Here is a 72,089-nt window from a genome sequence, read left to right on the forward strand (position 1 = left end):
GGACACCCCCAGGTAAAAGCCAGTAAGGAAACAGGAATCTCAGTCTTACAATCACAACGAATTGTATTTTTCTAAAACCCTGAGTGAGCTTGGAAGCTGATCCTTTTCCAAGCTCCCAGTAAGGAACGAGGCCTTGCCAATGCCTTAATTTAAGCCAAGTCCACCCAGACATCCGAACACAGAAACTGTGAAATAATTTGTGTTGTTTTAAACTGCTAAAATTGTGGACATTTTTATGGCAGCAGTAGACAACCAACACATGTCCTTAATCTGATTTTTAAAAATTCTTTCTTATCTTAATTTGCTAAGAGATTTATCATGAAGAGATGCTGATTTTTTCTTCAAGTGCTTTGTCTTCATCAAACAGAATGATTCTAAGAATTTCCAGAGGTCTCTTATTCTCTATTGGTGTAACTGATTTTCTAATACTAAGCCATTTTTGAATAACTAAAATAAACTTCAGTTGGATGTAATGTATTTTTCTTTTACCATATGAATTATTTCAATTTGCTAATGTTTTCCTACTTTTTGCAACTATGGAAATGAGAGACATGGATTACATTTACTTTTCTGTCATACTCAGATTATGCAATTGATGTTATGCTGTTCCTTAAAAATAAAGTGAGGAACTATTCTTCTATTTTCTAGAAGAGTTTGAAAAAAAATTGGTGCTATTTCTTCCCTAAATATTTGTAAGAATTTATTAATAAATTCATCTGAGCCTACAGGTGTGTGTGTGTGTGTGTGTGTGTGTGTGTGTGTGCATGTACATGCATATGTGTCTATAGGAAAAAGATTAACAGCAGATTCACTTCTTTCAAAAGGATTCAGTGTATAAGGATATTCAATATCCTCTGTCAGCTTTGATGGCTCATATTTTTTGAAAGATATTCTATTGCATGCAAATTGTTAAAGCCATCTGTATAAAGTCACTCTAATAATCTATCATAATCTTGAATGTCTACAGTATCTGTTATGATATCCCTTATTCTCCCTTTTATTTTTTTTATCATTCTCTCTAGAGATTTATTGTCTATACTAATGTTTTAAAGAACAAAATATGTTAATGGTGTTATCTATTTTATCATGTTTTCTAATTCACTGATTTCTGTTCTTATCTTTCTGAACTTTCAATTAGTATTCACATGGTATATAGATTTCATTTTCCTTTAAACTTTCTCTGTCATTAAATTTGAATTTTGCATTTTTTAAGTAACATACAATTGGGTCTTATCTTTTTATCAGTTCTTATAACTTAATATTCTACTTAGAGTATTTTGTCCTTTTTCATTTAATGTAACTTCTATATGTTTGGATTTATATTATTATCTAATTATTTGCTTTCTCCTTAGAAAAACTTGTTCTTGGTTTCTTCTTTTCACCTTCTTTTTTCCTCCTTTTTATAACTAATTGAGTATTTTTATTATTTTATTTTTCTTTGTGGAAACTTTACAGTCAATGTTATTTTACTATTCTTCTAATAATTACCCTGAAGATCAAAACCCATAGCCATTAATCATCACAGTTTAATAAGTATTAATATTTGTATCACTTCTATGATACTTATACGAACTTAGAATATTTAAATCAGCGTATGTCCATCCCCTCACTATACTATTTTAATATATATTTTAAGTTTCTTATAACATGTATTTATTGATGCAAGAATAAATATTTATTTATACTTATTCACATATTTACTTTTCTCAGTGTTATGCATTTCCTCCTGAATTTTCATTTTCTGTATGAGATCATTTTTATTCTACCAAAGGTGGAATTGCTGGTGAAAGTCTCTGTTTGTGGCTTTTTAAGAAATAACTTTATTTCAGCTGGATTTTTTAAATTTTAATTTTTTAAAATTATTTTCTTTATTTTCATTTTCTTATTTAAAATAAAATAAAGAAAAACATATTAAACAAATGTATACTATAAAACAATCTTTGTTTTTACCACCAATGAGCTCCAGAAATAGAAGTTGTCCAATTACCCAAGATCTCCCTTTATGTGGCCCATTGTAATCACAGTTCCCACCCCATCTATAACTGACCACTACTCTGACTTTTATATAAATTATTTACTTGTTTTTCTTGACGATTTTATCAATCAAGTGTGCATTACAGTTTAGTTTTGCCTATTTTTAAAATATGCAATGAATGATAAAATATAAGATATATTGCATCTGTCTTACAATTAATGTATTTCCTTATACTTCCCTTCCTCTCCTTATTATTTACTTGCTGAAGAACCCGAGCTATGAGAACTGTAGACTTTCCCACGGTCTAGATTTTGTTGGTTGCATTATTATGGTGTAGTTCAAAACATTCTTTGGTCCTCTATGCTTTCTGAAAATTGGTAGCTAGATCCAGAGTTTAATCAGCAGATTCAAATCCTTTAGTGAGAATAGAAGCGGTATTGTGTTTTTTCATCGGGAAAATGATAATGCCTGTATCTGTCTCTCTCCTTTTCTGTCTCTCTTCTTATGTTAGCAAGCATTGGTATTCAAAGTGTAGATCAATTAATTCATTACTAGGTTAAACAAATTGATATATTAATTCAATTATTTTCTGTTCATTTATTCACTGGAAGAATGTTCTAAGGAGACGCTTCCCTTAATCTACTTTTTGGTTATCAATTGGTAAGTTTATATAAGAAAAGCAATATGAATATATGATTTATTCTATTTAACTACTTAATTTCAAAATATTGAATAATTTCTCTGTCATCCCCTCAGAAGATAATCAGTATTTTCCTGTTTAATACAATTAGAAACACAATGGATTAAACACAATTGATGGTTTTTAATTTTTTTCAGTTTTCTAGCACAGTTTTACCACTTTACACTTCTACCAGCATGTATGAGTGTTCGTTGCTCCACCTTTTTGCCGACACATGGTATTTTTAGTCATTTGAATTTTACCTATTTGAATGCGTGTGAGATGTGTGTATATGCACATGTGTGCTATGTCATTGCATTTTAAATTGCATTTTACTAATGAGTAATAATATTGAGCATCTTTTCATATGTTTATTGGTGATCCGGATCCTGAATTATAATTGGTGACATTATCTGTAATTATTTTCTGCCCTATTATCTTTAACTCTTCACTCCTTCCATAGTTCACCTCATCCAGACCCATGGATTTATTACTATATGTATATCAGTGACTTCCAAGTCCAAACTTGGGCCCTAAACCCTTGTATCTAAATGCCCACTCTACATTTTCTATCACCTATTCACTTTCTTCCTTTTGCCTCTTTGCTCTTCTCTCTTCTTGACTGAAATATTGATGTGAAGCCTGGAGATACAATAGTTATCTTGTGACCAAAAATACAAGGGCAAAAGGCAACCCATTGAGAATGGCAGAAGATAAAAGTGGAAAAATGCTAGGTCACTGGCAGCTTTGTGTGCATTATCATCCCTAACCTGCATAATACTGAACATTTTATTACATAACACAGATAAGGCACAGTTTTTTTTAAGGCATTGTAATAAGATTTTCTTTTCAGTACAATGCACTGCTGGCACAAAGGGAGCTCAAGAAATACTACTTACTATTTGATTCTACTATATTTAAAAAGAAAATTTGAATGATTTGCTCTATAGAATGAGATTTGTGTATAACCAAATTAAAATGTATAGATTTCAGAAATTTGACAGTTTTGTGATGTTTTTAACATTTATTATTTCTTAAAGTACATTTTTATTGATATGTACACAAAGATACATATATGTGATATTTTGCATATTTGTAGTTATAATGTACATACACACATATTAGTCAAAACTCAATTGCACATGAGAGAAAGCTAACTCAAGCTTCAGGAGAAAGGATATTTATGGATTCGTATATATAGGAAAGTCAGGCTTAGATCTGGTCTCTGGAAGAACAATATTCAGAGTCTCAAACAATATTATTAATTTGCTCTCTGTTTATTTCCTCTTCCTTTTCCTTTCTCTTCACTTAGTGTCTACTTTTTCTGGGCATTGGACTCATTCTCTTTTACCATATGGAAGCTTTCTCTATGTAGATAGAGATATGCCAAAGGCAACTTTAAGTTTATATCATATCATTTTATGGTTCATAGATGAAAGAAAACTCTCTCTCTCTCTCTCTCTCTCCCCCCCAGCTGTAGAAAAAAGGTTCAAGGACAAGGATCTATTTGACACAGCTTCAGTGACTAGCTCAACTTCTAGATTCCTTTAGCGATTGGGTCAAGTTATGTTTGGTAGGCCTGGTAAATATTATGTTTTTCAGAGTGCTGGAGAAACTACTCATCAGAGAAATACAATATATAATGTTTTCTCAAGCAGTGGAGAAAAGTTAAGCAAATAATTAATCAATATTTGTTAAGTCCACTCTTCTGTGTAGATTTAAATATAGTTCTGTTCATGTCACCTTAAGAAGTATAACATTATCATCATATAAGAAATATAAATTCTAAAGGTAACATAACTGTAGACAAACCAAGATAAGTAATCATTGTCCCAATGAAGCAGGTAAACATTTCATACCAACAAACAAGGATTATCATTATAAAATTAATACATTTCTGTTTTTTAAAAGAGAAAGAGATTCCTCTTATGGAATGGCAGCATGAGGAGCTCCATGGCCCCAATCCCTGGTGAAACAATCATAACTGATAAAAGTAATATGCATATAGGTATAGATATATTGATACAGATAGAGAGAGAATATATGTACATAAATAGATATGTCCATCTATATCTACCTATATCTATCCATATCTATATATGTTAAAGTATCTGTAAATTGACCTAAGGGCTTACAGCAAGCAAAGAAACATTTATTCAAGAAAATCTACTAAAACTTTATAAGAACAGCAAGAGCCTGTGACATTTGAACGATGAGTCACTCTGCCCTTCATCACTCCCACCTCAGCACAGTAGGAATAACTGCAAAGACCACTAACATTTCAAAGTACTTAAGTATAAAAGCTACAATTATAAAAGTCTTAGAAAAAGGCATACATGTAAATATTCATGATCTTGAAATAGGCAATGATTTCTTAGATATGGCATCTAAAGTACAAGCAACAACAACAACAAAAATAGATACATTGGACTTCATCAAAATTTAAAACTGTGCCTCAAAAAACAACAACAAGAAAGTAAAAAGATAGAAAGATAGTTCACATAATGGAGAAAATATTTGCAATCATTTTTGATAAAAGATTTAAATTCGGAATATTCAAATGATTCTTATAAATCTACAATATAAAAACGAACAACCCAATTACAAAGTGGGCAAGAAATTTAAAAATGAAGTCTTTTATCCAGGGAATATATGAAAATGGCCAGTAAACACATAGCAAGATGCTGAACACCATGAATCAGTAGGGAAAAGCAAATCAAATACACAATGAGATACTAACATTATCCTCACTAGTATCTCTATAATTTAAAAAGAAATAAAACAGAAAATAAAAACTGCTGTATTAGGCTGTTCTTGCATTGCTATAAATGCCTGAGACTGAGTAATTTATAAAGAAAAGAGGTTTAATTGGCTTACAATTCTTTGGGTTTTACAGGAAGTATATTGATGACATCTGCTCAACTTCTGTTAAGAAGTTTGCAATCATGGTGGAAGGTGAAGGGGGAGCAGGCACGTTACTTGGTGAATGAAGGAGCAAGAGAGAGAGAGTTGAGGAAAGATGCCACATATTTTTAAATGACCAGGTCTTGTGTGAACTCAGAGTGAGAACTCACTTATCACCAGGGAGGTGGCCCAAGTCATTCACGAAGGATCTGCTTCCATGATCAAAACACCTCCCACTAGGCCCTACCTCTACCACTGGGGATTACAATTCAACATGAGATTTGTGTGAGGGCAAATATCCAAAGTATATCATGGCACCTCTGGCCTTCCCAAATCTCATGTTCTTTTCACATTGCAAAATACAATCAAACCCTCTCAAAAATCTCCCAAAGTCTTAATTCATTACCGCATTATCTCAAAAGTACAAAGTACAAGGTCTTATCTGAGACAAGGCAAGTCCCTTCCACCTATAAGCCTGTAAAATCAAACAAGTTATTTACTTCCAAATACAATGGGAATACCAGCATTGGGTAAATATTTCCATTCCAAAGGGAGAAAATGCTGAAAAGAAAGGGACTACAGGCCCCACACATGTCTAACAGCCACCAGGGCAGTCATTACATGTTAAAGCTCCAAAATAATCTCCTTTGACACCATGTCTCACATACAGGTCACACTGGTGCAAGGCCCAAGGCCTTGGGCAGCTTTGCTCCTGTAGCTTTGAAGAATACAGCCTTCATGCCTACTGTCACAGATTGTCAAGTGTCTACAACATTGGCAGGTACAGGGTTCAAGCTGCCAGTGGATCTACCATTCTGTGGTCTGGAGGATTGTGACTCCCTTTTCACAGTTCTACTAAGCAGTGCCTCACTGGTGACTCTGTGTGGGAGTTCCAACTCCACATTTCCCCCTTGTCATTGCTCTAGTAGAGCTTCTGTTTGAGTTTTCTACCTCTGCATCTGGCTTCTGACTGGATACCCAGGCATTTCCATGCATTCTCTGAAATCTAGGCAAAGGCTGCCAAGAATCCACCACACTTGCATTTGTGCACCTGTAGGCTTAATACCACATGGAAGCCACCAAAGCCTATGACTTGTACCCTCCAGAATGGCACCCAAGCTGTACTTGTGTCCCTTTGAGCTGAGGCTGGTGCTGGAGTGGCCAGGATGTGGGGAGCATTGTCCTAAGGCTACACAGGGCAACAGAGCACAGGGTCTGGCCTACAAAACCATTTATGCTTCCTGGTTCTCTGGCCTGTAATGCTTCCATAAAGGGGCTGCCATAAAAGTCTCTAAACTTCCTTCAAGGCCTTTTCCCAATTTGTTTTGGATATTAACACTTGGCTCCTTTTTAGTTATGCAAATTCCTCTAGCAAGTGGTTGTTTCACAGCCTACTTGAATTTCTCTTCTGGAAAAATCTTTTTTTTCCTCTGCCACATGGCCAGATTGCAAATTTTCCAAACGTTTATGCTCTATTTCCTATTTAACTATGTATGCCTACTTTAAGTCATTTCTTTGCTACCACATCTGAGTGTAGAAACAAACAAGTCACATCTTGAATGCTTTGCTACTTAGAAATTTCTTCCACCAACTCAAACTTCCACAGATTCCTAGGAAATTCACAGAATGCAGTCAAGCTGTTTGTTAAGGCATAGGATGCATGACCTTTGCTCCAGTTTGCCCAAAATTCCTTGTTTTCATCTAAGACCTTGTCAGCCTGGGCTTCACTGTCCATTAGTGTCTAGCATTCTGGTCTTAACCATTTAACTACTCTCTAAGAAATTCCAAACTTTCCCTCATCTTCCTGTCTTCTTCTGAACCCTCCAAACTCTTCCAACCTCTGCCTGGTATCCAATTCCAAAGCTGCTTCCACATTTTCAAGTATCTTATAGCCATACCCCACTCCTGGTACTAATTTTCTGTATTAGGTCATTCTTGATTTGCTATAAAGGAATAACTGACACTGGGTAATTTAATAAAGAAAAGAGTTTTAATTGGCTCATAGTTCTGCAGGCTTTACTAGAAGCATAATGGCAACATTTGCTTGGCTTTTGGGGTAGCCGCAGGAAGCTTACAATCATGACAGCAGGCAAAGGGGTAACAGGCATGTCACATGATGAAAGCAGAAGCAAAGAGTGTGAAAGAGTGTGACGGAGGTGCCACACGGTTTTAAAAGACCAGATATCATGTGAACTCAGAGCAAGAGCTCACTTATCATCACGTGAATGGCACAAGCCATTCATGAGGAATCCACCCCCATTATCCAAATACCTCACACAAGGCCACACCTCCAGCATTGGGGATTGCATTTCAACATGAGATTTGGGCAGGGACAAATATCCAAACTATAGCAAGCGTTCACATGGAGGTAGCGAAATTGGAATAATCGTAAACTGCTGGTGGGAATATAAACTAGGGCAGCTGCTATGGAAACAGTCTGGTGGCTTCTCAGAAGTTAAACATACATTTTCCATGTGATTCATAAATTCCACTCTTAGGTACATAGCAAATAATTCTCCCATTGTAAGAATGTCCCACATTATCAACTCATCAGTTGATGGTAATTTGGGTTGTTTTCATCTTTTGACTATTATGAATAATGCTGTTATGAACATCCATGTACAAGTATTTGTGTGAACTTCTGATTTAGGTACCTGAAGGTTAATGGTGTGCACAAAGATTTTTAAGGGATTATGAAAATCTTTTATAACTAATGTAGTGGTGGTTGCAAAACTTAGAATAGTCTAAAGAATTGAATTATACACTTTAAATGGGTGAACTGTATTGTATGTGAATGATATCTCAACAACGCTGTTATCAAAAAAGAGAAAGATAGAATGATAGAGTAAGTTTTTATTATAATAGTAATGTATGCTCTTCTGTTAGGTTGGCTTTTTAAAGGATTTTATAATAAAATTTAAAATAATCTGAATACTAGTTTGCTCTTTATATTCTAATGAAGAAAAGTATTTTATGTGTATATAGTATTTGTGTGATTTCCCCCACACTTGAAAAAAGAATCAAATCTATTTGTGTGAAAACTATTCTTGAGACAGGCTATAATGCAGTAATTTAAATATATTAAGTGTGTCTGGGTATTCTGAACTGAATTCTAACTAGTATTCAGGAATACAATGGTATACAATTACCTCAGCCAGTAGAAACTTAATTATAAAGGCTATTTGGCTGCTAAAAAAATTCTAATCTGCATTGAAAAGTTTAATGTGTTCACATTCACCCTGGAACAAAGACATTTTGTCATGTTGAAATCACTATGAGGAAAAAATTCTAAATTTACTAATTCTTGTTGAGATCACTATGAGAAAATAATTATACATTTACTACTAATATGTTCAGTTAGTAGATCTAAAATATTTACTTTTAAGATATAGCTATTTAATTTTACAACCTTAATGTTTTCACATAAGAAGAAGCATGTTTAAAACCTCAACATGAAGGGATCCGATTGCCTGGATGAAAACAAAAACTTTGAAGTTAATAATCCTGTCAAATAATGGCATGTTTACTTAAAGAATTTGCAAACTTTCAGTTATGCCAAATTTGTTTTCTAAAGTCAGTCCAGTTACACTGGAGAGAGTTTCAAAGCTATTTGCTTGAAGTAATCAGCTTTTAATCAATGTTTCAGGTTAATCAATATTTTTGGCACTTTTCAAATAACAGGACACAACTTGTTTTGACACTGAATGGAAACTTACTTTTGACTACTCCCTTCCTTCAATTAATTACTTGTCACTAAATCTACCTTACAAAAAGTCACTAAATTATTTGTCACTAAATCTACCTTATAAAAGTCTCTCTGTTTATGTATCCTGTATGTGCCTAGCTTAGGTTGCTCAGGTTTTAATGTCTTTCTTTTCTATCCTTTTGTATATATTCAAAATAGTTACAAACCCTACAGAAGAGAAAGGGGTGATAGGAGTGGTGATACCTAGGTAGTTTTGTGTATGTGTGTGTGTGTTTGTGTGTGTGTGTTTCCTTACATTGTAGAGGATTTCAGATACTTAATCACCTACTTGAAAATATTTAATGAATTTATTCTAGTATTTGATGCAACATGTTATATGTAGTGCTTGTCAATAAGAAAGTAAAAGAGAGAGAAACTTTTGAAAATATTTACATCTTACTGGAAATTTAATACTTCGTTAGAGAAACCAGCACCCATTTTTTTTTTCCGCCCAACACTCAGCTTGCTCAGAATCTTCTTGAGGCCATGATGCAATAGGATATGTAGCTAAAATATTTTATTCTGTTCTAAATGGAAAAGTATCTACAAGCTGTCACAAATAAATTGCAGATGAGTAAATTGATTTGTTTAACAATGTATCAAAAGTTTCTATAATGGCTCTTTCTCTTCATTGAATCATCAAAATTAATTGTTTTGGCATTTTGTAAACTCAGGTATGTATTTATCTCCTATATATCTCATATATATAATCTAATTTACATATATATTCATCTATATGTTTATATGTATTCATGCATGTATATAAAAACATTTTGTAATGCAGGGTATTATTCTTGGATCTTTTGGTAGTTTAACAAGTGTACCATATCATCCTTAGTACACATCATATACTTGAATAGAATACTTTTTCAACTTAAGCACAATCTTATGTACACAGTCTTCTGTACAACATCACACAGTACAGGTTATGAAGAGACTTTGAGAAAAATTACAAACTGAGGTTCAACAAGAAGGAAGCATGCATTTGCCAGTCGTTTCATTTTTTGGTAACTGTGCTTATTGTATCACTCATATTTTACAGATGGAGAAATGTGAGCTTCAGAATTTCTTAATTGACATAATAATTGTACATATTCATGGGGTACGTTGTTATGCTGCAAGACATATAATGTATACTGATCAGATCAAGGTAATTAACATATCCGTCATCTCATTTATCATTTTTTTGTGTTGGGAAAATTCAATATACTCCCTCTAGCTATTTGAAACTATATATTACTGTTAACTATAGTCATCCTACAGTGCTATAGAACACTGGAAGTTTGTCCTCCTATCTAACTGTAATTTTGTATTCTTTAACAAATCTCTCCCTATCCTCCTCCCCACCCCTTCTCAGTCTCTACTATCCTGTTTTACATTTTACTTCTATGAGCTGATTAAGGCCAGATCAGCTAGTAAGTTAATGATGGACTCAAGTTTAGAATGAGTCTCCTGATTCCATATCAATGTTTACTTTCTAATCCAGTGTTTCTGAAAATGTGCCCTTTGCATTAGAACTATCCATTTAGTTGCTTATAAAAACACAGATGACTGAGGCCCACTTCAGTTCTTTCTCTGTTTTTCTTTTTTTTTTTTTTGTCTCCCATGTTTGAGCACATGAGTGCCATGAGCTCTTGAGTTTTACAGTCTCCTGGGGAGAAAAACTGGGGGAAAATTCTGACTGAACCAACTTAAGTCAGGTATCTATCCCTTTATCAATTAATAGCAGATAGAAAAACGATATTCTCACATATAAAGGTAAGCCTCTGCCAAGGCCTAGAGGTAGACAAGTGTGAAGCATTTGTGAGAAAGGAGTAGTTTTATGGGAAAAGAGTGAAAGACTCATGTGGCTAGAAAATAATGAAAAAGTAACTTGGAGTATATTATAGTGGGCTTTGTATGCCAGACAGACTAGTTTGAACTTTATTCAGTAGATAAAAGGAAATCATTGAAGGTTTTTGAGCAGAAAGCAACATATCAGAGTTAAGATTAATCTTTCATCAGTAAGTAAATTGAGTTTGAGTGGAGGTGAACCAGACCAGCAGTTCCCAAACTTGTGTATACCTCAGAAATATTTAAGATGCTATTTTTTTATAAAAGCGTATTTCAGTTTCCCAGCCTCAGAGATTGTAGTTCTGGGGTACATTCCAGAAAATGATATTTATTATTGGCACCTCAGATGTTTCTTACTTACTCTAAGAACCTGACAGCTTCTGCTCTGGTTTGTCTTTACTCTGACTTTCTCAAACCATACATTAGTGACTCACTTGGAGTAGGGGGGACTGTGGGACAGAGAGCCCAGACTGTCTCCAAAGCAGGCAGCTGTGACTCAAGTCAAGCCAGTTTTCGCCATGGGACAATGTAGGTCTAATTTTGTTTGATCATCTGATTTTTCAGGAGAAATCAGGTAGCCCAGTTCTTATGGGACTCCCAATTTTCAAATGTTTAATGTGAATTGTGTGTGTTTACAAACCAAATTGAAGAGAATTCTTTAATTTTTAAAAAATTTTTCCTTTATTTCTTCTAAAAAAAAGTGAGATACATGTGCAGAACGGGCAAGTTTCTTACATAGGTATATGTGTGCCATGGTGGTCTGCTGCACCTATTAACCTGTCCTTTAAGTTCCCTCCTCTCACTCCCACCCCCCCAATAGGCCCTGGTGTATGTTGTTCCCCTCTCTGTGTCAATGTGTTCTCATTGTTCAACTCCCACTTATGAGTGAGAATATATGGTGTTTGGTTTTCTGTTCCTGTGTTAGTATGCTGAGGATGATGACTTTCAGCTTTGATCTCATTGCTTTTTATGGCTGCATAGTATTCCAAGGCATATATGCACCACATTTTCTTTATCCACTCTATCATTGATGGGCATTTGAGTTGGTTCCATGTCTTTGCTATTGTAAATAGTGCTGCAATAAACATACGTGTGCATGTGTCTTTATAGTGAAATGATTTATATTCCTTTCGGTATATACCCAGTAATAGGATTGCTGGGTCAAATGGTATTTCTGGGTCCAGATCCTTGAGGAATCGCCACACTGTCTTCCACAATGGTCAAACTAATTTACATTCCCATGAACAGTGTAAAAGTGTTCCTATTTCTGCACAGCCTCACCAGCATCTATTGTTTCCTGGCATTTTAATAATTGCCATTCTGATTGGCGTGAGATGGTATCTCATTGTGGTATTGATTTGCATTTCTCTAATGATCAGTGATGTTGAGCTTTCTTTTATATGTCTGTTAGCCACGTAAATGTCATCTTTTGAGAAGTGTCTGTTCATACCCTTTGCCCACTTTTTGATGGGGTTGTTGTTTTGTTTTTGTAAATCTGTTTAAGTTCCTTGTAAATTCTGGACATTAGACCTTTGTCAGATGGGTATATTGCAATAATTTTCTCCCATTCTGTAGGTTGCCTGTTCATGATGACTACGTCCTGAGTGGTATTGCCTAGGTTTCTTTCTAGGGTTTTTATGGTTTGAGGTTTTACATTTAAGTCTTTAATCCATCTTGAGCTAATTTTTGTATAAGATATAAGGAAGGGGTCCAGTTTCAGCTTTCTGCATATGACTAGCCAGTTTTCCCAGCACCATGTACTGAATAGGTGATCCTTTCTCCATTGCTTGTTTTTGTCTGGTTTATCAAACATCAGATGGTTGTAGATGTGTGGTGTTATTTCTGAGGTCTCTGTTCTGCTCCATTGCTCTATATGTCTGTTTTGGTACCAGTGCCATTCTGTTTTGGTTACTGTAGCCTTGTAATACAGTTTGAAGTCAGGTAGCGTGATGCTTCCAACTTTGTTCTTTTTGCTTAGGGTTTTCTTGGTTATATGGCATCTTCTTTGATTCCATATGAAATTTAAAATAGTTTTTTTTCAAATTCTGTGAAGAATATCAATGGTAGTTTGATGGGAATATCATTGAATCTATAAATTACATTTTGCAGGACAGCCATTTTCATGATATTGATTCTTCCTATCCATGAAGATGGAATGTTTTCCCATTCATTTGTGTCCTCTCTTATTTCCTTGAACAGTGGTTTGTAGTTCTCCTTGAAGAGGTCCTTCACATCCCTTAAAAGTTGGATTCCTAGGTATTTTATTCTCTTTGTAGCCATTGTGAATGGGAGTTCATTCGTGATTCGGCTCTCTGCTTGTCTATCGTTGGTGTAAAGGAAAGCTTGTGATTTTTGCACATTGATTTTGTATCCTGAGACTTTGCTGAAGTTGCTTATCAGTTTAAGGAGTTTGGGACTGAGATGATGAGCTTTTCTAAATATAAAATCATGTCGTATGCAAACAGAGACAATTTGACTTCCTCTCTTTCTATTTGAATACCTTTTATTTTTTCTCTTGCCCAAACAGAACTCTTGATTGGATTTGGCTCAAGGGCAGCTAATGTGAGGCCACTGGCCTTTCTTTATATTCCCTTTTTAAAAAAAAGATTTTATTTACTGATATATAACAGATATACATATTTTTGGGAAACATGCAATACTTTAATATATTCATATAATTTGTAAAAATCAAATTATTGTGATTGGAATATCCATCACTTTAAATATCTGTCTTCTTTTTTATGCCAAAAACATCTGAATTATTCTCTTTAGCTATTTTGAAATATATAATAGATTATTATAAACTATACTCATCTTACTGATCTACAGAACATTAGGTCTTATTTTTCTATCAAATTGTATATTTGTATCAACACTCAACCTATCTTCATTTCCCCCTTCCCCCACCCTTCCTTTGACCTTTCTTGACTAGCGTCACGTGGTCAAGGCTTTGTTTATTTTTGTACTTTTTAAATTATCTTTGTATGTGATCAGCCTCATATTTACATTTATTTCCATGGGGTTGTACATGTTGCTATGGTTTTTATAGATATCGACGGTGTCTCTTTAAGTTTGCTAATAGTTCCTCCAAAGCAGAGATCATATTCTCTATTTTAATTCTGCTGTACTTGGAGTGAGCTCATTACAAGTGAGGTGGGAGGTTGACTTATGCTCCGGCAGCAGTTGCTCTTCGTGGTCACTGTGTTTTAGTGATGGTGATCCTTATAGCCTAGTATTAAAATATATTTAATAATTACCTATAAAAATCAATCATTCAATGTATTATATTTTATGTAAACTTCCCTCTTGCATACTTTTATGCATATAGATGTTTTCTGCATTACTCTGCCTTCTTTTCAGTAGCATACTATCTGCTGTGTGTTGTGCAAATGTTTCCCTACATTTACTTTTCAAGTGGTTTCTCAGACCAGATGTTCCCCCAAGTGTACTTTTCTCCTCGTTTACTAGCATTTTTTTTTTTTTTTGAAACAACAGATTGCTTTTTGGCTGTCTTTTAGGTTTAAGGAGAAAAAATTCACCACTACAGATGTTTGCTTCTCTTTCCCTGCTCCAAGATTCTTAGCAACGATTTAAAAAGGAAGATGTATCCTTCTTCCTCTCTTTCATCCTTACCTCCCTGATGTCATATTATAATGCTTGGCTTGCAAATATTTTCTATAGGGTTCTTGTTTATGGATTTTCCTAACAAAATTGCCTTCTTAGAGTATTATCGTTAGGTAAAAATGTAGTGTTCAGAGATTCATGAACAAAACTCACTTGTCAGTCAAATAAAATTTTAAAATTTGTATTATCCAAAGTTAATTGGAAATAATTAGGAGTGTTATTTATCTAAAGTTAACTTTTCTGATTGGTATCAAGGGGGTCTGTGAGACTAGGAATAAAAATAAGGGTGTCAAATACTGGAATTTACATACCTACTGTATATTATAATGATAATCACACATTTACAGTTACCTTACCATATCTTACATTTGAATAGAATTTTGAAGCTTACAAAACATTTTTACCCACACTATCTCATTTAATCTTCCCACAAGCTAGTTGAGGTTTGATTATCTCTAGTTTTGCAGCTAAAGGCTGAGAAATGATTTACCCAAACTCAGGCAGCCACTAAACTGAGGTGCCAACATCGCAGCCCAAATTCAGTTATTTGTAGTGTACAAATTTCTCTTTCTGCCATTTGTATAATTACTTTCAAGTCATCCTCAACTGAATTTTTGCAGCTTTATTTAAATATAATTCAATTGCATACAATCACCCATATAAAGTGTACAATTTAATGTTCTTTAATACTCACAGATTTGTGCAGCCACCAGTAAGAGCCAATTTAGAACATTTTCATTACCCTCAAAAGAATCATATCTATTAGCATTCACTCCTCACTCTCCCTTCCTCCATACCCGGCAATGGCTACTCTTCTTTCTATGTCTTTAGATGTACCCATTCAGGACATTTCATGGAAATGCAATAATACAATATGTGGCCTTTTGTGTCTGGCTTCTTTCACTCAGCATAATGTTATCAAGGTCCATCCGTGTTGTAGCATTTATTAGTACTGCATTCCTTTTTATGGGTAAATAATATTCTACTGCATGAACATATCACTTTTTGTTTATCTATTCATTCATTGACAGATATTTGTGTTGTTCCCAATTTGGTTATTGTGAATAATGCTGCTATGGACACTCAATTGCTTTTTCACCTGTAATATATCTTCAGCTTTTTTACTTGGTGAATGATCACCTTCACCTGGAAAAAAGAGTGGTATGTTCAAAGGCCAGCAGTTAAGTATACTTGTCACTCATTTGGGTGTCTAAAATAGTTGAGTACGGCTGGAAGCATAGAATAAAGATTTTCAATCAGGGAGGTGAAAGTTGAGGTTAGAACTTCAGGAGGGTGTCAGATCCAGGGAGGCCTTAGAGATCACTTTAAAGGTTTGATCTTTTTCCAAATGCCACAGAAATGCCAAGAAGTGTTTTAATAAGGCTAGTGATTTATTTGGAACTGTAGAAAAACCACTTTGGTTACATTGTGAAGAAATGATTGGAGGGGAGACAAGAAGACTTATCAGGAGGCTATTTCAGCATTGCCTTTAAAAATCAAATCTATGCATTATCTTTACATCAAAATAAAACATCATTCGTATCTGTTACTGAGGCTTCTCTGAAGCGATGGCAGGTACAGTATCCTATGATGTAATAAGGCAAAATGCCCTGAAATATTTATCCAGCTTACTTTGATTGTGATAGGCAACATTTTGCTTTCCAAGCAACATTTCTTTGGACCTTTTGGTCTATATTAATGTCAGAGCTAGAAGGAATGCCAGAGATCTTCTCATCTGTTCTTGTCATGTTATAGAAAAAAAAAATGAAACTTCAAGAGATTTTCTCAAGATCATACAGCTGTGTGACTTATGTCTCTTGATTTTGAGTAGAATATTTCTTCCACCACAACATGCTTATTTATCAACTAAACATTCATCATTCAACAAGTATTTGTGGAACACCTGTTTGGGACCTAGAACAGCGCAAAATGCTGTGGAGATTGTTAAAAGTATGTAATTCTTTTTGCTTCTGAAAAACCCTTGAAGAGATTAAGCTTATTTGTCTTTTTCCAGACACTGATAATAGTACTTAGGATCCCTAGATAACTAACACAATGTAAAGTCCACGATGATTTAGATTTACATCCTGAGGCAAGGTATCTACTCAAATCCCTACCTCATAGCTTTCTGTGAATAATAAATAAGATAGTGTGTGTTTTACGTTTCGTGCAATGTCTGGCACATAGTAAGTACACAATAATGTAAGGAAATAATGTGCACTAAGGACAAGCTCAAAAGAGTACCAGAGAAGAGAGAGATCAATATAGGCTGGCATCATTGGAGAAGTATTCATGAAGGTAATGACACTTCAAATTGGGTGTTGACTGATGGAAAAACACTATTCCCCTTTCTAGGCCAGTCAGGTAGCATAAAGTTATGGATAGCAAAGGAGTCAAGGGTCACCTTCTAGTAGTTGCCTTCTTCCTTTAGCGAAAATCTGTGGTTGTTTGTGTAATGAGTCATGAAGATTAGCAATGTGTTTATTGGTTACAAAAAATGATTTATAATGTGGAAGGTACAGGTGACTTTTAAGTAGACACTTTATGAATTTTGAATGCCTGGTTCAAATTTTCTCTTTCATGGACTTCTTAAAGATGTAGTTTCTTATGAAATTGAAATAGTAACTTAACACAACTTTCAAAGGTATTACTATGTCTTTTCTCTTTACTATGTAAAGTAGTGATATACATTTGAACTCTTAGCCTAGCTTATTTTCTTTTAATGGAAAAGAGATTTGCTCACATAAAGCACATCAGTACAAGTATTATTGGCCTTACTATTTTGTGGTAGCTTTGATCTCGGGTCCAATTACCTGAAATATTACCTTTTATAGGCTTTGTTTACCAGGCGCTTTCATCCTAGTCAATGAAAATTCTGTACGTGTCTGGAATTTTCTATGCTCTTCATATATATTGCATAGAGATCTAAAAGCACAAGGTGATTCCAAGGTTACTTTATAGGTGGTTCAACCTCTTCAATCCCCAGGCAATCATTGATCTGTTTTCTGTCATCATGGGATTGATGGATATGTTCTGTGGGTTTGTGTGGTGGTGGTGGGGGGTGGGTGGGGAGGGTTTAATGAATGTATTTATAAGTCAAAATTTATCAAATTCTTTATATCAATTATTCATCAATAAGCTGTTAAAATATATATTATATGGTTCAAGGGACATAGAAAAATTAAACAGTAAAATGAAAACAAAAAACAAAACACCCAAAAATGTACATTATCCGACCCAATAATTTATCTTCTAAGACTCTATTTATTAAACCAATGACCTATGTATACAGAAATATATGAATAAAGATATGCATGGTAAAAAAAAAAACAGTGCAGACAATCTCATTTAATTATCAGTTTTTGAGGTAGAACTTAAAGCAAGAACGTCGTGATACTTAAAAAACAGAATATTTTTAATCGAGTAAAAAAGAAATAAATGTCCATTACTTTTTAATTGTGTGACCTGTGAAAAAATATTTAACCTCTTTCATTCTAAAACTACTTTTTAAAAAAACTGGAAATAAGCAACCTACATAACAGATAGTATAACCAATAAAGTAAAATAGTGTATGAGAAAGAAGCTTGCCACTAACAAATCACAATAATTTCCCTTTAATGAGTCCCTAGTTTGTAAAGTATTGTACTAGATATATGTATTCTTTTACTAGGGAGGCCAAAGTCTAAAATTGAAATGTTGTCAAAGTCATGGTCCCTTCAAATACTCCAGGGAAGAATCTTTCATTGTCTCTTCCACCTTCTGATTGTTGCTGACAATCCTCGTTTCTTGGCTTCAAGATGCATCACTCCATCTCTGCATGTCTTGTATGGCCTGTGTGTCTTGGTATTTGTGGACATATTTCTATTTTTTGTATAAAGACATTAGTCATATTGAATTTAGGGCCCATCCTAATCCAGTATGACTTCATTTTAACTTTACCGCATCTGCAAAAGCCCATTTTCTAATAAGGTCATATTCACAGGTTCTGGGTGGATATAAATTTTTAATTTGGAGGGGCCGCTCTTCAATCCAGTATAGTGAGCTATAGTCATTACCTAACTAAATTCTGTTTATCATGCAAGGTAGATCTTTATATTTTTTGTCTCATAGCTAAAAAAATTAATCATCAGTGTAATTCGACAAGGTCACTCAGCTCATAACTAGTAGAGCCAGTATTCTAGGATATACTTGACTGAATGCCACAGCCTTCTTTTCACTCTACAATGATGATGTCTCTCCAGCATTATATGAATATAAAAGATTTTTAAATCTCTAATGTTCTTGAAATTGTGGTAGTGCTTATTTCTGTGAAAGATTCATATTACAAGATAGAATGATGATCTACTAGAATTACATATTTTTAACTGTTAATACATTTTGACAAACTGGTCTACAGAAAGGGTTACATTGATTTACATTTTGTGTAAAAATGTATTATTATAATTTATTCTATTTGTCTTTACCAAAATGATTGGTCAAAAATAATCTCATTTTTTTCATTATTGTATGTTTATTTGAGTATTGATAAGGTTAAGTATTTTGAAAATAAGTTTGCTAAACATGTGTGTTTCTGGTTTTATGAATTGCCTGTGTATTAGTTTATTCCTGTATTGCTATAAAGAAATACTTGAGACTGGGTGGTTTAAAAAGAAAAATGTTTAATTGGCTCATGGTTCCTGAAGCTGTACAAGAAGCATGATTCTGGCATCTGCTCAGCTTCTAGAAAGGCCTCAGGAAATTTGCAATTATGGCAGCAGGAGAAGGGGGAGCCAGCACTTCACATGGCCAGAGGATGAGGAAGAGAAAAAGGGCAGAGATGCTACATACATTTAAACAACAGATCTCATGAGAACTTCATCATGAGAACAGGACCAAAGGCGGGAAATCTGCCCCCATGATCCAGTCACCTCCCACCAGGCCCTTCTTCCAACATGGGGATCACAATCATCATGAGATTTGGGTGGAGATACAGATTCAAACTATGTCATTTGGCCCCGGGGTCCTTCCAAATCTCATATCCCTCCCACATTACAAAATATAATCATGACTTTCCGACAGTCTCCAAAAGTCTGAACTCAATCCAGCATTAATTCAGAAGTCCAAAGTCCAAAGTCTCACCTGATACAAGGCAAGTTCCTTCCACTTATAAGCCTATAAAATCAAAAACAAATTAGTTACTCCCAAGATACAATAAAGGTACAAGCATTGGGTAAATATTCCTTTTCCAAAAGGGAGAAATTGGCCAAAAGGAAGGGGCTGCAGGTCCCATGAAAGCCCAAAACCCAGCAGGACAACCATTAAATCTTAAAACTCCAAAAATAGTCTCTTTTGACTTCATGTCTCACATCAGGGCACATTAATGCAATGGGTGGGCTTTCAAAGTCTTGGATAACCCCTTCTCTGTGGCTTTGCAGGAGTCAGCCCCTGCAACTGCTCTCATGGGCTGGCATTTTCCAGGGACAGTGTGCAAGCTTCCATTGGATATATCATTCTGGATGGTGGCCCTCTTCTTAAAACTTTGCTAGTTAGTGCCACAGTGGGGACTCTGTGTGAGGGCTTTAACCCCACATTTTTGCTCGGCATTTCCCTAGTAGAGGTTCTCCATGAGGGTTCTGCCCCTGTAGCAGGCTTCTGCCTGGACATTCATGCTTTTTTGTATACCCTCTGAAATCTAGATGGAGGCTCCCAAGCCTCAGCTCTTTCACTCTGCACAATCACAGGCTTCATGCCATGTGGAAACCATTAAGGCTTATAGCTTGTACCCTCTGAAGCAGTGGCTCAAGCTGTACCTGGGCCCCTTTTATCTATGGCTGGAGCTGGATGTCTGGGATGCAGGGGCCAGTATCCCAAGGCTGTGTAGGATAACAGGCCCCTCAGTCTGGTTCACAAAACCATTCCTCTCTTCTAGGCCTCCAAGCCTGTGATGGAAGATGCAGCTGAAGAGATCCCTGAAATGCCTTCAAGGCCTTTTTTTTCTATTGTTTTGGCTACTAGCATTGCCTTCCTTTTAGTTATGCATATTTCTGCAGCCTACTTGAATTCCTTCCCAGAAAATAAGATTTTCTTTTCTACCAAATGTCCAGGCTGTAAACGTTTCAAACTTTTACCCTCTGATTCTTTTTAAAATGTGTTTCAGTTTTAGGTCATTTATTTGCTTAAGCATATGGGCATAGGTTGTTAGAAGCAGCTAGGTGACATCTTGAACACTTTACTGCTTAGAAATTTTTTCCACCAGATACCCTAAATAATCACTCTCAAGTTCAAAGTTCCACAGATCCCTAGGGCAGGGGCCTCTAACCACTTTGATAACACATAACAAAAGTGACCTTTGCTCTAGCTCCCAGTAAGTTTCTCATTTCCATCTGAGACCCTTTCAGGCTGGACTTCATTGTCCATATCACTATCAACATTTCGTTCACAACAATTTAGCGAGTCTCTAGGAAGTTCCAAACTTTCCTTCAACTTACTGTCTTCTTCTGAGCCCTCTACTGTCTTCCAACCTCTGCCCATTACCTAGTTCCAAAGTTGCTTCCACATTTTCAGTTATTTTTATAGCAATGCCCCACTCCTTGGTACCAATTTTCTGTATTACTCCATTCTCACATTACTACAAAGAGATACTTGAGATTGGGTTTAATACTGACAGTATTAGACAGATAATTGAGGCAGAAGATTAACAAAGATATTCAGAACCAAAATTCAACATTGGACCAAGTGGATCTGATAGACCTTTACAGAACTCTCTACACCCAAAAAACAGAATATACATTCTTCTCATCACTACATGGCACTTAGTCAAGAATTGATCATATAATTAAAAGTATAACACTCTTCAGCAAATGCAAAAGAACTGGAATAATAAAAAACACACTCTTGATCCACAGCACAATAAAAATAGAAGTCAAGACAAAGAAAATTGCTCAAAATCATGCAATTACATGGAAATTAAACAATATGCTCCTGAATGACTTTTGACTAAATAATAAAATGAAGGCAGAAATCAAGAAGTTCTTTGAAAATAATAAGAACAAAGATACAACATACCAGAATCTCTGGGACACAGCTAAGGCAGTGTTAAGAGGGAAATTCATAGCACTAAATGCCCACATCAAAAAGTTACAAAGATCTTAAATTAATAACCTAACTTCACAACTGAAAGAATCAGACAAACAAGAACAAATCAACACCAAACCCACCAGAAGATGAGAAAGCATAAAAAATAGAGCTGATATGAAGAAAGTCAAGACATGGAAAATCATTCAAATACACACATATAAAACTGAATCTAGAAGTTGATTTTTTGAAAACATTAATAAAATAGACAGGCTACTAGCTACACTAATAAAGAAGAAAAGAGAGAAAATTCAAATAAACAATATTAAAAATAATGAAGGGAATGTTATTACTGACTCCACAGGAAAAAAAAAAAAAAAATCAGAAACTACTATGACTGCCCCTACACACACAAACTTGAAAGCCTAGAAAAGATGGATAAATTCCTAGACACATACATCCTCCCAAGACTGAGCCAGGAAGAAATTGTTCTCTGACCTGAAAAGACCAATAACAAGTTCTGAAATTGAGACAGTAATAAATAGCCTATCAACCAAAATAAAGCCCAGGAACAGAAAGATTCACAGATAAATTCTACCAGATGTACAAAGAAGAGCTGGTGCCATCCCTTCTGAAACTATTCCGAAATTTTAAGGAGAAGAGAATCCTCCCTAACTCATTTTATCAGGACAACATCATCCTGATACCAAACCCTGGCAGAGACACACACACCTACAAAAGAAAACATTAGGCCAATATCCTTGATGAACATCAATGCAAAAATCATCAATAAAATACTGGAAAATCAAATCCAGCAACACATAAAAAGCAAATCCACCATGATCAAGTAGGCTTCATCCCAGGATGCAAGGCTGGTTCAGCATACACGAATCAGTAAATGCGATTCATCACATAAACAGAATTAAAGACAAAAACCACATGATTATCTCAATAGATGCAGAAAATGCTTTTAATAAAATTCAATACCTCTTCATGTTCAAAACTCTCAATAAACTAGGTATTGATGGAACATACCTCAAAATAACAAGAGCCATATATGGCAAACCCACAGCCAACATTATACTGAATATGCAAAAGCTGAAAGCATTCCCCTTGAAAACCAGTGCAAGACAGGGATGCCCTCTCTCACCACTTCTATTCAACATAGTATTGGAAGTTCTAGCAAGAACATTCAGGCAAGAGAAAGAAACAAATAGCATATAAGTAAGAAGAGTGGAAACCAAACTTTCTGTTTTCAAACAACATGATTGTATATCTAGAAAGTCCCATAATCTTGGCCCAAAATTTCCTTCAGCTGATAAAACAACTTCAGCAAAGTCTCAGGTTGTAAATTCCATTTACAAAAATCACAAGCATTCCTATACACCAGAAACAGCAAAGCTGAAAGCAAAATCAGAAAGGCAATTACATTCACAATTGCCACAAAAAGAATAAAATACCTAGGAACACAGCTAACCAGGGAGGTGAAAGATCTCTACAATCAGAATTACAAAACACTGCTCAAAGAAATCAGAGAAGACACAAATCAATGGAAAATACCCTACGGGTATGAAGAATTAATAGTATTAATATGGCTATATTGCCCAAAGCAAATTACAGATTCAATACTGTTCCTATCAAACTACCAAAAGCATTCTTCACAGAAATAGAAAAAAAAACTATTTTAAAATTCATATGAAACCAAAAATGAACCCAAATAGCCAAGGCAATCCGAAGCAAAAAGAACAAGGCTGGAGGCATCATGATACTTGACTTTAAACTATACTACAAGGCTACAGTAACCAAAACGAATAACAGTGTGGTACTGGTACAAAAACAGGCAATAGACTAATGGAACAGAATAGAGAGCCCAGAAATAAGGCCACACATCTACAACCACCTGATCTTTGAGATAGCTGACAAAAACAAGCAATAAGAAAAAGACTCTCTATTCAATAAATGGTGCTGTGATAACTGGCTAGCCATATACAGAAGATTGAAGCTGGACCCCTTCCTTACACCACATACAAAAAAGCAACTCAAGATGGATTAAATACTTAAATGTAAAACCTGAAACTATAAAAACCAAAAGAGGAAACCCAGAAGATACAAAACAAAAAGATATGATAAACCATAGATGACCGAAAATATTTATATTAAAAATGAAGTAAATAAAGAAATATTAAATTTTAATAAAAAACTATATTTGTAATACAACTGAAAAATACCTGTACTTCAAATACTGTGTAAATCGAGAAGAAAGAAAAAAAGAGAAAAATAGGCAAATTATATGAATAACCAATTGATAGAATATCAAATCCAAATGGTCAATAAATGTACAAAAATGTAGAAATACACTTGCAGTCAGGGAAATGCAAGTTTAAGTTTCAAAGAGATTGAATTTCATCCCATCCAAAAGATAATAAAATAAAATGCAATAAAATACTTATTATTAGTGTGGTTGTGGGCAAAATAATACTATCAAAGGTTGAAAGAAGAGATATTATTTGTTACAAATGTTTGGACAGGCAATCCGTTGGCATCTATTAATATTAATATGCAAATAAACTTAAAATAATCCCTTTCAGAGATTCTATTCCTTAGACATAAAAGGAACAATAAGTATATATGTTGCAGAACATTTATTAGAGTATTATCGGTAGTGCAATGAACCTGAAAACAAATTAAACACCTACCAGAAAGGGCATGTTTAAATACATTTATGGTCATTGAACACCGTGGAATCTTAGGAAACCATTAAAAAATAATAAATTGCAGATATACCTGTTTGCTTAAAGAGATACTTGTTTGCAGATATAACTGCTTGCTTTTATAACATACAGTTTAATGAAAAAGTAAAGATGCAGAAAATGCATATAGTAGAATATTTTTTGTAAAACAATATCCAAACCTCTCCATATGTGCTGTATTTGTATGTGATTATATGAGTATAAAAAGATAGAATTATGCAAAGTATTAGGTATTTACCATGATTTATGGAGGATATAATTGAGGTAGACAGAGGCGAGTAGAGAACTTGAAGAGGTAAGCTAAAAGCCTCCAAAAGGAAGACTACTATTCTAAAGAAGCATAAATTTTATGTTATAATCCCATCTCATTAATATAAATTTATTCTTACGATTCTTAAAAATCAATGCTTAAAAGGAATAACTTTGTTATTCTAAAAAGTCAGGTTAGATTTGACTAAGATTATTTTAAATATTAAAATCAACCTGGAGATAATTAACAATAGGGTATTGAGTCTTCTCATCCAAGAATAGTGTGTCTCTTCATATATTCTAGCATTCTATTAATGTTCCCCTAGGGAGACTTTTTCTTCCCTTCCTGTAGGTCCATTATATTTTTTGATGCAGTTTAGAAGTGTAAAGTTTTTATGTTTTCTTCTTTCAAAAGCTATATACTTACTTTTAAAATGGAAATTACAGTACAAAAAAACTTTCAGTGAAAACCAAATTGTATTATACGTAGCCCCATTAACCCTATTTTTAAAAAGCTTTAGGTAATCACTTAATGTTTATCATGCACATCTCTGAAAATTCAAGAATAAAGCATCATAGGTACCATTGCTACTGAAAGTTTTCCAAACAACTGAAATGGAGGGACTGCTCCCTAACTCATTTCATGAGGACAGCATCATCCTGATACCAAAGCCTGGCAGAGACACAACAGAAAAAGAAAACTTCAGGTCAATATCCCTGATGAATATGGATGCTAAATACTCAATAAAATACGGACAAACCAAATCCAGCAGCACATCAAAAAGCTTGTCTACCACAATCAAGTTGGCTTCATCCGCAGGATGCAAGGTTAGTTCAACATACACAAATCAGTAAATGCAATTAATCACATATATAGAACTAAAGACAAAAACCACATGCTTATCTCAGTAGATGCAGAAAAAGCATTAGATAAAATTCAACATCCCTTCCTATTAAAAACTCTCAATAAACTAGGTTTTGAAGGAATATACCTCAAAATAATAAAAGCCGTATAGGACATACTCACAGCCAATACCACACTAAATGGGCAAACGCTGGAAGCATTCCTCTGAAAAACAGGCAAAATACAAGGATGCCCTCTCTACCACTCCTATTTAACATAGTATTGGAAGTTCTGGCCAGGGCGATCAGGCAAGAGAAAGAAATAAAGGATATTCAAATGAGAAGAGAGGAAGTCAAATTATTTTTGTTTGCAGATAACATGATCCTATATCTAAAAAACCCCATCACCTCATCTCAAAAGCTTCTTAAGCTGATAAACAACTTTGGTGATATAAAATCAATGTGCAAAAATCGCTAGCATTACTATACACCAAAAATTAGCAAGCAGAAAGCCAAATTTCACATGAACTCTCATTCACTATTGCTACAAAGAGAATAAAATACCTGGGAATACAGCTATCAAGGAAAGTGAATAACTTATTTAGAAGAGAACTATAAACCATTGCAAAAGGAATTCAAAAAGGAAACAAACAAATGGAAAAACATTCCATGCTCATAGATAGAAAGAATCAATATTATGAAAATGGCCATACTGCCAAAACTAATGTATAGATTCAATGCTATTCCCATTGAGCTACCATTTACATTCTTAACAGAATTAGAAGAAACTATTTTAAAATTCATATGGAACCAAAAGAAAGTCCAAATAGCCAAGATAATCCTAAGCAAAAAGAACAAAGCTGGAGGCATCATGCTACCTGACTTCAAATTATACCACAAGGCTACGGTAACCAAAACAACATGGTACTGGTACAAAAACGGACACATGGACAAATGGAACAGAAAAGAGAATTCAGAAATAAGAATGCACACCTACAACCATGTGATCTTTGACAAACCTGAAAAAAAATAAGCAATGGCAAAAGGAGTGCCTATTTAATGAATGGGGTTGGGAGAACTGGCTAGCCATATGTAGAAAACTGAAACTGGACCCCTTCCTTACATCTTATACAAAAATTAACTCAAGATAGGTTAAAGACTTAAATGTAAAATCAAAACTATAAAAACCCTAGAAGCAAACCTAGGCAATACCATTTAGGACGTAAGCGTGGGCAAAGATTTCATGATGAAAATGCCAAAAGCAATAGCAACAAAAGCAAAAATTGATTAGTGGGATCTTAAACTAAAGAGCTTCTGCACAGCGAAAGAAACTATTATCAAAGTGAACAGACAACCTAAAGAATGAGAGAAAATTTTTGCAATCTATCTGTCTGACAAAGGTCTAATATTCAGAGTTTACAAGGAACTTAAACAAATTTACAAGAAAAAAAAGAACCCCATTAAAACGTGGGTAAAGGACATGAACAGACACTTCTCAAAAGAAGTCATTCACGTGGCCCAGAAACATAAGAAAAAAAGCTCAACATCACTGATCATTACAGAAATGCAAATCAAAACCACAATGAGATACCATCTCACACCAGTCAGAATGGCAATTATTAAAAAGTCGAGAAACACAAATGCTGGCGAGGTTGTGGAGAACAAAGAACACTTTTACATTGTTGGTGGGAGTGTAAATGAGGCCTACCATTGTGAAAGACAGTATGGCAATTCCTCAAAGATCTAGAAGCAGACATATCATTTGACCCAGAAATCTCATTACTGGGTATATACCCAAAGGAATATAAATCATTTTGTTATAAAGATACAGGCATTTGTACATTCATTGCAGCATTATTCATAATAGCAAAGACCTGAAATCAACCCCAATATCCATCAGTGATAAACTGGATAAGGAAAACGTGGTACATATACACCATGGAATAATATGCAGCCATCCAAAGGAATGAGATAATGTCCTTTGCAGGGAGATGGATGGTGCTAAAAGCCGTTATCCTTAGCAAACCAATGGAGGAACAAAAAACCAAACACTGCATGTTTTCCCTTGTAAGTGGGAGCTGAACAATGAGAATACATGGACACATGGGGGAAAACAACACATACTGTGGCATGTTGGGGGCGGTGCGGGGAGGGAGAGCCTCAGGAAGTATAGCTAATTGATGCTGGGCTTAATACCTGGGTGACAGTTTGATCTGTGGAGCAAACTACCATGGCACACATTTACTTATGTAACAAATCTGCATATCCTGCACATGCACCCCAGAACTTAAAATAAAAGTTGAAGAAAGCAAAGAAGTAAAAGAAAAAATTATTTTGAATAAAATTTTATTTAAAAAGATTAAAGCATCTTAGACAAACTTTAATATAATAAACAGAACTACTCTGTAAAGAAATATTCTGTAAATTAACTACCATAATGCAGTTTACCTTTATGTTATATTTTTGTCCTATAGTTCAATATAAACCAATATTCAGAATTAGGTAAGAATTTCAATATTAAAGTAAATGTAGTTTAAAATATATATGGCATATGGATTTTCTTCTTTATCATATGATTAATCTTTGTGCTTCAGGTTTTTCGGACCCCTTTTGGTTCTTTTCTTTATCAAATGAAGAAGCGAAAGAATAAAATTTAACTTTTTTGTTTTTCTTCTTGCCCTGATATTTTTTGAGAATACTGTTAACTAACTGGAAATCTTCTTAATCGTTTTTTAATTGTCTTTCTATTAACCTGGAAAATGGGAAGACAATTGGTGGTTGACATGAGAAACCTTTTAAAAATTTTTACCAAAAAATATTGCTCCTCTATTATTTCCCCCCCACCTGTTTTTTCTGGCTCTGCTTTCTGCCCCTTTAATCATCACATTGAAAAGTTTGCAGAGGAACTTTAAAGTGATTGGAAAATAACCAGGCTCAGAGATGATAAAAATTTACTTAAAACCAAAACAGATGTGATACACATAAAACATTTTTAATATTTCAATCGTGGTGGCTTATGTGCCTCACTTTATAAAAACTATGCCTAAAAATATGAACTAATGAAACAGAAAAACTGAGAGTTAACTATTCACCTCTCAAAGTTTTATAAACCTTTATAAAATGAATCAACATAGATTTAATTTAAACACTCAAAATGTCTGGGTCATTTAAAATATAATACAATTTAAAAAAAGGAATAGTCTTATGCAAAATTTAAGGAATAATTTGTTGCTTGTAGAAAGGTTTACTTACCTCTTTGCAGGTGTCAAGATATGAGTAGGATATAGTCAACTAGTTAAATCCTTCCATTATAAACATGCTTTCTCGGTTATTGCCATTTCTCGTGACTTCTACTTCATTCACTTTTGGTATCCTTTAGAAATGTTGCTTTACTCAGAAAAATATTGATGATGAACACTTCCAGAGACACAAGTCTTTAGTTGTGAGCCTTAACCATGAGAAGCACTGAATTAGATCTTCTTGTAGTATTTTTCCTGGGTCTGCGGCAAAGTCTTAGAGAAGAAAACCAAAAAATTGATATGTAGACACTTGATCTTTGAGATTATTCCTTCAAAAAGGGTGTCATCTTTTGCCAACTATATTGGCATTATCTACAAGATGGACTTTCAACCATCTGGGTTTGGAATAAGACTGCTAACTTATTGTTCATAGATCACAAAGCAGCTAACAGATGGTAATCGCCCTGAGTCACCATTCATTTTGGATACACTCAAGCTGGTAGCCTATGGACAAAAAAATAGCTTTTCTAATTCTTAATCCCTCAGTCCTTTACTTCACTCATAGACTTATTAATTTAAAATAAATTATCCAAATAAACCATTCTACTCACCTTCTACATCTCTCCCTAGCATGACATAAATATTTGTATGTATTAAGATGTTTTATCTGAATGATGGCTTCTAAAACAATATAGTGATTCCAATACAGATCATCTGTTTGCTGCTTTAAGTTTTAATGGATATGTGAAATTCATACACAGATCTTCAAGTCATAACTATTACTAGTCACGTTCTCCTTAAAAGAAATACACATGTGATATAGTTTGGATATATGTCCCTACCAAAATCTCATGTTGAATTTTAATTCCTAATGCTGGAGGTGGGGCCTGGTGGGAGGTATTTGGATTATGGGCATAGATACCACATGGCTTGGTGCAGTCGTCATGATACTGAGTTCTTGTGCGATCTGGTCATTTAAAAGTGTATGGCAAGTACTCCCCACTCTCTCTCTCTCTCTCTTGCTCCTACTTTCACCATGTGAAGCACCTGCTCCCACTTTGCCTTCTGCCATGATTGTAAATTTCCTGAGGCTTCCCCAGCAGCTGATGCCAGAGCTATGCTTCCTGTACAGCCTGCAGAACTGTGAGCCAATTAAACCTCTTTTCTTTATAAATTACCTAGTCTGAGGTATTTCTTTGTAACAATACAAGAATGGATTAATACAACATGAGTTCACCAAAGAGACTATGTGCCAATTGGAGGCAATATTGTAACACTTTAAAATTAAAATTAAAATATTTGAGATTTTGGGTAACTCTGGGAGCGAGCATAATAGTCATCTAGAATGAGTCTTTCATTTAGAAGGTGAGTGAGTGCCCAAGGCCACAAAGCTTTCTGGTTGCAGAAGTAGACTCAAGATCCCAGAAAATTAAACTTAGTACCTCATTATATGGAGTAGAATGCATGTTTCCCCCTCAGAAAGCACTGCAGTTATCTCTTTTAGTTCTACAGAATTTTTACAATGTAGTTCCCGATAGTCCCAGTCTCAGTCAGCCAAAATATTTATCTCAACAAATCTTAATAACATTAAATTTTAAAATAACTTTAAATATATCCAGCTATTTCTATGATTTCTAGTCCATTCCAGTCCAATCTGTGATTTCTTATATTGGAAGCTCTAGGTCAACATAAAGGTTTTTGATACTATTGCTGTTCTACTGATTAAGGAATGAAAGATTAGATAATTTTAGTGAGCTGTCTAAGACACCACAGCTAGTAAGAGTGGGAGCTGGGATAGAACTAATGTCTCCTGATATTCACCTGTGGGTCTTTACACTAAAATCTTTAGCCTGAAAAGGTTTTAGCATCCCACATTTCTCCTAACTTTAGCTTTCTGCCAGTCATTGTGTCAGGGAGTTATGAAATATCAGAATTTCTTTTTTATTATCAGACATTCTGTACGCATGGGATTTCAGTGACATTAGCTATAAGCTACGCTCATACTACAGAGAAAGACATGGCAAACGTCAGAAATAGATGAAGTGATATAATAAAAGCTGGTAAAGTGCTTTCATGGCAAAGGTTATGCAAGCATGAAGGAAGACTCTTCTCACACATTCCATCAATGGGAAAGAGAAGATTTTGAAGTGCAATTTAATGGGGAAACAGAAGTCAAAAGCCTACCAAAGATATCTGGATCTTAGTATACTTCAAATGGAATATAAATTGTTGGAGTAATGATGATCTACTTTTTACCCAATAAATGATGAACAATTCTGTCTACATTTACCTGAATTATGATTCACTGGTGTTCACATAAAAAATGTAATTCAATACATTTTTAGGATCCTCAATCAAAACTTACGGTTGGTGAGTGAATGCTTTTAACTGAATCTACAGGAAATAAATATATTTATTAAATAAATAAATATCCATTGCCTTTGTGAAAGGAAAATAACTCCTAGGACCCCCAAATCACTAAGCTAAAGAGAAAAGTCAAGCTAGGAATTGCTTAGGGCAAACCTGCCTCCCAGTCTATTCAAAGTCACCCCTGTGCTCACTGAGATGAATGCATATCTGATTGCCTCCCTTGGAGAGGCTAACCAGAAACTAAAGAATGCGAGCATTTGCCATTTATCTACGTATGACCTGGAAGCCCCCTCTCTGCTTCCGGTTGTCCCACCTTTCCGGACTAAACCAATGTTCATCTTACATATGTTGATTGATTGATGTCTCATGTCTCCCTAAAATGTGTAAAACCAAACTGTGCTCTGACCACCTTAGGCGCATGTCATCAGGACCTCCTGAGACTGTGTAATGGGTGTGCATCCTCAACCTTGGCAAAATAAACTTTCTAAATTAACTGAGACCTGTCTCAGACATTTGGGGCTCACACCTTCATTTGAGGACAGCTGACTGACCTGCTCAATGCTCCCTCATACAGATAGGTATGAAATACCTAGGTTTGAAATATCCCAGATCATTGGTGTGCAATCATCAAATATGTAATGACTCACTGGGCCTACAGAGGAGCTGCATGCATCCCTAATTGTAAAGCACTAACACTTTACTTTCTAAAACACAACTTTGAAAGACAGTAACGCCTGTGCTTGCTAACAAAGACTTTTAAAAAACAAAACAGAACTTTAATCACTGAGGTTCTCAATGTACTTATTGTGTTTTTAATCTTCATTACCACGAATATTTTAAAAAGCATTTTCATACATTTATTTGCCATTTGTGTTTTCTCTTTGTAAATTTTCATTTCAAATATTTTTCATTTCAAATATTTTGCTGATTTCCTATTTTTCTATCTCATTCCAACTGATTTTGAGTTATTCATCTTTTCTAGGTACTAGTCTGTCAGTTTTATGTATTACAAATATCTTCGATCATTCTATACTTTGCCATTTAAGTGTTTTGATGGTATCATTTGATCAACAGATGTCGTTAAATTTTTATCAACTGTTTAAAGTCAACTATATTGAATACATTATGTTTAGTGACTATGATGTTTTGGTGCTTTATTATTTATTCATTATTTAAGTTTGTACAAGAAAAACTTGAAGAGCCTTCACAGCACTATGAGAGTGTATCGAATAAAAAATAATTGCCTCCTTTCAACATCACTCCACTGCCCTCATAAAATTAAACACCAAACAGATATTTTTCTAGACATTTGTGTGTCTGTGTGTGCATATGCATGTGTGTGTGAGTGTGCATATAAAGAAACAATATGCAGTGGTGATTAGGAGCACAGCTATTGGAACCAGATACTTAGGTTCAAATACAATCTCCAAAGTTTAGTGGCTAGGGGACTTTAGACAAGTTGGTTCACCTTTCTCTTTCAATGTCCTCCTCTTCAAAATGAGGATAATACTAATGTCTTCTTTATGGAGTAGCTATGAAGATAAAAGCATATAAGTCACTTAAAACAATGCCCTTCCCATTAAAAAAAAAATAGCTAACATTTATTCAGTCCTTACTATTTGCCAAGCAGTTTTTATGTGTTAATCTCATTAACCATCCCAACAATTATATTCATTTTTCAGATGAAGAAACTGAAGTCCAAAGGATTTAAGGGACTTGCCCAAGGTGGCACTTTTAGTAAAAGTCAGGATTGGCTTATGAAGCGCAGGTAGTCTGGCTCCAGAGTTTACACTCTTAAGCATTATGTTATGTGCTAATCTTCCCATCAAAAGTACTCAGTAGCTATTACCTGATATTACATACATATTCAAACATATGATTTAGTATGTTTTTATTATGTAAATGACACTATAATAAACATTTTACTGTCACTTGCTTTTATCATTATACAATATAATAGCAATTCTTCCTTCTTAGAACTTTATTTGTTTAAACAGCTGGATCTATACCATAGTGCAGTTGCCTATAATGTATTTAAACATTTCTTTGTTGATGAACATTGAAGTGGTTCCTATAGTTTTGCTACCGCAATGTAGCAGTGATCATCTTTATACATTCATCTTTTGTGTGTATGTGCAAATATTTCTGCAGTGTGAATACCTAGTAATGGGATTTCCAAGGCAAAGGGCTTGATGTTTGCTTAAGTACTTGCTCAGGCAGGGCATCCCTGAGTAAACACAGGTTTTTATATGTCACATATAGATTTTGATAAATTTTCTTTATAGCAACAGAATTTGTTGAATGTTCTTTGCTTGATTCATTCTGCCACTGTCCAAATGCCTAGCTTCGCAAATATCCTTTTATTTCTTTCACTTATATAAAAGGTACTTTTGTAATAAATCCCATCATATATTTAGATAAGAATTTTAAGGCCATCCAACTTCCATTCTCCCTTCTTGGAACCAACCTCAAAATGTCTATCAATTCTTTATTGGTAAATTGAATAATCTCAATTTTGTTTTCTTTCTACATCTACACAAACCATCTACAGCATCGGTGCAGTGCAGCCTCTGTGTCTGTTCACCCTCCCTTTACTCTGTAAGCAAGTTATCAATCATAAGAGCAGTCATAAGTAAGTAAAAATTACCTTGTTCAAGAAAAAGTTGATTATGGAACACTGTAAAGATCCCTGTGGATTGCATTCTGCCAGGGCTTCTCCTAGGAAGTAGAAACAAACACTATATGTAGTTTCAGGGCCCAGTCTCTTGAATCTTTTTATCTGCCTGGGATTCCTTCCAAGCAACACAACAGAATATAGCTCTATAGCTTGTCTCCCAGGGACACACCGCTCTTGATCCTGTCTGCTGGCCAACAAGGCAAGCTCTATTCTGATTTTATCCAACTAAAGTAACCTCCACTTTCTTACCTTTTTCTTTTCATTTTAATCAAGCTCTCTTAATTCCTCTTTATAGACTTGAGTTGAGCATTTTGAGAGGCATTTATCTGTGAGATAATTTACACATTTTCAGGAGAGCTAGAGGGAAGCTGTCATCCCTGAAAACACTTTGGCAATATGGGATTATCTTGACCTCATTTGTGGAGTGCATCTCTAGCCTGAATAGGTGTGTTGTTCCCTTTTAACAAAAGATATATTTTTAGTATTTGAGTCTTTTATACATGCCTAATAGCAGAATGTTTTGCTTCCATTGTAATGCTGGTATACTTCAAGAACAGCAGCCAAACTCATTCATAGAAAGTGATAATGAGAATAACTTATTGTATAAAGTTGAGTATGTACAAATGTTGTAAGTTTTCTAAAGCTGCCCATTTTGTATTTAATCAGAAATTTTCTCGGTCAGCTGAGATACTCAGTGTAATTGATGACCAAGGCTAGAAGGTCCAAGTTGCTGATGAACACTTTGAGCTCTCAGTGCATTCTAGACTTTCTAATTTCTTTCCAAACCAGCATGAAGGCAATCAGATTAAGCACTCCTGACATGTTGGTTTTAGGGGGATGCAGATGTAAAAATAAGTGCATCCCCATTTTTATTCCTCACTCTTGTTCCTTCTGTCCCAACCTCCTTTGCCCAACCTGGGTACCCAAGGGAAGAAGAGATGTATACAATACAGAATTATTTAACTACCCAGAATTCCCCATCTAATATCAGCTCCTTGTTTTTTCGGCAAGTACAGGAAAATGTGCAGTAGTTCTAACTGAAATTTAGATCTCAAATTCCTACATGATTGTCTATCCCGAAAAATTGAGCTAGATTATAGGTGAGTTTTTAAAAATCCATTATTGAAAGAAAGTCTTTATTTTGGAATAATTTTAGATGTACAGGAAAGTTGTGAAGATAGTACAAAGAGTCCCATATATCCCACACTCAGTTTCTTCGATTGTTAGCACCTTATGTAATCATGGTACATTCATTCAAACTACTGACATTGATACATCGTTATTAACTAAACTAGAGGATCCATTTTCTTTCCACTCCAACTTTAGTTTAAACAAACAATAGAGCATAATCTTGGCATTCCTGGTGTTAGCATTCTAATGGCTGAAAATACTTTGGAAAAGTAGGTATAAAGAAAGAGTTTTAGTGAGAAAAGCTTCAAGTACAACAGGAATAAGCATCCCATTCCCTGTTTCTTTTCTATTATACATTATCCCTAGCCCTGTTAGGTTAAGACAAGGGGGCAGGTTGGGATTTCTAGGCAGAAGACAATCCTGGGCCTATCCTACTGCACCAAATGACATAGAATAAAGAAAAGAAAACTTGGAGGGAAAAATTAAGAATATATATAACAGAAAGAAATGAGTTGTAAACATTTACACTTTCCACTACAGGTAACATTCCTTACTGAATGTGTGTCTCTAATTCATACTGGAGTAATCATATAATGGTACAAGTTTGTGATTAGGGGAACTCTTAAAATACTTTCACAGGTTAGGGTATACCACAAACTGTACTCTGTATAAACTGTCATAAAATTATGGTACAAATTATTTTCCAAATTTCGATGATCTTTTTAGGGATAGAAAGTGAGTATTTACTTAGAATGACAGGGAAGAATCACAACAAATGACACATTTTTTTTAAAGCTGACAATGCCATACCACCTGAACACGCCCAATCTCATCTGATCTGGTATTGTTATAGTAATTTGTTTTATTGGTAACTTTTTATCTAAGGAACTAATGACATAAAGTTCAGGATTCTGTAAATATAACAGGAGATCATAATTTCCAAAGGTTGGAGGGGCTTTTAGATATACCTTCAACTGGAAGAAAAGGTTGCCTAAATTAGCTATAACATCTCTAATACTGCCTTCCTGTCTCTCCTTGAACTTTGACATCTTTGGGCAGTTTTGATTTTTGGAAGATTTTGTTTTGTTTTGCTGTATTCAGCTAATATTTACCTTACTGGAACTGTAATCCTTTGATTATAGTAGGTCTGAAAGATCCTACTAAAGCAAATACCCAAAATAATTCTTTTTCTTTTGAGAGACTAACACACATCTAAACCTAGCTATTACCTCTTGCACACAAACCTTCTCTTTTCTGGGCTAAAATAATCCTGGTTTTCATCTACAAATCAGTCTTTGTAGGATTTTACTACTTTATCTTTGATTGCTCTTTGAGCAATCAATTTCAGCAAAATTACAACCTCATTTTTCTTACTAAATAAACACATTTTCTTTTTGTTGAGAGGCTGTCTCCATGGGATTTATGAGTATATGCTGTATATGGAGAGATCCTGGATTCAAATTCAGGTTTTACGACCATGTCAAATTGCATAGTCTCTGAGGCTCATTATTCACCTTTGTACAATGGGCCATGGTAATAGTGCTCATCTCAGCATGTTTGTATAACAATAAAAGAAGGTTTTTCATATAAGAAATTAGCTAGCACTCAACTAGAATTCATCTATTATTATTCTGTTTTTAAGGCTGGCATTTCATTGAAACACTTTTGTCTTTAACAAATACATGATGTTACAACAAATAATTTATTTCTTAAATGTACCATACTTAAACTAATTTTCTTTCTTTCCCGACCCTCATCCCAAAACATTAGAATCCAAGGAAGGACATTCTTTGCAGAAGGGTATAGGAAAAACAAAATTAAGAGAGAAGCAAACTAGTCTTTATTTCCTTTATTTGCATAAAAATGTTATTTCACTAAGCCTTCACATGATCCCTCTTAGTTACAGGTTATTGTGTCTTATTGTGTCAATGTTATTATTCTATTTTGCTTTAGTCATTCATAGTGCTGGTATTTAGTCAGTTTTTGCATTTCCTTTGAGTGACTTGTCCCAGGGCAGGTACTTTATTTCAAATATACCAAAAAAATTTAATTGAATTACCAGTCTTATCACGTAGACTCTGGTTTCTAGGACAACATTTTTCAGTCTGCTGCTATGATACTATCTTAGCATGGATATCTTGTAGCACTATTAATATTACAGTAGTAATGAAACAGTCTCAAAACATGCTACAAAATGGTCACAAGTTTTGAAAGAGAAGTTCAGCATAAACAAAGCTCAGCACTTAATTGCATAAATGGGTTGCAACAGAGTCTTAAACTTGATTGTGTTGAGTCATGAAACTCCACAAAATGTTAAAGATTCAAACATGTTTGGAATATTGGAAAATAATTTGTTGGTGATATTTTAAATTATGTCTAATAAAAATAGTCACAATTTTCTGACACCACGTAGGAAAGAAAGGAAACAGGTATGCTTTCCAAGTGTCTAGACTGCATTAAGTAAATATTTTCTTTGATGGAATCGCAAGTAATTTCAAATTGTGTTTGCTTCAGTGCCTCACATGTCCATGTGAAGAGACCACCAAACAGGCTTTGTGTGAGCAACAGGGCTGTTTGTTTCACCTGGGTGCAGGTGGGCTGAGTCAGAAAAGAGAGTCAGCAAAGGGTGGTGGGATTATCATTTGTTCTTACAGGTTTTGGGATAGGTGTTGGAGTTAAGAGCAATGTTTTGGGGGCGGGGGGCAGATCTCACAAAGTACATTCTCAGGGTGGGGAGAATTACAAAGAACCTTCTTAAGGGTGGGGGAGATTATAAAGAACCTTCCTAAGGGTGGGGGAGATTACAAAGTACATTGATCAGTTAGGTTGGGGCAGAAATACATCACAATGGTGGAATGTCATTAGTTAAGGCTATTTTCACTTTTTTTGTGGATCTTAAGTTGCTTCAGGCCATCTGGATGTATACGTGCAGGTCTCTGGGGATATGATGGCTTAGCTTGGGCTCAGAGTCCTCACATTCAGTAATAAAAGTGCCTCTCAGACTTATTTCTATCTTTACATGTGTCTTCTTTTGTAGGTACTGTGAAGAGGCTCAGAAACAAAGCAACTGATTTGCAACAAAGAACAACATTAAGATGGTTGAAGGTGAAAATTTCAAATAATGCAGTTGTGAAAATAAGAGAGAACCTTTAACAAACTTCAATTTTGAAATTCTTTTTCCTCTTTCCATTTTGGGTCTCATCAGTATTGTCAGAATGGTGGCTGTTCTATCAAAAAAGCAAGGCAGAGAAATAGATCAGTGGAAAACCAGTTGCACCACTAATCAATGTCATGAATGGCAACCTGTCCTGGGAAGTGATCAGACTGCTAAATATTCAAGGAAAGCCTTTGGAGAGATTACAATAAACAAATACTTGTAGTGTATAGTCTAGTGGTAGTAATCCCAGTGGCACTGCTCATCCTGAATCCCCAGGTTCTAGTGAGTGTCTGCTAAGTGTTTTGGACATGTGAATGCCATTGAGGTCCTAACTCTTGCTGTTTATCATCCTTGGCTATAGAACTATAAAATCTGAGGAACAGGCATTCACATGAATATTACCATTCATCCCATCAAAAGAAAAGTCCTGAAGCAATTTACCTATTTTTACTAAGCAGAGTTAGACAAGCAAGTTCTACCATGAATATATTGAAAGACTAATATCTTAGCAATGTTTCCTAATCATTGTGTCATGACAATTTGAGTCATTTTCAAAACACTCTGTATGTTGAAATATCCTGAGTTTCTTTACCCCAGGCAGTTCCTTTTTCTTTTTTTTTCCCCCAAAATCATTGTTTCTAAAGTCACTGCTTTTAGCTTCTGCCTGTATCTCAGAGATAAAAGCCAACTAGTTCCTTTGAGGAACATAAACAACTGAATAGGGCAATCAAGATTAAGAAAGAGACCTCCAGTACAAATGTAGTAGTTGTCCTGGACTGAATTCTAAAAGCATGAAGTTACAGACTGCACAGGAAATGCAAATTTTAAAACAAACTGAACACTTAAACTCTATGCTATGTATAGAAAAAGAACTCAAAATGTGAACTCATAGAATTGACCCAACCCATAGAAGTATTTGTCAAAATTTGGAAAGGTACTGATTAAACATTCAAATGTGACAGCATTAATCTTCAGATATCCAGAAAATAGAGATCCACATTGCCAGAAATTTTATGCATGTAAGTTATAGCGTTTTGGTCTCAATATAGTCATGGGAGAAAAATGAGTTGGGAAAATATTTACTGCAAGTATAACGAATTGATTAATTTTGGAACTGTGTTAAAATCTAGATACTCCTAGAGTTCATGTCACCTATGTGATCTGTTCCTTAACCTCGATTTTCCATTTTTACTTATTTTCAAAAAAGAATAATTAAATCTTGCTTCAGTAATTCTTCACTACTAACTATATTTTACATTATTCAGTTGCCCAAGATATTTTCCTGAAATCACAGAACGTTTCCATTTTTGTACAATTCCTGATTATTGGAGACCAAGCACATGCTAAGAATGTTCTTGTGGACTTGAGGTCCCTCCAGAGTAACTGAAAATAGATGGTTTCTGTTGTCCAGGTCACTTTGCTAAGTAAATTTGGTTATCATAGAATACGAATTTTTTTCCAGCTTACTTATTCATTATGAACAGAAAATTATGCTGGAGAGTATTTTTCTTCTAGCTGTCTGACAACCTTAAGAATGATTTTCTAGATGCAATTTGAGGAAATAATTTATCTGACAACAATAAAGGTTCCTTCAGAAAAAAATGAAATGAAGAACTACATATGTATTAAATGAATTAGAGGCAACCAGTCCTAATTTGGATAGTTTAAGGTTCTCAAATTACCTGAATTATTCAAACTCTCTGTCTCTGCTACCAGTTAATTGCTTAATAGTTTTTTTTTCTTTTCTTTTCAGGTTGATAGACTAGGCTCTAAAATACCTTAAATCAATCTAGCATTGTTCAGTGGTAAAACAATAAAAAGCTGATATCTTCACTCTCTCATTCATTCATTCATACATACACTAAACACATATTTGACATCACTTTTCTTAAGTCATGTTAAACAATTTTCATCAGGGAATTTTAAACAAAAATAACGCATTTAAATATAATAAAGTTCTAAGTAATTGAGAAGGCTTCTTAAGATGAGCCATATTGTTTAAACATTTCACTCAATAAAACCATGTTCTATGACTAAGAAAGGGATGCTATATTATTTGATAGCAACCCCCAGTGTGAACAGAAGTCTTAAGTCTTAGTATATTACTAATATGACATGGGTAATTCATGCAAATAATAATTATATTATAAATGGCTTTATATTTTCCAAAGAATGTTCACACTATTTATATCACTAGATCTACATACAAGCACTGGCAAGGAGATAGGGCAAACGGTATTTTTTTCTATTTTACAGATAATGAACTTCAGCTCACAGAAAGGTAGTGGCTTTCCTGAGTATATATGGCAGAACTGAGACTAAACCTTTGTTGACAGACTTCAAATCCTTTTTCATTCAGTGCACACAATGTTTATTAACTGAAGGTCACACTTACTGAGAGAAGTGTGCCAGAGACTGCACTATCTTTATATGTATTAGCTCATCTGCAATTAATAAACAAGGAAATCAAGGCTTAGTGAAATAAAATAACTTTAATCAAGGTCATACAATTACTTAGCGGCAGGACCAAAAATTGCAGGATGACCCTGTGATTCTAAGGCTCACCTTTTTAACCACTTCTTATTTTGTAATTTCCTCCATCATCACAGGAAGGATTTTAATTAGGTATAATTACATCCATTTCCTCTTTTCATCACATTAACTTAGAGAACAGACAGGCACCTATCTCTATCAAATATCATTTAATTTCTATTGTTGCTATTTTTCAGTTTTCTCTTCTAAATATTCACCTCTAACATTTTCTACTTTTTTGATCATTTTCAATGGGTTCAGCTAAATTCTCTAGATTCTTCTCCTTTCTCCTTTTTTTTTAAATAGTAACTTCTTTTTTGTGTCTTACCTAATCACATAGCTATATATTCTTAATGAAGAAAACATAAAGCACAAAGGAAAGAACAAAAGTTATACCAAATACCACCAATGTATGATAACAATGGTAATGGTTAAATTTTCTGAATATGTAGAAGTAAAAATAATGACTATGCTAGGTGCTTTCATATATTTAAGGATCATTAACAACCCTTGGAAGTAGGTACTATACTTACATCCATTTCTAGTTAAGGAAAGTTAAGCTTATATAGATTGGATTATTTATTCACATTCATATAGTTAAGAGGCAACTCTATGATAGAAGTAGAACTGTCCACCTGCCTTCTCAAGTGTGTCTGGATTGATACTGTATCATATTACTTCTCTCTCTATTTTTGGCCTTCAAGTATATCAGAAACATCTTCTGTATTCAGTAACCTTCAACATGATTTCTAATGGAAGGGTAGTATTCTACATTAACAATGTAATGTAACTTATTTGAAGAACTTCGCGGTGGCTCAAGCCTGTAATCCCAGCACTTTGGGAGGCCGAGATGGGCGGATCACGAGGTCAGGAGATGGAGACCATCCTGGCTAACACGGTGAAACCCCGTCTCTACTAAAAAAAAAAAAAAAAAAAAACTACAAAAAAAACCTAGCCGGGCGAGGTGGCGGGCACCTGTAGTCCCAGCTACTCGGGAGGCTGAGGCAGGAGAATGGCGTAAACCCGGGAGGCGGAGCTTGCAGTGAGCTGAGATCCAGCCACTGCACTCCAGCCCGGGCGACAGAGCGAGATCTCAAAAAAAAAAAATAAAAAAAAAAAATAAAATAAAAATAAAAATAAAAAATAAAAAAAGAATAAAGAACTTCAATATTTAGCGGTATTGTGACTGCTTTTTCTTCTGCCATAAAACTGCAATGAAACATCTTTGTGCTGTTGCACCAAAAGCCAGCATTTTATATCTGGTTTTCTCTGTGACATGGGGTCTGTGTTTTGTCAGTTTTGTGTTGCTATAAAGGGATACCCTAGACTGGGTAATTTATAAATAAGAGAGGTTTATTTGGCTTATGGTTCTAGAGTCTGAGCAAGCATGGCACCAACATCTGCTCAGCTTCTGATGAGGCCTCAGTAAGTTTTTACTCTTGGTGGAAAATGAAGTGGAAGCATACATGTGACACGGTGAGAGAGGGAGCAAGAGAGAAGGGAGGACATGTCACACTCTTTTAAACAAGCTCTCTTGTAGACTCATTACCATGGGGAGGGCCACAAGCCATTCATGAGGGATTCACCCCCATGACCCAAACACTTCCCACTAGGCCCCACCTGTAACGTTGGGGATCACATTTCAACATGAGATTTGGAGGGAACAAGCATCCAAAATATATCAGCGTCTACATTTGGTACCTTTTCTGCTCTTTGCCTGAGAGGAGCCCTGCCATCTCCAGCCTTTGTTTATTTGATTATCTTTACCCTTAGGATTCTTAGTGTAGCTGATTTCAAGTGCTGACTTTCAGTGATATTGATCCACAGCAGAGCAGCACCCAGTCTCTCTTGATCTTCATGTTTGCCTCACTTTCACTGTTAAAAATTTCTTTGTTCAGCCGGGCGTGGGGGCTCACCCCTGTAATCCCAGCACTTTGGGAGGCCGAGGTGGGCGGATCATAAGGTCAAGAGATAGAGACCATCCAGGCTAACACGGTGAAACCCTGTCTCTACTAAAAGTACAAAAAATTCGCTGGGAGTGGTGGCACGTGCCTGTAGTCCCAGCTACTCGGGAGGCTGAGGCAGGAGAATTGCTTGAACCTGGGAGGCGGAGGTTGCAGTGAGCCGAGATTGTGTCACTGCACTCCAGCCTGGGCGACAGAGAGAGACTCTGCCTCAAAAAAATTAAAAATTATTTGTTCAGTCGGTTCAGGTTCTTACAGTTGTATTAACAGGAACAAAGACTAGCTAACTTGAAAAAAAGAGATGTATTTAAAGGGTTTCAAGCAGCTTGCAGAATGGATGGGAAGACGGAAGAAGGAAGTTCAGGAAATAAATAGGAACCAAGGGAAGTTAAGCAGCCAAAATAGTGCAGGAAGAATAGTCTAGCTAGGTCCCTATACCAACATCGCTGCCACCACCAAAAACACTGCTTTTGAAAACCGTGATGCCAGCACTTCTTCTTTAATGGTTTCCAAACTCTCTTTACTTCTTTGGAAAACTCCCTCAATCTTCAGTCTTGGGTGACTACATCTAAATGAGCCTAGCTCATGTCCCTAGATGCTGCTTGGCTGCCAGGGACTAAAGAAAGGAAGAAGCTCCCTGCTTTAGCTTCTATAGCAGGAGGCAATTACCCAACCAACAGAACACATAATGAGGAATTTCTCCAATGTAGGTAGAGGATTTGAATGCTAGGAAGCTATGGAAATAACAAATATCCCCTACAGTTTTGCTTAAGAGATTTTGCTATCTCAGGTAGGCCAGTTATGAAATGGTTGCTCAATGTCTTTGATTTAGTCTTGTTTTCATAGTTCTACACTTAGCAAAAATCTTCCAAGTTTGTGGCACAGGGATGGCACTCTTCTCTAAGTACTCGACTTGATATAGAGTTCCCTCCAACTTTCATGTTATTTTGCAAGTCATCACAGGCATGACAGTGCTTCAAATGTGTACATTAAACCAATTAATGCATTTAAAATACAATGACTATATATACAAAAATATTTGGAGACAATATAAAAAGTCTACATTTGGGGAGGCCTTTTGTCAATATGCCGCCTTGGCCAGAATGATGCTTCTATATAATTCTCTGTTACACCCCCGCTTCCTGCACTGATTCCCACAAATAGGTTCTTTTCCTTTGATTATTTAAGTCTGTTGAGCAGGAGAAGCATTTGAGAAAGAAGGATTGGATACATTTACTCAAGTTACCTTCTTTCACAAAATCTCCTGTGCATATATTATTAATGGGATCTTAAAATGTCTGTAATAGTGGAGCAAAGTCAGGGCAATGTTATGTATGATGTAAACCAAACTCTAGATTTCCTTATAATAAGCTCTTTTCTTTTTTTCTTTCTTTCTTTTTTTTTTTTTTTTTTGAGATGGAGTCTTACTCTGTTGGCGGGGCTGGAGTGCAGTCACACGGTCTCGGCTCACAGCAATCTCCACCTCCCTGGTTCAAGCAGTACCCCTGCCTCAGCCTCCCCAGTAGCTGGGATTACAGGCACATGCCACCATGCCCGGCTAATTTTTTTGTATTTCTAGTAGAGATGAGGTTTCACTATGTTGACCAGACTGGTCTTGAACTCCAGACCTCAATACATCCGTGCCCTTCGGCCTCCCAAAGTGCTGGGATCACAGGTGTGAGCCACCGCACCCGACCAATAAGTTCTATTTTATTTGCCCCTGTATCACACTAATCCTTTAAAAATGTGTAGTATTTCTCATTATTACTTTAAAATAAATTAAACTTTAAGTGTATCAATTAAACATTTTTGTAGCTGTTAATGACTTGAAGAACTGATAAAGCTTTATTTCTGAGCCTTGGCATTGCTGAATAACATGGTTTCATTTTATATTAGTAATAAATTGGCAAAAATATTGGTTAATTAACATTGGTTAATTGAATCATTATGGAAACAAACACTCGTATGCCCCTCAAGAATTAAATGAGAAAACTAGTCTGGGGTGTGCATTGTAAATTCTTCCTAATAATGGATGATAGGTACAATAATGCTCTCTCCCTGTCCACCTGATTAATTATGAAGCTTTCAAATCAAGATTGATTTTTTTTCTAACATTGTCTGTCACATTAACACTAAGTTTTCTATTAACACAACACAATAATTGTAGACAAGATTAAGTACATTTTCACATGGTGAGTTCCTTTTTGAAACCATCTTTCATTATCATGAAAATGTAGACACCTGGCCCCAGGCGGGTATATGTTTTTGTCAATATGCTATAGCACTTTAATTTGGTCATAAAAAAAAAGTAATGAGCTTTTAGTGGTTTGATCACTTTAATTCTTTGGATATATTTTATATGATATAGGTCATTGAAAATGCAAAAGTAAGGCAGCATATTTATTTACTGAAATCATTGGAGAATACTGGTTCCACCACTAAATATATCACCTTATTTATATGAACTTGTCACCTGGTAAAGATATAAAAACAGAATAGAGGATATCCTACTGGTATTTGATCATCACAGACTATCGGTGAATTTTCGCTCCCTTTAACCAATGCTACACCTGTCTTCCACAACCAACCAAGTGTTTTTAGTTTACTGTTTGGACTCTTTCTTCCTTGCCACTTGATATTGTTCTCATATTGGATCAAAGCTTTACCTTGTTTTGTTAGAGAAGACAATATCCTGACCACACATATAAAATATTCATATCCATTTCCACACATCAAAGCATACACATCCACATTATTTTCACCTACTGTTTACTAGTATATTTACCTACTGGCAGATATATTATTTGAAGGCAGAAATCCAGAAAGAAAATGAACACTTTTCTGAGATTTATAGAAAGTTCAAATCTCATGCAATTCATAACTAACTTATAGGAAGGAATGGATGTGGAATATGTTTGGTAGAAGAGGCAAACCGCCTAGTGTCCAGTGCCTGAAAACTGGGAACATTTTATATATGACTTCAGGAAGGAAGATTCTATATTAACAAAAGGCCTAACAAAGTTTAAGAGTGGGACACAGGAAGGAGTAGAACTGATAATACTTCACTACATGTGTGTAATGAAGACGGAAATGGGACTAGAATTTCAGAGTATCCACAACAAGAAGGAGTAATGATGAGAGTTCTGCAGCTATGTTTCTGGGATCATTGGTGAGAATGAATTCAGTACTATGATTTGTGGTGGGTAGATAGTCAACAATGAAATGGACTGAGCCAAACCTGAATATGAAGAAAATACAGATTGATCAGTAAGTTCATTTCACCTCAATCATTTTCCCTGCAGACTGTGTTATGCTCACCTGTTCATTGGATCTTGATATATTTTCTGCTACTTCATTATTTTCAGCACCTCTATTGTGTTTCTTTTCACTAGACACAATTGCTGGTTCTCACCTGAATATAACACTGGTCTTCGTGAGTAATCACCAACTCTTTTATGCCTGTAGGGTAAAAATTGCAGCAGTATAATATCCTGGAAGTACTTCTCCATCTTGTATAATATACAATTTTCATGTGCTGAGTATCTCAGACAATCTTAAAAGTTGAGTAAGTCCACTTTTAGAAATTTAGTCTTTCATACTTATTCATTGTATTATTCATTGTACTATTCAGTCACATATTTTATTTTCTTTAGAAATTCTGTTTGTGTGATCTGGACACGTAGTGACACTTTGTGTCAATTATGCTGGATACTGGTAATATATTTTTTTCTGCCAATTTCAAAATCAGTATATTCAAAGCCAAATATTTTGTATTTCTCCAAATCTACTTCTTGTTTTCCCTTACCACCATGATCTTAGATCATCCAATCTGTCTTAGACTCTCTTATCCCAGTACTCACACTCACCCAAACACATCACACTTCTGATTGTATTCAGGACATGCAACCCCAAAATATAGCACCTGACACTTGAAAACACAGCAGAACTGGTGATGTCACTTTGTCCTTCACTTTGCCCTTCTCTCCTGAAGCAAGTCATAAAATCCACATTCAAGAGGTGTCCTGTCTATTCTCAGAGGAGAAGAGCCAATGACACAGAGATGCCAAGAATAATCTCAAACAAAAGGCCTTGCTAAATTACAACCCCAGTTTGTTATCATTAGATCATCCCCCTTTGTCTTCCAGTTATATTTCATCACGACTTCTTTACCCTTACTCTTTCAAGCTTTGTTGATTCTACTGCTGAAATCACATTCACACATATATCCCACTCCCATCTGCTTGAGTTCAAGTTCTGTTATCTCCTGCCCTACTTCAAGTTCTCATTATCCTCTACTTGGATTGGTTCTTGTTTCCAATTCATTGTCTCACAGAACTGTCAGAGAGATTTTCACAGTGACCTGACCAAGAAACCCCTGCATTTAAAAGCCATCTGGTTTACTCATATTTTTTAGAGCTTCTTAACCTGTGTCTATGAGGTCCTTCATATCTTTGGTTCCTGTCTATCAAAACCACCCCAATGTATTTCACTAATCCATTTCACTAGGCCACATTCTCTTCTAACCACCAAGAGACATTTCCAGAGTCTGAAACAGGTTGACTTCTCTCGTGTTTGTAAGTTTCCTGAGGCCTCCCAAGACGTGCAAAACTGTGAGGCAATTAAACCTCTTTTCTTTTTTTAAATTTTACTTTAAGTTCTGGGAAACATGTGCAGAACATTCAGGTTGGTCACATAGGTATATGTGTGCCATGGTGGTTTGCTGTACGTATTTACTAGTCCTCTAGGTTCCCTCCCCTCACCCCCCACCCCCTGACAGGCCCTGGTATGTGATGTTCCCCTCCAGGTGTCCATGTGTTCTCATTATTCAACTCTCCCTTGTAAGAACATGTGGTGTTCGGTTTTCTGTCCCTGTGTTAGTTTACTGAGGATGATGGCTTTCAGCTTCATCCATGTCCCTGCAAAGGACATGATCTCATTCGTTTTCATGGCTGCATAGTATTTCATGGTGGATACATACCACATTTTCTTTATCCAGTGTATCATTGATGGGCATTTGGGTAGGTTCCGTGTCTTTGCTGTTGTAATAGTGCTGCAATAAACATACGTGTGCATGTGTCTTTATGGTAGAATGACTTATATTCCTTTGGGTATATACCCAGTCATGGGATGGTTGGATTAAATGATATTTCTGGGTCTAGATCCTTGAGGAACTGCCACACTGTCTTCCACAATGGTTGAACTAATTTACATTCCCGCCAACAGTGTGAAAGCGTTCTTATTTCTCCACAGCCTCGACAGCATCTATTGTTTCTTGGCTTTTTGATAATTGCCATTCTGACTGGCATGAGGTGGTATCTCATTGTGGTTTTGATTTGCGTTTCTCTAATCAGTTTTGTTGAGTTTTTTAAAAAATGTTTGTTGGCGGCATAAATGTCTTCTTTTGAGAAATGTTTGTTCATATCCTTCATCCACTTTTTGATGGGGTTGTTTGTTTTTCTTGTAAATTTGTTTAAGTTCCTTGTAAATTCTGGATGTTAGACCTTTGTCAGATGGATAGACTGCAAACATTTTCTCCCATTCTGTAGGTTGCCGATTCACTGTGATGATAGTTTCTTTTGCTGTGCAGAAACTCTTTAGTTTACTTAGATCCCATTTGTCAATTTTGGCTTTTGCTGCTATTGCTTGTGGTGTTTTTGTCATGAAGACTTTGCCCATGCCTTTGTTCTGAATGGTATTGCCTAGGTTTTCTTCTAGAGTTTTTATGGTTTGGGATTTTTACATTTAAGTCTTTAATCCATCTTGTGTTAATCTTTGTATAAAGTGTAAGGAAAGGGTCCGGTTTCAGTTTTCTGCCTATGGTTAGCCAGTTTTTCCAGCACCATTTATTGAATAGGAAATTATTTCCCCATTGCTTGTCCTTGTCAGATTGTCAAAAATCAGATGGTTGCAGATGTGTGGTGTTATTTCTGAGGTCTCTGTTTTGTTCCATTGGTCTGTATGTCTGTTTTTGTAGGGGTATCATGCAGTTTTGGTTACTGTAGCCTTGTAGTTTAGTTTGAAGTCAGGTAGCATGATACCTCCAGCTTTGTTCTTTTTGCTTAGGATTGTGTTGGCTATATGGGCTCTTTTTTGGTTCCATATGAAATTAAAAGTAGTTTTTTTTTTCTAATTCTGTGAAGAACCTCAATGATGGTTTGATGGGAATAGCATTGAATCTATAAATTACTTTGGGCATTATGGTCATTTTCTCAATATTGATTCTTCCTATCCATGAAAATGGAACATTTTTTCCATTTGTTGGTGTTTTCTCTTATTTCCTTGAACAGTGGTTTGTAGTTCTTCTAGAAGAGGTCCTTCACATCCCTTTCTACCTGCATTCCTAGGTATTTTATTCTCTGTGTAGCAATTGTGAATGGGAGTTCATTCATGATTTGGCTCTCTACTTGTCTATTGTTGGTGTATAGGAATGCTTGTGATTTTTAATATGTTGACTTTGTATCCTGAGACTTCGCTGAAGTTGCTTATCAGCATAAGGAGTTTTTGGGCTGAGACAATGGGGTTTTATAAATATAGAATCTTGTCGCATGCAAACAGAGACAATTTGACTTCCTCTCTTCCTATTTGAATACCCTTTATTTCCTTCTCTTGCCTGATTGCCCTGACCAGAACTTCCAATACTGTGTTGAATAGGAGTGGTGAGAGAGGGCATCCTTGTATTGTACCTCTTTTCAAAGGGAATGCTTTTCCAAATTCAATATGTTATTGGCTGTGGGTTTGTTATAAATAGCTCTTATTATTTTGAGATATGTTCTATCAATACCTACTTTATTGAGAGTTTTTAACATGAAAGGATATTGAATTTTATCAAAGGCCTTTTCTGAATCTATTGAGATAATCACGTGGTTTTTTTGTCATTGGTTCTGTTTATGTGATGGATGACGTTTATTGATTTGCATATGTTGAACCAACCTTGCATCCTAGATATGAAGCCGACTTGATCATGTTTGATAAGATTTTTGGTATACTGCTGGATTCAGTTTGCCAGTATTTTATTGAGGAATTTAGCATTTATGTTCATAAGGGATATTGGCCTGAAGTTTTCTTTGTTTGTTGTGTCTCTGCCAGGTTTTGGCTTCAGGATGATGCTGGCTTCATAAAATAAGTTAGGGGGGAGTCCCTCCTTTCAATTGTTTGAAATAGTTTCAGCAGGAATGGTACTAACTCCCCTTTGTACCTCGATAGGATTCGGCTGTGAATCAGTCTGGTCCTGAGCTTTTTTGGGTTGGTAGGCTATTGATTACTGCTGAAATTCAGAACTTGCTGTTGGTCTACTCAGAGATTCAACTTTTTCCTGGTTTAGTCTTGGGAGTGTCTATGTGTCCAGAAATCTATCTATTTCTTCTACATTTTCTAGTTTATTTGCATAGAGGTGTTTATAGTATTCTCTGATGGTACTTTGTATTTCTGTGGGATCAGTGGTGATATCCCCTTTATCATTTTTTATTGTATCTATTTGATTCTTCTCTCTTTCCTTGTTTATTAGTCTAGCTAGCAGTTTATCTGTTTTGATAACTTTTTCAAAAAGCCAGCTCCTGGATTCACTGATTTTTTTTATAAGGCTTTTTGTGTCTCTATCTCCTTCAGTTCTGCTCTGATCTTAGTTATTTAATGTTTTCTGCCAACTTTTGGACTAGTTTGTTCTTGCCTCTCTAGCACCTTTAGTTGTGATGTTAGGGGGTTAATTTGAGATCTTTCTAGCTTTCTGATGCAGGCAGTTAGTGCTATAAATTCCTCTCTTAACACTGTTTAACTGTGTCCCAGAGATTCTGGTATATTGGCTCTTTGTTTTCATTGGTTTCAAGGAACTTTCTGCCTTAATTTCATTATTTACCCAGGAGTCATTCAGGAGCAGGTTGTTCCATTTCCATCTAATTGTGTGGTTTTGAGTGAGTTTCTTAATCCTGAGATCTAATTTGTTTGCACTTGTTCTGAGAGACTGTTATGATTTCAATTCTTTTGGATTTGTAGAGGAGTGTTTTACTTCCAATTATGTGGGCAATTTTAGAATAAGTGCCATGTGGCACTAAGAAGAATGTATATTCTGTTGATTTGAGGTGGAGAGTTCTGTAGATGTCTATTAGGTCCACTTGATTCAGAGCTGAGTTCAAGTTCTGAATATCCTTGTTAATTTTCTGTCTTGTTGATCTATCTAATATTGACAGTGGAGCGTTAAAGTTTCCCACTGTTATTGTGTGGAAGTATAAGTCTCTTTGTAGGTCTCTAAGAACTTGTTTTATGAATCTCGGTGCTCCTGTATTGGGTGCATATATATTTATGCACCCAATTGCTCTTCTTGTTGAATTGGCCTCTTTACCATTATGTAATGTCCTTCTTTGTCTTTTTTGATCTTTGTTGGTGTGAAGTCTGTTTCGTCAGAGACTAGGATTGCAACCCCTGCTTTTTTTTTTCTTTCCATTTGCTTGGTAAACTTTCCTCCACCCCTTGATCTATGCGTGTATTTGCATGTGAGATGTGTCTCCTGAATACCGCACATGGATGGGTCTTGACCCTTCATCCAATTTGCCAGTCTGTGTCTTTCAATTGGGGGCATTTAGCCTATTTACATTTAAGATTAGTACTGTTACATGTGAATTTGATTCTGTCATCATGATGCTATCTGGTTGTTTTGCACACTAGTTGATGCAGTTTCTTCATCGTGTCCTTGGTCTATATATTTTGGTGTGTTTTTGCAGTGGCTGGTACCAGATTTTCCTTTCCATATTTACTGCTTCTTGAAGGAGCTCTTGCAAGGCAGGCCTGGTGGTGACAAAGTCTCTCAGCATTTGCTTGTCTGGAAAGGATTTTATTTCTCCTTTGTTTATTAGGCTTAGTTTGGCTGGATATAAAATTCTGGGTTGAAAATACCTTACTTTAAGAATGCTGAATATGGGCCCCCACTCTCTTCTGGCTTCTAGGGTTTCTGCTGAGAAGTACACTATTAGTCTGATGAGCTTCCCTTTGTAGGTGACCTGGCCTTTCTCTCTGGCTGCCCTTAACATTTTTTCCTTCATTTCAACCATGGAGAATCTGAGAATTATGTGTTTTGGGATTGATCTTCTTGTGGAGTATCTTAGTGGTGTTCTCTGTATTTCCTGAATTTGAGTGTTGGCTTGTCTTACTAGGTTGGAGAAGTTCTCCTGAATAATATCCTAAAGTGTGTTTTCCATCTTCTTTACATTGCCCCGTCTTCTTCAGGTACTCCAATAAATCATAGGTTCAATCTTTTCACATAGTCTCATATTTCTCAAACACTTTGCTCATTCATTTTCCTTATTTTTTCTCTAATCTTGTCTGCATGTCTTATTTCAGCAAGGTGGTCTTCAAACTCTGATATCCTTTCTTCCACTTGGTCAGTTCGACTATTGATACTTGTGTATGCTTCACAAAGTTCTTGTGCTGTGCTTTTTAGCTCCATCAGGTCATTTATGTTCCTCTCTAAAAAACTGGTTATTCTAGTTAGCAGTTCCTCTAACCTTTTAACAAAATGTTTAGCTTCTTTGTATTGGGTTAGAACATGCTTCTTTAGCTCAGCGGAGTTTGTTATTACCCATCTTCTGAAGCCCACTTCCATAAATTTCTCCATCTCATCCTCCGTCCATTTCTCCACTCTTGCTGGAGAGGCATTGCAAACATTTGGAGAAGAGGCACTCTGGGCTTTTGGGTTTTCAGTGTTTTTCTTTGACTCTTTCTCATTTTCATGAGTTTATCTACTTTTGATCTTTGAGGATGCTGACCCTTGGGTGGGGTTTTTGTGGAGATATTTCATTTTCTTGTTGATGCTGTTGTTGCTTTCTGTCTGTTTGGTTTTCTTTCAATGGTCAGGTCCCTCTTCTGTAGGGCTGTAGGGCTGCTGTGGTTTGCTGGGGGTTCACTTCAGGCCCTATTCATCTGGTTTGCCCCTGAACCTGGAGATGTCACTTAGGAGCCTGGAGAACAGCAAAGATGATTACTTGCTCCTTCCTCTGAGATCTCTAACCTCAAGGGGGACCAACCTGATGCCAGTAAGATCATTCCTGTATCAGGTGTCTGACAACCCCTGTTAAAGGGTCTCACCCAGTTGGGTGGCACAGGGAACAGAAACTGTTTAATGAAGCACTTTGACTGTACCTCGGTCGAGGGCGTGTGCTTCATTGAGGTGAAACCCACTCGTCTGGGCTGCCTGGATTCCTCAGAACTACTAGGAGGAAAGGCTAAGTCTGCCGGTCCACAGAAATTGCAGCCACCTCTTCCGCTAGGGACTCAGGTCCAGGGAGATCAAAGTTCTGTCCCTGAGCCCCTGGCTGGAGTTGTTGGAGTTCCTGCAGGAAGGCTCCATCCAGGAAGGAAGGATGGGTCAGGGTCAGTCCTGAAGAGGTGCTTTGGCCACAGTCTACCAAACTGGTGTGTTGGACAGTGGGGGACACCTTTTGGGACCAAGCCATCCAGCCTCCCTGGCTCCAGCAGTGGAAAAGCTATTATAGAGATGGCTAACGCCCTTCCCTCACCCAGAGAGCTTAGCATGTTAGGTAGCTATCAGTCCCAGTGCTGGCTGCTGCCTCTTTCCCAGGGAGCTCAAATGGCTTAGACAGCAGGCAGCTACAGCTGTGGTGCTGGCCACCCCTCTCCCCAGGAATATGGCAGGCTTAAGCAGATTCTAGCCGAGAGCCTGTTGAGAATCTGCACAGCTCTAGGGTTGGAACCCTAGACCCCAGTGGCATAGGTTCACCAGTGAGATCTTCTGATCTGTAGTTTGCACAGTTCAGTGGAAAAAGTATGGTTTTCCCAGCTGGGTAGCATGTTCACTTACCACCTCCCTTGGCTGGTGGGTGGGGGTTCCCCTGCCCTGTGTGGCTCTCAGGTAGGCCACCGCACCACACTGCTCTTTCTTCTTCTCCATGGGTCACACTAGCCACCTAATCAGTTCCGATGAGAGAACCTGGATACCTCGCTTGCCAGTGCAGTATTATGGTTCTTTTCGATGGGTGCCTCCAATCACCGCTGCTTCTAGTCAGCCCTCTTGGTCCCACCCCAAACCTCTTTTCTTTATTAATTATCCAGTCTTGGGTATGTCTTTATTAGCATCATGAGAACAGACTAATAGACCAACCATATAGCAAGTGCTTAGCCTTTTCTTTGGATTTTCCAGTAGTCTAGATTGCTACATATCTGATTTTTCTTAGAGTTCTTTTCAAAGTACTGTTAGCATTATAGGACTATTTTTTTTCTTTTTCATTAAACTATTATTATGGTTCTTCAATTTAAAGTAATACATACTCATACAAGATAATTATAAAAACAAAAAGTTGGAGGAAGAGAAAAACACCCATAGTTTCATCTTCAAAAAAATGACTATTAATATTTGAAGATATTCCCTTCAAGGCTTATTTGCATGCATCCTTTATATTTTATAGATCATTTTTCTTTTGAAAATTAAAATAATTTTTCATTGTTTTTCTTTAGGTGAAACAGTATAAGTTCATTTAGAATAAAATTATTCCATGTTCAAAATAATGATACAAGTATATGAAAGCATTTTAAAAAAAATACTGTTGCTACCTCTTATAGCAGAAAATGGTAAGTCTTCTTTGGCAGAAGTCTAAGAATTTACAACTTAAATACCTATTTAAAAAGTATTGGAAGCCTTATAAAAAACAGGAAGTTATCCACTACTACAGTTAACATTATTAACCTCTTAATATTGCCTTAAGAGAAAAAATAAGTTGGGCAAGTTAAATTGTTTCATGAAAGCTTTTATCCAGAAATTGTTCTCTCATGAAAAATACTTTTGGCAAGCTGCCTAGAATGCAACATTCAAGCATAAATTAAAGGTCAATAATATGTTAATGAGAGGCATGCAATGTTCAGAACCCCTTCATCCCCAACTGTCTCTTCTAACTCTGATTATTGACCCTACCTTTGGCTCTATAGATACATTTTGAATTTCATTCATTTATGTTCTTCTATTGCTTTCTGACTCTATTCAGCAGCAGAACCATTCTAGAAATCATCTTCACCATGACTCTCAGGAGAACTTACCTAATGATAACTTCAAAAATGTTATTTCCTAGTTTCATTCTCCTTCTCCATCATGATGCTGTTGTCCGTATGGCCTATAACTGAAAGATGCCTAATACATAACATATTTTCTACCACTCTCCACTTCTACACCCAGGTGTGGACTCAGAATTATTCTTAACATAAAACCTGTGCAACCATTATTTCTCAATGGAATTTGATACTTGAATTGCAACTTTCTTATGATCCTTGGAAGTTAATTAACTAAACTGCAAAGGAATATTCTGTTAAGGAAACAAACTCACTTATAGTTACAGGTTATACCATGTGATTAAATACCAAATATGTCCAGGGCAGCCTTTGAGATACCCATCTCTCTTGCTGCCTCTAATTTTCTGTTGCTCTCGATTCTGTTTCCACATTAGATCAGCTACTGCTTTTATATTCCCCTCTTTTTATTTCTAACCTTCCTTTATGTCATTCTGCAACTTTGGTCTTCATTCCAATGCGACACATACTCATATTTATTTCCTTGATCCCAGAAAAAATGTAAATTATTTTCCCTCTGTGACTACATTTCTCTTAATATCAGGTCAAAACTTCTAAAATTAGGATATGGATTTTTCTTCTGCAATAAGGACCAAAGTAACTGTGGTTTAAAAAATATAAAAATGTATTTCTCACATAACAGTCTAAAGAAAGTAGCCCTGAGTCAATGTTGGCTACATAGTGTTCAGAGACCTAGGTTCCTTCTATCTTCTTAATCTGCCATTGCCAACATTAAAGTGCTATATAGTGCTCATATCTTATATGTCTGCTCCAGCTACTGCCATCATGTTCACATATTAGATAGCTAGGTGAGGGGAAAGGAAAGGAAAGGACTTGCCCCTCTTTTTAGTGGCATAACTGAGAAGCCTCACACATTACCTTTGCTCAACATCCATTGTTAGAACTTAGTCATGCTATACCTGACTAGAGGGGGTACTAGGAAATGCAGTTTTCAGTATTATGCTCAGCTAAAAGGTGAAAGTTCTATTATTAAACAAACAATGGATTCTCCTTAGCATATTCATGACAGCTAAGCAATTCTGCCAAACTACTTTTTCTCAGACTCGTCATGTTTCTCAACTCTAGTTAAAGAATTTCCCTGAAATTTTGTCTGCTTTGTTTGGGACACAGAGCATTGGCCTATATCTATAATTTCCTCACTCTATAAGTCTGCTCTCTAAGCATCTTTACTCCTTTCACTTTAAATAATTAACCCCAGAACTTCATGTTTATTCATCAGAAGAGACGTAATAGTCATGAAAAGAGTATGGGTTATGTAGTCAGAGATCCTAGATGTAGGACCTTAAGGAATTCATTAAATCTTTCTAGCTTCTATGCCATCCTTGCAGAATTATACTGATCATTCAATGAGATAACGTATGTGAAAGTTGGAAAAGTCTGTTGAAATGCTTGTGGCTGCTCCATTTCATTGTGGTATGTTACAACTGTCTCTCCATAGCACCATTACCTTATAACTTCCTAATTTGACATTCTGCTAAGTGATTTACTTCTCTCGGGTCCCAAGCCTTAACTCTTTGCTCTCCTTATTATTGACACAGGTACAACATAATTATCTTTGAATTATTTGGCCCTAGAGACCATAGGGAGACTTATCCACATAGAATTTTATTGGGGTTTGATTTTGAGTTCCCTTCAGGTTACAGAATGGCATGATGTTATTCATTTCAGTTAGTAATTTATGCCCTCTAGGAACCCTACTTTGGGCCTACCTAACCAAGGCTAAGGTTTGTAGAGATCTTTCTAACCCTTGATGGTATTTAATCTTCACATTCCTTTCCTGGGGCATTTTGCATTTATTTCAGCTATTTAGCATAACTAATTTTAGCCATATACAATTTCTGTCAAATTATACTGGTTCTACTGGTAACTATAACATGTGTTCCCTTTTCTCAATCAGAAAGGAGAAACTGTAGCTCATAAAGAAAAGCAAGCTTTGTTTGCTTCAGAAAACAAATATTCTTATCTATGCTAGTCCCTATTATGAAATTGAGAGCCTTATGTAGGAAAGGTTATAGCATAAATTATACAGGGTGTCATATTTTCAGGAAATTGAATAATGTGTGACATTAATCAGCTCATATAGAGTTGATCATGGATTTAAAGTATACTATATTATAATTTTGCAGGCTTTGTTAGAAATAGAGGTTAGAGAAATAAGTTTTAGGCATACTTTGAAGGCTTGTTGGCATTATACAGTCAATTTTAAAGTTAATGACTTAGAATGTACTTGAAATGCTTATGTTTCTAGTAAATAAAAAAATATGTGAGAGAAAAGTAACATCTACTGAAGGGCTACTCTTCACCATGTTCTATACTGCCTCTTTTATATTAATTTAATTAAAGCAACAGCATTTCTTAAAAGTTGATATTCTTAAATATACGTTTTCATAATAAGGAAAATGATATTCAGAGAGACTAAGCATATTGTCTAAGTTACAGAGCTAGTGGGCACAGGACAAACTCTAGTCCACCTGCTCCAAAATCATTATTCATTCTTCAAGATCATGCTACTTTCTTGAAACACATGAAGGTAAACACACATGTCTTAAAATAAATGTTATTAAGACATTGATTTGCAACTCACAATTTGTAGCTTTTGTAGCAAAAGAATGATGTTTGGATATTGTCAAGCCATGTGGTGTATAGTTATTCTCTTCACAATTTACTGCTGATCAAATTTAAAGTATAAGAAACTGTCAGATACAATTAAGGAGTAAAATGTAGTACAATAAATATTAGAAATATAATTTGTGTTAAGTATATCAGTTAGATTATAGGTAAATCTTCCAAGAAGAAGTGACTGGTAACTGTGCAGCTGAATTACTTAAACCTAGTCTTGGCACTGCAACAGAACATGTGAAACGTGACAGGTACACCATAGCTTTTAGTTATTATGTTTTAGTAAGGAATGTAGTTGAACAAGTTGGCCTTATCTTATTCCAATTCATGTCTGAAAAGTTACTTGAAAAGCAAAAAAAATATGTTAACTGATTCCACATTTCCACTGATGCCATTATTATTCATTCAGATATGTATCCACCCAAGCAAAATATTTTGATCAATTATGCCATAATGCAAATTCCACTTAACCTGGTCTAAGTCTTCAAGTTTGAGTTATAATTTCCAAGTATGACTAACCCAATGCTTATTTTGTGGACAAAAATAAGAACTCTCTAACTCTTAAAATGTTCAAAAGAAGAATATGTTTAGGTTTCAAAGACAGTGTGAGCTCGGAACAATCAGAGATCAGTTCCAAGGCCAGGAGATCCCTATGGTCCCTTCCTACTTTCTTATTTTAGTCCTAGGATAAATGTCAGCCTCTCTGTCTTCTGAACATAAACAGCATGTATCTTTTACATGTTAAAGCACTGATAACTTTAATTGTACATATGCTATAATATTTCAAGAATCAAAGAAAATTAAAAATACCTTTTTTCCAAAGTTGCAAAGCCAGAATCAAGAATGACATGGGGATCCCTCCTGTGCCACAACCACCACCAGTGAAGCAAACACACGCAGCCCTGCTCCTGCGGATATCCCACCCCAGCTGACATGTTTGCACTGCTGTGACTACTGGCATGTGTGAGTGAGCATAAATCCCATAGCCACCACCCTGACAAATCACTTTGCACAGCACCATGCATCGGAGTTTTGTGGCCAGCAGACTGAGAACACCTTGGCACCTCCAGTACAGCAGGTTTCTAATGTCAAGGGATGAGAAAACAAAGCTGGAGCTCAGTACCAGTCTGCAGAGTTAGAGCACACAGCCCAGGAGTGCTGAGCTGAGCTCTGGCCTCCCAAAATCTTCCAGAAATGAAGCCAGTTGACTTAACCCATGGTATACCACAATCAAACCCCCAAGTCCATCAAAGAAAAAAAGCAAACAAAACAAACCACAAAAAACAAACAAACAAAAAACACCCATCCAAAAGACAGCAACTTCAAAGACCAAAGGGACATCAGCTCACACATACGATAAAAAATCAGTAAAGAACTCTGGCAACTCAAAGACCAGAGTGTATTCTTATCTCCAAACAACCACACTAGTTCCCCAGAAATTGTTTTTAATCAGGTTGAAATGGGTGAAATGCAGAAATAAAATGTAGAATAGATAGGAATAAACGTCATCGAGATTCAGAGAAAGTTGAAACCCAATCCAGGGATTCTAAAGAACACAAGAAAATAATACAGGAACTGAAAGACATAAGGGCCATTTTAAGAAAGAACCAACCAAACTGATCTGATAGAGATGAAAATCTCAGTTCCAAGAATTTTTAATCATATGTACAACAGTAGAATAAACAAAGCTGAGGAAAGAATCTAAGTGTTTGAAGACAGGATCTCCTAAATTACTCAATCAGACAAAAACAAAGAAAAAAGAAAAAGCAGATTACATGAACACTCTGAGAGATATGGGATTATATAAAGAGACTAAATTTATGACTTATTGGCATCATCTTTATCATCCTGAAAGAGAGGAAGAGAAAACAAGCAACCTGTAAAACATATTTGAAGATATCATCCATGAAAATTTCCCCAACCTTGCTGGACAGGCCAACATTCAAATTCAGGAAATGTGGAGGAGCCTTGCAAAATATTATAAAAGATGACCATCCGAAAGACACATAATCTTCAGATTCTCTAAGGTCAAAATGAAAGAAAAAATGTTAAATGCTGCTACAGAGAAAGGGCAGGTCACCTACAACGGGAATCTTATCAGGCTAACAGTGGACAATTCAGCAGAAATTCTACAAGCCAGAATAGATTGGGGGCCTATATACAGCACCCTAAAAGAAAAGAATTTCCAACCAAGAAATTCATATTCAACCAAACTAAGCCTCATAAGAAACTGAGAAATAAAATACTTTTCACACAAGCAAATGCTAAGGGAATGTGTTATCACCAGATTTCTCTTACAAGAGGTCATTAAGGGGATGCTAAACATGACAATGAAAGACCACTACAGGCCACCACAAAGAAACAGTTAAGTACATATACCATTGACGCTATAAAGCAACCACATAATTAAGTCTAAATGACAACCAGCTAACAACACAATGACAGGATCAAATTCACACATATCAATATTAACCATAAACATAAATGGGATAATTTCTCCACTTAAAAAGTACAGAGTGGTAAGTTAAAGAAACAATGCTCAACTGTATGCTGTTTTCAGGAGATCAATATCACATGCAATGCCAGCAATAGGCTCAAAGTAAAGGGATAGAGAAAAATCTACTAAGCAAACAGAAAACAGGAAAAAAGCAGGGGTTGTTATCCTAATTTCAGAAAAGAAAAACAGACATTAAAAAAACAACAATCAAAAAAAGACAAAGAAGGACATTAAATAATGGTAAAGTGTTCAACTCCACAAGACCTAACTACCTTAAATATATATGCCCTCAACAAAGCAGCACCCATATTCACAAAACAAGTTCCCAGAGACCTAGATCCAAAGACCTAGATCCAAAGAGAGCTAGATAATCACACAACAATGCTGTGAGACCTCAGCACCCAGCTGACAGTATTGGGCAAATCATTTAGGCAGAAATCTAACAAAAACATTCACGATCTGAATTTAACACTTGATCAAATAGACCTAATACCATCTACAGAATATTCCACCCAACAACAACATAATATACATTCGTCTCATCTACAAACGATACGTACTCTAAAATCAAATCAACATCATGGTTGGCCATAAAACAATTCTTAGCAAATAAAAAAAAAAAACCAGAAATCATACCAACCATACTCTCAGACAACAGTGCGATAAAAATACAAAAAAAAAAAAAAAAAAAAAACTAAGAAAATCACATAAAACCATAAAACTACATTAAAAATAAACAAGCTGTCTCAGAATGACTTTTAGGCAAACAATGAGATTAAGGCAAAAATCAAGAAATTCTTTGGAATTAATGAGAACAAAGATATAACATGAAAATCTCTAAGACACATCTAAACAAGTGTTAAGAGGGAAACGTATAGTGCTAAAGGCCCATGTCAAAAACTTAAAGAGATTTCAGATCAACAACTTAGCATCTAGAGGAACTAGAGAAACAAGAATAAATTAACCCAAAAACTAGCAAAAAAAAAAAAAAAGAGAGAGAAAGAAATAATCCAAATCATAGCTGAAGTGAAAGATGAGATGAAAAGAAAAATATACAAAAGATCAATAAATTAAGGACTGTATTAGTTTGTTCTCATGCTGCTATAAATAAATACCCAAGACTGGGTAATTTATAAAGAAAAGAGGTTCAATTGGCTCACAGTTCCACATGGCTTGGGAGCCCTCATGAAACTTACAATCATGGTGGAAGGTACCTCTTTAAAGGGTGGCAGGAGAGAATGAATGCTAGCAGGGGAAAGGCCAGATGCTTATAAAACTATCAGATCTCATGAGAACTCACTCACTATACCGGAACAGTATGGGGGAAACTGCCCCCATAATTCAATTACCTCCCACCAGTTCCTTCTCACAAAACATGGGGATTATTACAATTCAAGGTGAGATGTGGGTGAGTATACAGAGCCAAACCATATCAAGGACTTTGTTATTTGAAAGAATAAATTAGACCCATAGACCACTAACTAGACTTATAAAGAAAAAAAAAAGAAGATGCAAATAAACACTATCAGAAATGTCAAAGAAGTCATTATCACCAACCCCACAGAAATACAAAAAACCGTCAGAGACTCGCATGAACACCTCTATGCACACAAGCTAGAACCTACAAAAAAAATGGATAAATCCCTGGAAACATACAACTTCCAAAGACTGAAGCAGGAAGAAATTGAATTCCCGAACAGACCAACAATGAGTTTGAAATTTAATCAATAATAAAACCCTAACAAACAGAAAAAACCCAGGACAATGTAAATTCACAGCTGAATTCTGTCAGATGTATAAAGAAGAGCTAATGCCATTTCTACTGAAACTATTTCAAAAAATTGTTGAGGAGGGACTCCTCTCGAACTCATTCTATGAGACTAGTGTCATTCTGATACCAAAACCTACCAGAAACACAACAACAAAAAAGGAAACTTCAGACAAATATCCTTGATAAACATAGATGCAAAAATGCTCAACAAAATACTATCAAACCAAACTCAGCAGCATATCAAAAAGCTAATCCACCACCAAATAGGCCTTATCCCTGGGATGCAAGGTTAGTTCAATATACACAAACCAATGAATGTGATTTATCACATAAACAAAACTAAAAACAAGAACCATGTGATCATCTCAATAGATGCAGAAAGGGCTTTCAATAAGATTTAATATTTCTTCATGTTAAAAATCCCTCAAGAAACTAGGTGTTAAAGGAACAAACCAGAAAATAATAAGAACTATCTATGAAAAATCCACAGCCAATATCATAATAAATTGTCAAAAGCCAGAAGCATTACTTTTGAGGACCAAAACAAGACAAAGATGCCCACTCTCACCACTGCCATTCAACATAGTGCTAGAAGTGCTAGTCAGAGTCATCATGCAAGAGAAAAAAATTAAAGACATCCAAATAGGAAGGGAGAAAGACAAACTGTCTCTGTTTGCAGGCAATATGATTTTTATGTAGAAAATCCCAGAGTCTATACTCAAAAGCTCCTGGATCTGGTAAACAACTTCAGCAAAGTATCAGGATACAAAATCAATGTACAAAAATTAGTAACTTTTCTATATATCAACAGTATCTAAGCAGAGAGTCAATTCAAGATAGCAATTTCATTCACAATAGGAACAAAACAGAAATACCTAGGCATACAGCTAACTAGGAAGGTAAAGATCTCTACAATGAGAATGACAAAAAATTACTCAAAGAAATCAGAGATGACACAAACAAATGAAAGAACATTCCTTGCTTGTGGATAGGAAGAATCAATGTTAAAATGGCTATACTACACATGGCAATTTACAGATTCAATGCTCTTTCTATCAAACCACCCGTGTCATTCTTCACAGAATTAGAAAAAAAATTTTAATATTTATATGGAAACCCCTCTCAAAAAAAAAAAAAAAAAAAAAAAAAAAAAGAAGCAATCCTATGGAAAAAGAACAAAGTCAGGGACATCACACTATCTGACTTCAAACTATACTGCAAATCTACAGTAACCAAAACAGCATGGTTCTGGTACAAAAACAGACACACAGACCAATGGAACAGAGTAAAGAGCCTAGGAATATACTTACACAATTACAACCATCTGATCTTCAACAAAGCTGAGAAAAACAATCAATAGAGAAAGGACTGCATACTAAATAAATGGTGCTGGCATTACTGGCTAGCCATATGCATAAGATTCAAACTAGACCCTTTCCCTACATCATATATAAATATCAACTCAAGATGGATTAAAGACGTAAACATAAAAACTCTAACTATGAAAATCATGAAAGATAACCTAGGAAATGCCATTCTGAACATAGGACCTGGCAAAGATTTCATGTTGAAAAATGCCAAAAGTGATTGCAACAGAAACAAAAATTCAGAAATAGGACCTAATTAAACTAAAGAGCTTCTGCACAGCAACAGAAACTATCAACAGATTAAATAGACAATCTTAAGTATAAGAGATAATATTGCAGACTATGCATCTCACAAATGTCTAATACGCAGAATCTATAAGAAACTTAAATAAATTAACAAGCAAAAACCAAACAACACCATTAAAAAGTGGGCAAATAACCTGAACAGAAACTTCCCAAAAGAAGACATACACATGGCCAACAAGCATATGAAAAAATTCCAACATCATTAATCATTAAAGAAATGCAAATCAAAACCACAGTGAGATATCACCTCACAGCAGTCAGAATGGCTATTACTAAAATGCCTATAGATAACAGATGCTGGCCAAGTGTGGTAGCTCTTGCCAGTAATCCCAGCATTTTGGGAGGCCGAGGCAGGCAGATCACATGGTCAGCAGTTAAGAGACCACCCTGGCCAACATAGTGAAACCCTGTCTCTACTAAAAATACAAAAAATTAGCCGGGCATGGTGGCGGGCACCTGTAATCACAGCTACTTGGGAGACTGAGGCAGGAGAATTGCTTGAACCTGGAAGGCAGAGGTTACAGTGAGCCAAGATAGTGCCACTGCAATCCAGCCTGGGCAACAGAGAAAGACCCCGTGTCAAAAAAAAAATAAAAAATAAAAATAACAGATGCTGGTAAAGGTTGCAGAGATAAACAAAGTCTTATACACTCCTGGATGGAATGTAAGTTAGTTCAGCCATTGTGGAAAGTAGTTAAAATGAAAGTACAATTCACCCCTGCAATCCCATGATTGGGTACGTACTTAAAGGAATATAAATTGTTCTACCATAAAAACATACGCACATGTATGTTCATTGCAGCAGTTTTCACAATAGCAATGACATGAAATTGAAATGCACATTAATAGTAGACTGGATAAGAAATATAGTATATGTACACCATGGAATACTATGTAGCCATTAGAAAAAGCAAGATCATGTCCGTTGCAGTACCATGAATGGAGCTAGAAGCCATTATCCTAAATGAACTACTGCAGGAAGAAAAATCCAAATGACGCTTGTTCTCACTTATAAGTGGGAGCTAAACTTTGAGTACACATGAACACAACGAAGGGAATAGACCCTGAGCCTACTTGAGTGTAGAGAGTGGGAGGAGGGTGAGGATCAAAAAACTATTTATCTGTGGGTGCTATGCTTATTACCTTAGTGATGAAATTATTTGTATACCACACTTCCATGGTATGCAATTTACCCATATAACAAACCTACACATGTACTCCTGAACCTAAAACAAAAGTTAAAAAAATAACAACATGGCTTATTTGGCTTTGGTGATGTATATTACTGGGCAAACTGAGAGGTGACTGTTAAGTCACAGTTCCACTCTGGAGAAACCACCGCTTTGGTTGAGAGTGACTACTGGTTAGATTAAATGAGTGACTAACCTCAAAGAGTAAAGCACTAAAACTGGTCCTAGTTCCTAGAATCCAAAACAACAGTCAATGCTTACTATGGTAATTCAATGTAACTAGGGCATTAACAATTTCTAATGTGCCTTCCAGTTCAAAAACAAAAGCTAATGTATAATATAGATGAGGTTCGTCTAGAGCATGTTAAACTATCTTTAATAGTATTTTTTTTCTCACCTATGCTATAAGAATAAGTATAAAAACATTTGTAAATCAATGTAATTGCACAGGTGTCTAGTTACATCATGACCACTGCTGAAGCTAACAAACTGCGGAAAGTACAAAGCTCTTCTCCCACAAAGAGGATGTTGCACATATGGATGGGAAATATCCACACTGAAAATCTCCAAGGATAAATTCCAATAGGCAAAGTTTATCTACAGTATTATCACTTTAGAGGTGGCAACCTTAAGTGGCCTTGTATATGCAAAAAATATTTTTTCATTATAGGGTTAAGACCCTTTCATATTATTGTCAAACACTTTACTCCATGTTACTACTCAGAGAAAAATGAACAGAGGATCTTCTAAAATTATGAAGATTGTGAAACCCTTATATATTCATATCCACATATATAAATACATATATTATATATAATAACATTCGACAAAACGGTTTAAATCCAATTATCCGGCAGATCTCAATGTATGTGAAATTGGAGTCTGAGTTTACTTCATTTGTGCTTTTGCTTTCACCTTTCCTGCAATCTTAACCCCTTGAAATGAGTTTCTCACATTTCCCTGAGGTCAGGAGTGCAGAGTTGCGTGCAGTAGAAACATGTTAGCTATTTTCTCATGGGCCAGTCCATTATTATTATACAGTTATTAGAACATAAGGAAATAGGCACAGAATATTTACCTAATGCCTCACCTCACCTGTGGTGAAGCCTGGTTTTCTTACCAATAACACTAATATATTTCGGCTCAGTAAATTACAGAGAATAAACGTATACTATGACTTGAGACAGAGACACGTGACACTGCCAACTACAGAAAGGGGATGGGGTAAACTACAATGAACAAGTGAACTTACCCTGAAACACTTGAAAAACTTTACTCCCCTTCCTTATGGGTGGCAAACTGATCTGACAAGCTTTGCTCTAGCATTCATTGTATTTTTTGACATTAAACCAGGAAGACATGATGGCATTTCTAAATTCACTAATACTAAAATTTCACAGGTGAGCTGTAAGAATTACAAAGAAAGGAGAAAAGGTGGGAAGAATGGAACTATGCACATAGTTTCTAATAAATGTCAATCTACTGTCTCTTGTTATGCTCTAACAAGAAAAAGGGGATGAGGGTGGCTTCCAAAATGTCTCAAGTTTTGGTTGCAACATTTTGCAACCATAATAATAAAACTACGAATTATAAGTTCATGAGAACAAGTCTTATGGAAAATAAAATATTTTTTTAAATGATTATAAAAGAACTTAAAAATTGCTTATCTCCCATTCAGTATTATCTACTATAAAGTCAGAAGATTTCAGTCAAATTGTTCCCTCTGTTATTATTCTATTTTCATTTTTATTAGCTCTTGTTTATACTCAGAAGATGGGATTATAAAGGTGATAATGGTCAGATCTAGAAGTAAACTCTTTTACTGCAATAATTATGCTTTATTGATTTGTGAAGTGTTTATATTCTGAAAAAACATTTAATAGTATTAAAATTTCAATCATTAGTCTCATACTAATTAAGATGAATTTCACACCATGCTTAGCAATCACTTTATTTTAATACAAATAATGCACTTAAAGGAAAAATTCCCCAAATGTCTTTATTTTTGACTTGGCAAATAATGTTAACAATTATATATTTTAATATAGTCGGATAGGGGCTCTATATTTAGCTACATGGGTAGAATTCTGTTTCCATTCTGTGTTGAATATTTACGCCAAAATTTATTTTGATTTTTCTAAGTTGCGCATCCCTTTTACACACTTTCTGAAGTCAATGACACCCTCCACATTCAAATCAAAAGAGACAGAGAAGTGGCTTGAAATTCACATGAATAGTTGGATTCAAAATTTAAATATTATTATAAACATAGAGCTGCAACAGCTGTTGGTTTAAATTTGTGTGTAGATCCACACAGTCAACTGCTCTGTGACAAAGGAGCAATGATAATTCCATGAAGAAAAAACAATCCTCAACAAATGGTGCTGGAACAACTGGATATTCATATGTAAAAAAAAAAAAAAAAAAGATTCTATACATAGATCTTAAACATTAAAAAACTAATTAATTTAAAATGCATCATAGACCTAAATTTAAAGCTAAAACCTATAAAACTAATAGAAGATACCATGGGAGAAAATCTAGGTGATCTTAGGTTTGATGCAACACCAAAAGCACAATGCATGAAAGAAAATATTGATTAGGTGCACTTTATTAAAAATAAAAACGTCTGCTCTGTGAAAGACACTGTTGAGAGAATTAAAATACAAGCCACAGATTGGAAGAAAATCTTTGCAAAATACATATCTGATAAAGGATTGAGCTCTAAAATACATGAATAACTCTTTAAACTGAACAAAGAAGCAGTGCAATTAAAATATAGGCAGAAAACCTGAACAGACATCTCACCAAAGAATGTATGTGTGTGTGTGTGTGTGTGTGTGTATACATATATATGACATAAAATATGCTCAACATCATATGTCACCAGGAAATTACAAATTAAAACAACAAGGAGATACCACTATACACCTAGTAGAATGTCTAAAATTCTAAATGCTTAGAACACCAAATGCTGGAGAGGATGTGGAACAACAGAAACTCTCATTCATTACTAATGAAAATACAAACAGTTACAGTCAATTTAGAAGAGAGTTTGGCAGTTTTTACAGAACTAAGCATATTCTTACTGATACGATTGGCTGTGTCCCCATCAAATCTCATCTTGAATTGTAGCTCCCAAAATTTCCACATGGACCCAGTGGGAGATAATTGAATGATGGGGGTAGTTTCCCCCATACTGTTCTCATGGTAGTGAATAAGTCTTATGAGATCTGATGGTTTTATAGGGGGAAACCCCTTTCATTGGCTCTCATTCTCTTTTGCCTGCAGCCATGTAAGATGTGTCTTTCACTTTCCACCATGATTGTGAGGCTTCCCCAGTCACATGGAACTGTGAGTCCATTAAACTCTTCTTCTTTATAAGTTAGCCAGTCTCTGGTATGTCTTTATCAGCAGCATAAAAAATAGATTAATTTACTTACCATACAGTCTAGCAACTGCACTCTACAGCATTTACCCAAATGAAATGAAAACTTCTATTTGCACAAAAACCACACAGATTTATAGCAGTTTTATTAACAATTGCCAAAACTTGAAGCAAATAATATCTTTCCCTATAGGTGAATGGATAAACAAATGGTATTACACCTAATCAATGGAATATTTTCCAACAATAAGAATAAATGACTTGTGGCAGGGTTTCAAAATGGCAGCATAGAAGCAAACTGGCTCCACTCCCCCTCCACAAAATATAAAAACCAATATACACTGCAGAGATTATCACCAACAATATCCCAGCACTCAAATATGACAGTGAGGCAGTTCCCAGGACTACAGAGAATTAAAAAACAAACACATAATAATTAAAAAAAAGTTGAGCATATGGTAAGAGAATTGGGCTTTCATAACCAGAATGTTCCTCTCCTTAATCTTTCTAGTACCTGCTACTGGTGGTGAATCGGGACAGGTCTGCAGCAACCTCAATTCTTGCCTCCTCAGAAGAAAGAATTCAACTGAGGGGCATAGGCAGAAGGAGAAACTGAAGCAAATTTTAGATTTGTACCCCCAGAATTAGAATATTAATCCATATTTTTACATTACCCGTCCCCTTTGTTTCTTCTGAGTTGTAGCCAGAGATCACTGGTTGGTTCAGAGGAACAAGCAAGGCTAGTCTAAGTTGCAGACAATAATTCAAAAAGTGAAAATTTATTAAAAAGTTTTAGAGCAGTAACAAAAGGAAGGAAAGAACGCTTGGAAGAGGGTCAAGTGGGTGACTTGAAAGACAAGTGAATGATTTGACCTTTTGATTTAGGGTTTAATACATTGGCATACTCCTGGGGTCTTGCATCCCTACACCGTTGAGACTTTCTTTGGGGTGGGCTGTCCCCATGTGCACTGGTCTGCCAGCACATGGGAGAGGAGCATGCACAGTGTATTTAGTGGAGTTGTATGCATGCTTACTTGAGGCATTCTTCCCTTACATGCTGAATGTCCGCTGGAAGTCATATACCAGTTAAACTCTGCTGTTTTGCGTCTTAGTGCACATGTGTAGGCCAGCTTGCCAAACTTCTGAGACCTGATCAGGAAGCTGCTGATCATCAGCTCCAGGTATTTATGCTTATTGAGAGATTGCCTTTCCTTTGTACTGGCTGTGACTAATTTTTATTTTAGAGACACAGTTAACAACCACCTGACCATCGCCTGATGGTTGCCCAGCATTCTTTGTGTGTGTGTGTGTCGGGGGGTGTGTATGTGCCCTCTTCTACTCTGCTCATGTCTGACTAGCTACCTACGATAACATTTCCTCCTTCAAGATTCCAAGACCCCAATTCTTTGGGGAAAATGGGCAAAGGTTAGTCTTTTGTAACTGCTTCCTACTGACAGATGGGTGATGGTGGTTGTTCTGTGTATCTTGGCCTCTTGCTAGCTTTCACGGCAGGAGAGTGGTTCCATGGGTTGATGAATGCAGTTTCCATTCAGGTCCAAGGGAGACAGGAGCATGATTTTTACCTCTGTCATGTCTCACTTATGGGCAGTCTAGAGGTCCCCTGTAGAAGGGTGATTCTTGGATATTGAGTGGACAGTATACCTCACTGAGGATTATCTGGAGCTTGAAGGCCTGAAGGTGAGAGGGGACAAAATGAGTTATTAGATTTAGAAGAATGTTAAAACAAGGCTGGGCAGTGGCTTATGCCTGTAGTCTTAGCACTTTGGGAGGATGAAGCAAGCAGATCACTTAAGGCCAAGAGTTTGAGATCAGCCTGGCCAACATAGCAAAACCCTGTCCCTACCAAAAATACAAAAGTGAGCCAGGCATGGTGGTGCATGCCTATAGTTTCAGTTATTCAGGAGGCTAAAGTCAGAGACTCACTTGAACCTGGGAAAAGGAGGTGGCATTTAGCCAATATTGTGCTGCTACACTCCAGCATGGGGGACAGAGCAAGACTCTGTCTCAAGAAAAAAAAAAAAAAGAAGAAGAATGTTAAAACAAAATAAGGGGATGAGGATGACTCCAAAAATTCCTGAGGCTGAGGCTGCCAACATGCCTAGGTAGTTGGTGGTTATAGTCATGCCTACTAGAACTTGGGTTTATAGGGTTGCTAGCCAATTCAAATATACCTCCAGAATTAGAATATTGATCCAGAATTTTACATTACCCATCCCTTTTGTTTCTTCTGAGCTGTAGCCAGAGATCACTGTTTGGTTCAGAGGAATAAGCAGGGTTAGTCTAAAGTTCAGACGAAGATTCAAGAACAACTGACGGGACCAGAATATAATAATAGGTGTACCATAGTTCTTGAAACATAATTTTTCTCTCTCTGATCCTCAATTTTATTAAAAACAAATTATGATAAGACTGATTTGTTTGCAAAATAAGCTTTAGTCTTATTACACCTGATCTGATTATTTGGATAAAGCACAACAAGAATAATTATTCACCATATAGTCTCCTTTATAAATTGGTTTTGATGGAACTTTATTTGATAAGGAATCTCAGGTAAGAATCTTTTTAAAGCTTAAGTCCACTCATAAGTTTATGCCATCAAATACCTGTGTAAGTTGGGTAAATGTCCCCCCTCTTGAGGTCCCAAGAAAACTTAGGGCTCCTGGGCCTGTTATAAAGTGACACTCTTTACTTACCACAGGTCAGGAACCCTGTACAGGGACTGTTTAGACAATATGTAAGGTGAGTTTCCCCAAGGGGCTTTCATTGGCTGTGTAAATCACATTTGATTTCTTAAAAAGGAATCAAAGCACATCATTCCAGTCAAAGCCTTGGTAAAAGAACCAAGTTTCTCCAATTGTGTCCGTTGTAAAAGAAAACAGATTCTTATTGCACTTATGCAAATAACTAACTTGCCACTTGATAAGAATACTCACAAATAGCTTCCAAATTTTGGAGAAATCTGGTAGAGAGAAATATGCTCCAAATTTTTTTATAGGAGTATACTTTACTCAATTGTTAAAAGCTATAAATAGCTCAAAAGAAAAGTCTTCTTGGCTTTGAAAAACAGAGGACTTGCAACTTTTTAAGGAAAAAAATCACAAAAGGATTATTTAATTCTTCTAGAACATTTACTCCATGCAGTTCACTCCTGTTCTGATTGATATTCATGAACATTTCAGCTCTCCATGATAGTCCTGAAAGTTTTTCTTCTATTTTAATGTCACAGTCTCCAAAGTTATCAGAAACCTACATTTAAGCCTATAGCTTAAACCAGAATATACATTCTTAAACCAGAATATACATTCTTCTCATCTGCACATGGCACATAATCTAAAATCAATCTCATGCTTATCTGTAAAACAACTCTCAACAAATAATTAAAAAAAAAAAAAAAAAAACCAACTGCATTCTTGAACCACAGTGCAATAAAATAGAAATCAATACCAGGAAGATATCTCAAAACCATACAATTACATAAAAATTAAACTACCTGTTCCAGAATTACTTTTGAGTAAACCACGAAATTGAGGCAGAAACCAGTGTTAGGAGGGAAGTTTATAGCACTAAAGGCCCACATCAAAAATTTAGAAAAATCTCAAATTAACAATCTAACATCACCCCTAGAGAAACTAGAGAAATAAGAGAAACCAACCATGAGGCTAGCAGAAAAAAAGAAATAATGAAAATCAGAGATGAACTGAAGGGAATTGAGATGTAAAAAATGATACAAAAAGAAGACATTACCACCAACATCACAGAAATACAAAAAAACACTGGGAGACTATTAAGAACAACTCTATACACACAAACTGGAAAACCTAGAAGAAATGGATAAATTCCTGAAAGCATACAACCTCCCATGATTGAACCAGAAAGAAATTAAAACCTTGGACAGACCAATTAGGAGTGCTGAAATTAAATCAGTAATAACAAGTCTAACAACCCGAAGAAGCCCAGGACAAGGCAGGTACACACCAAAATTCTACCAAATGTATAAGTAAGAACTGGTACCCCTCTAAATCCTCAACAAAATATTACCAAACCAAATCCAACAACACATCAAAAAGCTAATCTAACACAATCAAGTAGGTTTTATTCTTAGGGTGCAAGATTGGTTCAAT

This window comes from Mandrillus leucophaeus, unplaced genomic scaffold (assembly GCF_000951045.1).
Source record: "Mandrillus leucophaeus isolate KB7577 unplaced genomic scaffold, Mleu.le_1.0 Scaffold311, whole genome shotgun sequence".
In the NCBI taxonomy this organism is placed as follows: domain Eukaryota; kingdom Metazoa; phylum Chordata; class Mammalia; order Primates; family Cercopithecidae; genus Mandrillus; species Mandrillus leucophaeus.